General features: G+C 33.6%; 1 protein-coding gene across 4 annotated transcripts; it reads right to left on the bottom strand.

Moving 5' to 3' along the window:
- Positions 1-27,694: 27,694 nt before the first annotated feature.
- On the bottom strand, positions 27,695-67,835 carry LOC148941512 (uncharacterized). Of its 4 annotated transcripts, XM_089103886.1 has the most exons (4): positions 67,699-67,835; positions 52,970-53,790; positions 49,451-50,200; positions 27,695-27,838 (listed from the first exon to the last, which is right to left on the bottom strand). In XM_089103886.1, exons 2-3 carry the CDS (start codon positions 53,666-53,668, stop codon positions 49,481-49,483), a joined length of 1,419 nt encoding a protein of 472 aa, XP_088960012.1. In that variant the 5' UTR covers positions 53,669-53,790; positions 67,699-67,835; the 3' UTR covers positions 27,695-27,838; positions 49,451-49,480. The 4 variants fall into 4 exon arrangements, with proteins under 4 accessions (XP_088960012.1, XP_088960009.1, XP_088960011.1 ...); XM_089103883.1 differs by lacking the exon at positions 27,695-27,838 and having other exon boundaries at positions 48,713-50,200; XM_089103885.1 differs by lacking the exons at positions 27,695-27,838; positions 67,699-67,835 and adding an exon at positions 62,217-62,296 and having other exon boundaries at positions 48,713-50,200.
- Positions 67,836-72,089: the final 4,254 nt, after the last annotated feature.

Here is a 72,089-nt window from a genome sequence, read left to right as displayed (position 1 = left end):
TCCGTCAGTAACTAGTAATTTGCTGTCTAAAACAGTGAGCAGTAAATGAGAGTCAAAAATCTAAAATTGTAAATTTTAATTAGATAGGGAACAAAACAGTCTTTCTGATAGATATTGATGTTCGTCCGGTGTTTCTTAACAGTTTTTTATTGCTTTATATTCAATGTTTGTCATTCAGTCAGTAGCTAGTAATTTGCTGTGTAAAACAGTCAGTAGTAAATGACAGTCACACTTCTACAATTGTAGATTTAAATTGGATAGGGGACAAAACAGTCTTTTTGGTCGATAGTGATATTCGTCAAGTGCTTCTTAACAGTTTTTTATTGCTTCGCATTCAATGTCTGTTATTCAGTCAGTAACCAGTAATTTGCTGTCTAAAACAGTGAGTAGTAAATGAGAGTCACAATTCTACAAATGTACATTTTAATTAGAGAGGGAACAAAATACTCTTTTTGATAGATATTGATAATCGTCGTTCAGTGTCTTCGTTATGTCTACAATGGCTTCATATTCAATGACTGTTATTGAGTCAGTAGCTAGTAATTTTCTGACTAAAACAGCAAATTACTGTTTTAGTGAGTATTTTGATAGATATTGATATTTGTCGTTCAATGTCTTCGTTATGTCTTCAGTGGCTTCGTATTCAATGTCTGTTATTCAGTCAGTAACTAGTAATTTGCTGTCTAAAAAAATGAGTAGTAAATGACAGTCAGACTTCTAAAATTATAGATTTTAATTGGATAGGGGACAAAACAGTCTTTTTGGTAGATAGTGATATTCGTCAAGTGCTTCTTAACAGTTTTTTATTGCTTCGCATTCAATGTCTGTTATTCAGTCAGTAACCAGTAATTTGCTTTCTAAAACAATGAGTAGTAAATGAGAGTAACAATTCTACAAATGTACATTTTAATTAGAGAGGGAACAAAACACTCTTTTTGATAGATATTGATAATCGTCGTTCAGTGGGTTCGTTATGTCTTCAATGGCTTCATATTCAATGACTGTTATTGAGTCAGTAGCTAGTAATTTTCTGACTAAAACAGCAAATTACTGTTTTATTGAGTATTTTGATAGATATTGATATTTGTCGTTCAATGTCTTCGTTATGTCTTCAGTGGCTTCGTATTCAATGTCTGTTATTCAGTCAGTAACTAGTAATTTGGTGTTTAAAAAAGTGAGTAGTAAATGACAGTCAGACTTCTAAAATTATAGATTTTAATTGGATAGGGAAAAAAACAGTTTTTTGGGTCGATAATGATGTTCATCAAGTGCTCCTTAACAGTTTTTTTCATTGCTTTCGGATTTAATGTCTGTTATTCAGTCAGTAGCTAATAATTTTCTATCTAAAACAGTAAGTAGTAAATGAAAGTCAGAATGACACAATTGCAGATTTAAATTGGATAGGGAACAAAACAGTCTTTTGGTCGAGAATGATATTCGTCAAGTTCTTAACGGATTTATTGATTGCTTCGCATTCAATGTATATTCGCAATCAATGTATATGATTCATTGATTGCTTCGCATTCAATGTATATTAATCAGTCAGTAACTAGTATTTTGCTGCATAAAACAGTGAGTAGTAAATGGCAGTCAGACTTCTACAAATATTGATTTTAATTGGATAGAGAACAAAACAGTCTTTTTGGTCGGAAGTGATTTTCTTAAAGTGCTTCTTAACACTTTTCAATTTGTTCGTATTCAATGTCTGTATTTCAGTCAGTAGCTAGTAATTTGCTGTCTAAAAGATTGAGTAGTAAATGACAGTCCCAATTCTACCATTGTACATTTTAATTGGATAAGGAACGAAACAGTCTTTTTGGTAGATATTGATATTCGTCAAGTGCTTCTTAACAGTTTTCTATTGCTTCGTATTCAATGTCTGTTATTCAGAGAGTAACTAGTAAATTGCTGTGTAGAACAGTGAATAGTAAATGAAAGTCACACTTCTACAATTGTAAATTTTTATTTGATGGGGAAAAAACAATCTTTTTGATAGATATTGATGTTCGTCAAGTGCTTCTTAACTGTTTTTTATTGCTTCAGATTCAATGTCTGTTATTCAGTCTGTTATTCAGACTTTAATTTGATAGGGTACAAAACTATCTTTTGAAAGATATTGGTATTCGTCAATTGCTTCTTAACATCTTTTAATTGCTTCGGGTTCAATGTTTGTTATTCAGTAAGTAACTAGTAATATGCTGTCTAAAACAGTGAGTAGTAAATGACAGTCATAATTCTAATATTGTAGATTTTAAATGGACAGGGAACAAAATGGTCTTTTTGATAGATATCGATATTCGTCAAGTTCATCGTAAGATTTTTCAATTGCTTCGAATTCTATGTCTGTTATTCAGTCAGTAACTAATAATTTTCTATCTAAAACAGTAAGTATAATGAAAGTCAGAATGACACAATTGCATATATAAATTGGATAGGGAACAAAACAGTCTTTTGGTCGAGAATGATATTCGTCTAGTTCTTAACAGATTTATATTACTTCGCATTCAATGTATGTTAATCAGTCAGTAACTAGTATTTTGCTGCATAAAACAGTGAGTAGTAAATGACAGTCAGACTTCTACAAATATTGATTTTAATTGGATAGAGAACAAAACAGTCTTTTTGGTCGGAAGTGATTTTCTTAAAGTGCTTCTTAACACTTTTCAATTTTTTCGTATTCAATGTCTGTTTTTCAGTCAGTAGCTAGTAATTTGCTGTCTAAAAGAGTGAGTAGTAAATGACAGTCCCAATTCTACAATTGTACATTTTAATTGGATAAGGAACGAAACAGTCTTTTTGCTAGATATTGATATTCGTCAAGTGCTTCTTAACAGTTTTCTATTGCTTCGTATTCAATGTCTGTTATTCAGACAGTAACTAGTAAATTGCTGTGTAGAACAGTGAGTAGTAAATGACAGTCACACTTCTACAATTGTAGATTTTTATTGGATAGGGAAAAACAGTCTTTTTGATAGATATTGATGTTCGTCAAGTGCTTCTTAACTGTTTTTTATTGCTTCAGATTCAATGTCTGTTATTCAGTCTGTTATTCAGATTTTAATTTGATAGGGTACAAAACTATCTTTTGAAAGATATTGGTATTCGTCAAGTGCTTCTTAACAGTTTTTAATTGCTTCGGGTTCAATGTTTGTTATTCAGTAAGTAACTAGTAATATGCAGTCTAAAACAGTGAGTAGTAAATGACAGTCACACTTTTACAACTTTAGATTTTAACTGGATAGGATTAGTAACAGTGAATAGTAAATGACAGTCATAATTCTAATATTGTAGATTTTAAATGGACAGAGAACAAAATAGTCTTTTTGATAGATATCGATATTCGTCAAGTTCATCGTAAGAGTTTTCAATTGCTTCGAATTTTATGTCTGTTATTTAGTCAGTAACTAGTAATTTAAAGTGGAAAACAGTAAGTATTAGATGAAAGTCAGACTTCTGCAATTGTAGATTTTACTTGGATAAGGAGGAAAACCGTCTTTTTGGTCGATATTGATATGTGTTTAGTGCTTCTTAACAGTTTTCTATTGCTTTGAAATCTATGTCCGTTATTCAGTCAATACCTATAATTTGCTGTCTAAAACAGTGAGCAGTAAATGAGAGTCACCATTCTACAATTGAACATTTTAATCAGATAGGGAGCAAAACAGTCGTTTTGACATGTATTGATAATGGTCGTTCAATATCTTCGTTTTGTCTTAAATGGCTTCATATTCAATGTCTGTTATTGAGTCAGTAACTAGAAATTTTCAGTCTAAAACAGCAAATTACTGTTTTAGTTAGTATTTTTGATAGGGATTGATATTCGTCGTTCAATGTCTTCGTATTCAATGTCTGTTATTCAGTCAGTAACTAATAATTTTCTCTCTAAAACAGTGAGTAGTAAATGACAGTCACAATGCCACAATTGTAGATTTAAATTGGACAGGGAAAAAACAGTCTTTTGGTCGATAATGATATTTGTCAAGTGCTTTTTAACAGTTTTATATTGCTTCGCATTCAATGTATGTTAATCAGTCAGTAACTAGTATTTTGCTGTATAAAACAGTGAGTAGTAAAGGGCAGTCAGACTTCTACAAATGTAGATTTTAATTCGATAGAGAACAAAACAGTCATTTTGGTTGGAAGTAATTTTCTTAAAGTGCTTCTTAACAGTTTCTTATTTCTTCGTGTTCAATGTCTGTTTTTCACTCAGTAGCTAGTAATTTGCTGTCTCAAGGAGTGAAGAGTAAATGACAGTCCCAATTCTAGAATTGTAAATTTTAATTGGGTAGGAAACGAAACAGTCTTTTTGGTAGATATTGATATTCGTCAAGTGCTTCTTAACAGTTTTTTATTGCTGCGTATTAAGTGTCTGTTATTCAGTCAGTAGCTATTAAATTGCTGTGTAAAAAAGTGAGTAGTAAATTACAATCACACTTCTAGAATTGTAGATTTTAATAGAAATTAATAGAAATTGATGTTCGTCGAGTGCGTCTTAATAGTTTCTATTGCTTCTTATTTTCTTTCTATTGTTCAATTAGTAACTAGTGATTTGCTATCTAAGACAATGAGTAGTAAATGACAGTCACAATGCTACAATTGTAGATTTAAATTGGATAGGGAACAAAACAGTCTTTTGGTCGATAATGATATTCGTCAAGTGCTTCTTAACAGTTTTATATTGCTTCGCATTCAATGTATGTTAATCAGTCAGTAACCAGTATTTTGCTGTATAAATCAGTGAGTAGTAAATGACAGTCAGACTTCTACAAATGTAGATGATAATTGGATAGAGAACAAAACAGTCTTTTTGGTCAGAAGTGATTTTCTTAAAGTGCTTCTTAAGTTTTTTATTGCTTCGTATTCAGTGTGTTATTCAGTCAGTAATAGTAAATTGTTGTGTAAAACAGTGACAAACACGCTTCTACAGTTGTAGATTTTAATTGGATAGGGAACAAAACAGTCTTTTTGATACGCATTGATGTTCGTCAAGCGCTTCTTAACTGTATTTTATTGTTTCAGATTCAATGGCTGTTATTCAGTCAATAACCACTAATGTACTATGTAAAACAGTGAGTATAAATGACAGTCACACTTCTACAACTGTAGATTTTAATTGAATAGGGAATAAAACTGTCTGTTTTTTAGAAATTGATGTTCGTAGAGTGCTTCTTAACAGTTTTATATTGCTTCGTATTCACTTTCTGTTGTTCAATCAGTGCCTAGTGATTTGCTATCTAAGACAATGAGTAGTAAATGACAGTCACAGTTCTACGATTGTTGATTTTAATTTGATAGGGCACAAAACTATCTTTTGAAAGATATTGGTATTCGTCAAGTGCTTCTTAACATTTTTTTACTGCTTTGGATTCAATGTCTGTTATTCAGTAAGAAACTGGTAATATGCTGTCTAAAACAGTAAGTAGCATATGACAGTCACACTTCTACATCTTTAGGTTTTAATTTAATAGGATTAGTAACAGTGAGCAGTAAATGACAGTCATAATTCTAATATTGTAGATTTCAAATGGAAAGGGATCAAAATAGTCTTTTTGAAAGATATTGATATTCGTCAAGTTCTTTGTAACAGTTTTCTATTGTTTCAAATTCTATGTCTGTTATTCAGTCAGTAACTAGTAATTTAGTGGAAAACAGTGAGTTGTAGATAAAAGTCACACTTTTTGGTCGATTGTGATATGTTTTTAGTACTTCTTAACAATTTTCTATTGCTTCGAAGTCAAATTCCATTATTCAGTCAATACCTATAATTTGCTGTCTAAAACAGCGAGCAGTAAATGACAGTCATAATTCTAAAATTGTAGATTTTGAATGAACTGGGAGCAAAACAGTCTTTTTGATACATATTGATATTCTAGAAGTGCTTATTAAGAGTTTTTATTGCTTCGGATTCAATGTTTTTGATTTAGTGAATAACTAGTAATTTAATGTTTAAAACACTGAGTAGTGAGAAGCAGTCATGCTTCTAGAATTGTAGATTTATTCTGTTAGGGAACAAAACAGTCTTGTTGGTCGATAGTGATATTCGTCAAGTGCTTCTTTTGACAGTTTACTATTGCTTCGTATTCTATGTCTTTTATTCAGTCAGTAACTAGTAATTTGCTGTCTAAAACAGTGAGTAGTAAATGGCAGTCACACTGCTAAAATTGTAGATATTAGCTAGATAGAGAACAAAACAGTCCTTTTGGTCGATAGTGATATTTTTCAAGTGCTTCTTAACAGTTTTCAATTTCTTCGTATTCAATGTCTGTTTTTCAGTCAATAACTACTAATTTGCTGTCCAAAAGATTGAGTAGTAAATGACAGTCCCATTTCTACAATTCTTCTGAACAGTTTTCTCAAGTTCTTCTGAACAGATTTTATTGCTTCTTATTAAATGTCTGTCATTCAGTCAGTAACTATTAATTTACTTTGAAAAACAGGGAGTAGTAACTGACAGTTACACTTCTAGAATTGTAGATTTTAATTAGATAGGGAAAAAAAGTCTTTTTGAAAGATAGTGATATTCATTAAGTGTTTCTTAACAGTTTTCTGCTGCTGCGTATTCAGTATCTGTTATTCAGTCCGTAACTGGTGATTTACTGTCTAAAACAATGAGTTGTAAGTGACAGCCACAATTCTAAAATTGTATATTTTAATTGGATAGGGAAAAAACAGACTTCTTGATAGATACTGATGTTCCTCAAGGGCGTCTTTACAGTTTTTTATTGCTTCAGATTCAATGTCTGTTATTCAGTCTGTTATTCAGATTTTAATTTGATAGGGTATAAAACTATCTTTTGAAAGATATTGGTATTCGTCAAGTGCTTCTTAACAGTTTTTAATTGCTTCGGGTTCAATGTTTGTTATTCAGTAAGTAACTAGTAATATGCTGTCTAAAACAGTGAGTAGTAAATGAGTAAACGCCTGTTATTCCGTCAGTAACTAGTAATTTGCTGTCTAAAACAGTGAGCAGTAAATGAGAGTCAAAAATCTAAAATTGTAAATTTTAATTAGATAGGGAACAAAACAGTCTTTCTGATAGATATTGATGTTCGTCCAGTGTTTCTTAACAGTTTTTTATTGCTTTATATTCAATGTTTGTCATTCAGTCAGTAGCTAGTAATTTGCTGTGTAAAACAGTCAGTAGTAAATGACAGTCACACTTCTACAATTGTAGATTTAAATTGGATAGGGGACAAAACAGTCTTTTTGGTCGATAGTGATATTCGTCAAGTGCTTCTTAACAGTTTTTTATTGCTTCGCATTCAATGTCTGTTATTCAGTCAGTAACCAGTAATTTGCTGTCTAAAACAGTGAGTAGTAAATGAGAGTCACAATTCTACAAATGTACATTTTAATTAGAGAGGGAACAAAACACTCTTTTTGATAGATATTGATAATCGTCGTTCAGTGTCTTCGTTATGTCTACAATGGCTTCATATTCAATGACTGTTATTGAGTCAGTAGCTAGTAATTTTCTGACTAAAACAGCAAATTACTGTTTTAGTGAGTATTTTGATAGATATTGATATTTGTCGTTCAATGTCTTCGTTATGTCTTCAGTGGCTTCGTATTCAATGTCTGTTATTCAGTCAGTAACTAGTAATTTGCTGTCTAAAAAAATGAGTAGTAAATGACAGTCAGACTTCTAAAATTATAGATTTTAATTGGATAGGGGACAAAACAGTCTTTTTGGTAGATAGTGATATTCGTCAAGTGCTTCTTAACAGTTTTTTATTGCTTCGCATTCAATGTCTGTTATTCAGTCAGTAACCAGTAATTTGCTTTCTAAAACAGTGAGTAGTAAATGAGAGTAACAATTCTACAAATGTACATTTTAATTAGAGAGGGAACAAAACACTCTTTTTGATAGATATTGATAATCGTCGTTCAGTGTCTTCTTTATGTCTTCAATGGCTTCATATTCAATGACTGTTATTGAGTCAGTAGCTAGTAATTTTCTGACTAAAACAGAAAATTACTGTTTTAGTGAGTATTTTGATAGATATTGATATTTGTCGTTCAATGTCTTCGTTATGTCTTCAGTGGCTTCGTATTCAATGTCTGTTATTCAGTCAGTAACTAGTAATTTGCTGTCTAAAAAAGTGAGTAGTAAATGACAGTCAGACTTCTAAAATTATAGATTTTAATTGGATAGGGGACAAAACAGTCTTTTTGGTCGATAGTGATATTCGTCAAGTGCTTCTTAACAGTTTTTTATTGCTTCGCATTCAATGTCTGTTATTCAGTCAGTAACCAGTAATTTGCTGTCTAAAACAGTGAGTAGTAAATGAGAGTCACAATTCTACAAATGTACATTTTAATTAGAGAGGGAACAAAACACTCTTTTTGATAGATATTGATAATCGTCGTTCAGTGGGTTCGTTATGTCTTCAATGGCTTCATATTCAATGACTGTTATTGAGTCAGTAGCTAGTAATTTTCTGACTAAAACAGCAAATTACTGTTTTATTGAGTATTTTGATAGATATTGATATTTGTCGTTCAATGTCTTCGTTATGTCTTCAGTGGCTTCGTATTCAATGTCTGTTATTCAGTCAGTAACTAGTAATTTGCTGTCTAAAAAAGTAAGTAGTAAATGACAGTCAGACTTCTAAAATTATAGATTTTAATTGGATAGGGAAAAAAACAGTTTTTTGGGTCGATAATGATATTCATCAAGTGCTCCTTAACAGTTTTTTTCATTGCTTTCGGATTTAATGTCTGTTATTCAGTCAGTAACTAATAATTTTCTATCTAAAACAGTAAGTAGTAAATGAAAGTCAGAATGACACAATTGCAGATTTAAATTGGATAGGGAACAAAACAGTCTTTTGGTCGAGAATGATATTCGTCAAGTTCTTAACAGATTTATTGATTGCTTCGCATTCAATGTATATTCGCAATCAATGTATATGATTCATGGATTGCTTCGCATTCAATGTATATTAATCAGTCAGTTACTAGTATTTTGCTGCATAAAACAGTGAGTAGTAAATGGCAGTCAGACTTCTACAAATATTGATTTTAATTGGATAGAGAACAAAACAGTCTTTTTGGTCGGAAGTGATTTTCTTAAAGTGCTTCTTAACACTTTTCAATTTGTTCGTATTCAATGTCTGTATTTCAGTCAGTAGCTAGTAATTTGCTGTCTAAAAGATTGAGTAGTAAATGACAGTCCCAATTCTACAATTGTACATTTTAATTGGATAAGGAACGAAACAGTCTTTTTGGTAGATATTGATATTCGTCAAGTGCTTCTTAACAGTTTTCTATTGCTTCGTATTCAATGTCTGTTATTCAGAGAGTAACTAGTAAATTGCTGTGTAGAACAGTGAATAGTAAATGAAAGTCACACTTCTACAATTGTAAATTTTTATTTGATAGGGAAAAAACAGTCTTTTTGATAGATATTGATGTTCGTCAAGTGCTTCTTAACTATTTTTTATTGCTTCAGATTCAATGTCTGTTATTCAGTCTGTTATTCAGACTTTAATTTGATAGGGTACAAAACTATCTTTTGAAAGATATTGGTATTCGTCAAGTGCTTCTTAACAGCTTTTAATTGCTTCGGGTTCAATGTTTGTTATTCAGTAAGTAACTAGTAATATGCTGTCTAAAACAGTGAGTAGTAAATGACAGTCATAATTCTAATATTGTAGATTTTAAATGGACAGGGAACAAAATGGTCTTTTTGATAGATATCGATATTCGTCAAGTTCATCGTAAGATTTTTCAATTGCTTCGAATTCTATGTCTGTTATTCAGTCAGTAACTAATAATTTTCTATCTAAAACAGTAAGTATAATGAAAGTCAGAATGACACAATTGCATATATAAATTGGATAGGGAACAAAACAGTCTTTTGGTCGAGAATGATATTCGTCAAGTTCTTAACAGATTTATATTACTTCGCATTCAATGTATGTTAATCAGTCAGTAACTAGTATTTTGCTGCATAAAACAGTGAGTAGTAAATGACAGTCAGACTTCTACAAATATTGATTTTAATTGGATAGAGAACAAAACAGTCTTTTTGGTCGGAAGTGATTTTCTTAAAGTGCTTCTTAACACTTTTCAATTTTTTCGTATTCAATGTCTGTTTTTCAGTCAGTAGCTAGTAATTTGCTGTCTAAAAGAGTGAGTAGTAAATGATAGTCCCAATTCTACAATTGTACATTTTAATTGGATAAGGAACGAAACAGTCTTTTTGCTAGATATTGATATTCGTCAAGTGCTTCTTAACAGTTTTCTATTGCTTCGTATTCAATGTCTGTTATTCAGACAGTAACTAGTAAATTGCTGTGTAGAAAAGTGAGTAGTAAATGACAGTCACACTTCTACAATTGTAGATTTTTATTGGATAGGGAAAAACAGTCTTTTTGATAGATATTGATGTTCGTCAAGTGCTTCTTAACTGTTTTTTATTGTTTCAGATTCAATGTCTGTTATTCAGTCTGTTATTCAGATTTTAATTTGATAGGGTACAAAACTATCTTTTGAAAGATATTGGTATTCGTCAAGTGCTTCTTAACAGTTTTTAATTGCTTCGGGTTCAATGTTTGTTATTCAGTAAGTAACTAGTAATATGCAGTCTAAAACAGTGAGTAGTAAATGACAGTCACACTTTTACAACTTTAGATTTTAACTGGATAGGATTAGTAACAGTGAATAGTAAATGACAGTCATAATTCTAATATTGTAGATTTTAAATGGACAGAGAACAAAATAGTCTTTTTGATAGATATCGATATTCGTCAAGTTCATCGTAAGAGTTTTCAATTGCTTCGAATTTTATGTCTGTTATTTAGTCAGTAACTAGTAATTTAAAGTGGAAAACAGTAAGTATTAGATGAAAGTCAGACTTCTGCAATTGTAGATTTTACTTGGATAAGGAGGAAAACCGTCTTTTTGGTCGATATTGATATGTGTTTAGTGCTTCTTAACAGTTTTCTATTGCTTTGAAATCTATGTCCGTTATTCAGTCAATACCTATAATTTGCTGTCTAAAACAGTGAGCAGTAAATGAGAGTCACCATTCTACAATTGAACATTTTAATCAGATAGGGAGCAAAACAGTCGTTTTGACATGTATTGATAATGGTCGTTCAATATCTTCGTTTTGTCTTAAATGGCTTCATATTCAATGTCTGTTATTGAGTCAGTAACTAGAAATTTTCAGTCTAAAACAGCAAATTACTGTTTTAGTTAGTATTTTTGATAGGGATTGATATTCGTCGTTCAATGTCTTCGTATTCAATGTCTGTTATTCAGTCAGTAACTAATAATTTTCTCTCTAAAACAGTGAGTAGTAAATGACAGTCACAATGCCACAATTGTAGATTTAAATTGGACAGGGAAAAAAACAGTCTTTTGGTCGATAATGATATTTGTCAAGTGCTTTTTAACAGTTTTATATTGCTTCGCATTCAATGTATGTTAATCAGTCAGTAACTAGTATTTTGCTGTATAAAACAGTGAGTAGTAAAGGGCAGTCAGACTTCTACAAATGTAGATTTTAATTCGATAGAGAACAAAACAGTCATTTTGGTTAGAAGTAATTTTCTTAAAGTGCTTCTTAACAGTTTTTTATTTCTTCGTGTTCAATGTCTGTTTTTCACTCAGTAGCTAGTAATTTGCTGTCTCAAGGAGTGAAGAGTAAATGACAGTCCCAATTCTAGAATTGTAAATTTTAATTGGGTAGGGAACGAAACAGTCTTTTTGGTAGATATTGATATTCGTCAAGTGCTTCTTAACAGTTTTTTATTGCTGCGTATTAAGTGTCTGTTATTCAGTCAGTAGCTATTAAATTGCTGTGTAAAAAAGTGAGTAGTAAATGACAATCACACTTCTAGAATTGTAGATTTTAATAGAAATTAATAGAAATTGATGTTCGTCGAGTGCGTCTTAAGAGTTTCTATTGCTTCTTATTTTCTTTCTATTGTTCAATTAGTAACTAGTGATTTGCTATCTAAGACAATGAGTAGTAAATGACAGTCACAATGCTACAATTGTAGATTTAAATTGGATAGGGAACAAAACAGTCTTTTGGTCGATAATGATATTCGTCAGGTGCTTCTTAACAGTTTTATATTGCTTCGCATTCAATGTATGTTAATCAGTCAGTAACCAGTATTTTGCTGTATAAATCAGTGAGTAGTAAATGACAGTCAGACTTCTACAAATGTAGATGATAATTGGATAGAGAACAAAACAGTCTTTTTGGTCAGAAGTGATTTTCTTAAAGTGCTTCTTAACAGTTTTTTATTGCTTCGTATTCAGTGTGTTATTCAGTCAGTAATAGTAAATTGTTGTGTAAAACAGTGACAAACACACTTCTACAGTTGTAGATTTTAATTGGATAGGGAACAAAACAGTCTTTTTGATACGCATTGATGTTCGTCAAGCGCTTCTTAACTGTATTTTATTGTTTCAGATTCAATGGCTGTTATTCAGTCAATAACCACTAATGTACTATGTAAAACAGTGAGTATAAATGACAGTCACACTTCTACAACTGCAGATTTTAATTGAATAGGGAATAAAACTGTCTGTTTTTTAGAAATTGATGTTCGTAGAGTGCTTCTTAACAGTTTTATATTGCTTCGTATTCACTTTCTGTTGTTCAATCAGTGCCTAGTGATTTGCTATCTAAGACAATGAGTAGTAAATGACAGTCACAGTTCTACGATTGTTGATTTTAATTTGATAGGGCACAAAACTATCTTTTGAAAGATATTGGTATTCGTCAAGTGCTTCTTAACATTTTTTTACTGCTTTGGATTCAATGTCTGTTATTCAGTAAGAAACTGGTAATATGCTGTCTAAAACAGTAAGTAGCATATGACAGTCACACTTCTACAACTTTAGGTTTTAATTTAATAGGATTAGTAACAGTGAGCAGTAAATGACAGTCATAATTCTAATATTGTAGATTTCAAATGGAAAGGGATCAAAATAGTCTTTTTGAAAGATATTGATATTCGTCAAGTTCTTTGTAACAGTTTTCTATTGTTTCAAATTCTATGTCTGTTATTCAGTCAGTAACTAGTAATTTAGTGGAAAACAGTGAGTTGTAGATAAAAGTCACACTTTTTGGTCGATTGTGATATGTTTTTAGTACTTCTTAACAATTTTCTATTGCTTCGAAGTCAAATTCCATTATTCAGTCAATACCTATAATTTGCTGTCTAAAACAGCGAGCAGTAAATGACAGTCATAATTCTAAAATTGTAGATTTTGAATGAACTGGGAGCAAAACAGTCTTTTTGATACATATTGATATTCTAGAAGTGCTTATTAAGAGTTTTTATTGCTTCGGATTCAATGTTTTTGATTTAGTGAATAACTAGTAATTTAATGTTTAAAACACTGAGTAGTGAGAAGCAGTCATGCTTCTAGAATTGTAGATTTATTCTGTTAGGGAACAAAACAGTCTTGTTGGTCGATAGTGATATTCGTCAAGTGCTTCTTTTGACAGTTTACTATTGCTTCGTATTCTATGTCTTTTATTCAGTCAGTAACTAGTAATTTGCTGTCTAAAACAGTGAGTAGTAAATGGCAGTCACACTGCTAAAATTGTAGATATTAGCTAGATAGAGAACAAAACAGTCCTTTTGGTCGATAGTGATATTTTTCAAGTGCTTCTTAACAGTTTTCAATTTCTTCGTATTCAATGTCTGTTTTTCAGTCAATAACTACTAATTTGCTGTCCAAAAGATTGAGTAGTAAATGACAGTCCCATTTCTACAATTCTTCTGAACAGTTTTCTCAAGTTCTTCTGAACAGATTTTATTGCTTCTTATTAAATGTCTGTCATTCAGTCAGTAACTATTAATTTACTTTGAAAAACAGGGAGTAGTAACTGACAGTTACACTTCTAGAATTGTAGATTTTAATTAGATAGGGAAAAAAAACAGTCTTTTTGAAAGATAGTGATATTCATTAAGTGTTTCTTAACAGTTTTCTGCTGCTTCGTATTCAGTATCTGTTATTCAGTCCGTAACTGGTGATTTACTGTCTAAAACAATGAGTTGTAAGTGACAGCCACAATTCTAAAATTGTATATTTTAATTGGATAGGGAAAAAACAGACTTCTTGATAGATACTGATGTTCCTCAAGGGCGTCTTTACAGTTTTTTATTGCTTCAGATTCAATGTCTGTTATTCAGTCTGTTATTCAGATTTTAATTTGATAGGGTATAAAACTATCTTTTGAAAGATATTGGTATTCGTCAAGTGCTTCTTAACAGTTTTTAATTGCTTCGGGTTCAATGTTTGTTATTCAGTAAGTAACTAGTAATATGCTGTCTAAAACAGTGAGTAGTAAATGAGTAAACGCCTGTTATTCCGTCAGTAACTAGTAATTTGCTGTCTAAAACAGTGAGCAGTAAATGAGAGTCAAAAATCTAAAATTGTAAATTTTAATTAGATAGGGAACAAAACAGTCTTTCTGATAGATATTGATGTTCGTCCAGTGTTTCTTAACAGTTTTTTATTGCTTTATATTCAATGTTTGTCATTCAGTCAGTAGCTAGTAATTTGCTGTGTAAAACAGTCAGTAGTAAATGACAGTCACACTTCTACAATTGTAGATTTAAATTGGATAGGGGACAAAACAGTCTTTTTGGTCGATAGTGATATTCGTCAAGTGCTTCTTAACAGTTTTTTATTGCTTCGCATTCAATGTCTGTTATTCAGTCAGTAGCCAGTAATTTGCTGTCTAAAACAGTGAGTAGTAAATGAGAGTCACAATTCTACAAATGTATATTTTAATTAGAGAGGGAACAAAACACTCTTTTTGATAGATATTGATAATCTTCGTTCAGTGTCTTCGTTATGTCTACAATGGCTTCATATTCAATGACTGTTATTGAGTCAGTAGCTAGTAATTTTCTGACTAAAACAGCAAATTACTGTTTTAGTGAGTATTTTGATAGATATTGATATTTGTCGTTCAATGTCTTCGTTATGTCTTCAGTGGCTTCGTATTCAATGTCTGTTATTCAGTCAGTAACTAGTAATTTGCTGTCTAAAAAAATGAGTAGTAAATGACAGTCAGACTTCTAAAATTATAGATTTTAATTGGATAGGGGACAAAACAGTCTTTTTGGTAGATAGTGATATTCGTCAAGTGCTTCTTAACAGTTTTTTATTGCTTCGCATTCAATGTCTGTTATTCAGTCAGTAACCAGTAATTTGCTTTCTAAAACAGTGAGTAGTAAATGAGAGTAACAATTCTACAAATGTACATTTTAATTAGAGAGGGAACAAAACACTCTTTTTGATAGATATTGATAATCGTCGTTCAGTGTCTTCTTTATGTCTTCAATGGCTTCATATTCAATGACTGTTATTGAGTCAGTAGCTAGTAATTTTCCGACTAAAACAGAAAATTACTGTTTTAGTGAGTATTTTGATAGATATTGATATTTGTCGTTCAATGTCTTCGTTATGTCTTCAGTGGCTTCGTATTCAATGTCTGTTATTCAGTCAGTAACTAGTAATTTGCTGTCTAAAAAAGTGAGTAGTAAATGACAGTCAGACTTCTAAAATTATAGATTTTAATTGGATAGGGGACAAAACAGTCTTTTTGGTCGATAGTGATATTCGTCAAGTGCTTCTTAACAGTTTTTTATTGCTTCGCATTCAATGTCTGTTATTCAGTCAGTAACCAGTAATTTGCTGTCTAAAACAGTGAGTAGTAAATGAGAGTCACAATTCTACAAATGTACATTTTAATTAGAGAGGGAACAAAACACTCTTTTTGATAGATATTGATAATCGTCGTTCAGTGGGTTCGTTATGTCTTCAATGGCTTCATATTCAATGACTGTTATTGAGTCAGTAGCTAGTAATTTTCTGACTAAAACAGCAAATTACTGTTTTATTGAGTATTTTGATACATATTGATATTTGTCGTTCAATGTCTTCGTTATGTCTTCAGTGGCTTCGTATTCAATGTCTGTTATTCAGTCAGTAACTAGTAATTTGCTGTCTAAAAAAGTGAGTAGTAAATGACAGTCAGACTTCTAAAATTATAGATTTTAATTGGATAGGGAAAAAAACAGTTTTTTGGGTCGATAATGATATTCATCAAGTGCTCCTTAACAAATTTTTTCCATTGCTTTCGGATTTAATGTCTGTTATTCAGTCAGTAACTAATAATTTTCTATCTAAAACAGTAAGTAGTAAATGAAAGTCAGAATGACACAATTGCAGATTTAAATTGGATAGGGAACAAAACAGTCTTTTGGTCGAGAATGATATTCGTCAAGTTCTTAACAGATTTATTGATTGCTTCGCATTCAATGTATATTCGCAATCAATGTATATGATTCATTGATTGCTTCGCATTCAATGTATATTAATCAGTCAGTTACTAGTATTTTGCTGCATAAAACAGTGAGTAGTAAATGGCAGTCAGACTTCTACAAATATTGATTTTAATTGGATAGAGAACAAAACAGTCTTTTTGGTCGGAAGTGATTTTCTTAAAGTGCTTCTTAACACTTTTCAATTTGTTCGTATTCAATGTCTGTATTTCAGTCAGTAGCTAGTAATTTGCTGTCTAAAAGATTGAGTAGTAAATGACAGTCCCAATTCTACAATTGTACATTTTAATTGGATAAGGAACGAAACAGTCTTTTTGGTAGATATTGATATTCGTCAAGTGCTTCTTAACAGTTTTCTATTGCTTCGTATTCAATGTCTGTTATTCAGAGAGTAACTAGTAAATTGCTGTGTAGAACAGTGAATAGTAAATGAAAGTCACACTTCTACAATTGTAAATTTTTATTTGATAGGGAAAAAACAGTCTTTTTGATAGATATTGATGTTCGTCAAGTGCTTCTTAACTATTTTTTATTGCTTCAGATTCAATGTCTGTTATTCAGTCTGTTATTCAGACTTTAATTTGATAGGGTACAAAACTATCTTTTGAAAGATATTGGTATTCGTCAAGTGCTTCTTAACAGCTTTTAATTGCTTCGGGTTCAATGTTTGTTATTCAGTAAGTAACTAGTAATATGCTGTCTAAAACAGTGAGTAGTAAATGACAGTCATAATTCTAATATTATAGATTTTAAATGGAGAGGGAACAAAATGGTCTTTTTGATAGATATCGATATTCGTCAAGTTCATCGTAAGATTTTTCAATTGCTTCGAATTCTATGTCTGTTATTCAGTCAGTAACTAATAATTTTCTATCTAAAACAGTAAGTATAATGAAAGTCAGAATGACACAATTGCATATATAAATTGGATAGGGAACAAAACAGTCTTTTGGTCGAGAATGATATTCGTCAAGTTCTTAACAGATTTATATTACTTCGCATTCAATGTATGTTAATCAGTCAGTAACTAGTATTTTGCTGCATAAAACAGTGAATAGTAAATGACAGTCAGACTTCTACAAATATTGATTTTAATTGGATAGAGAACAAAACAGTCTTTTTGGTCGGAAGTGATTTTCTTAAAGTGCTTCTTAACACTTTTCAATTTTTTCGTATTCAATGTCTGTTTTTCAGTCAGTAGCTAGTAATTTGCTGTCTAAAAGAGTGAGTAGTAAATGATAGTCCCAATTCTACAATTGTACATTTTAATTGGATAAGGAACGAAACAGTCTTTTTGCTAGATATTGATATTCGTCAAGTGCTTCTTAACAGTTTTCTATTGCTTCGTATTCAATGTCTGTTATTCAGACAGTAACTAGTAAATTGCTGTGTAGAAAAGTGAGTAGTAAATGACAGTCACACTTCTACAATTGTAGATTTTTATTGGATAGGGAAAAACAGTCTTTTTGATAGATATTGATGTTCGTCAAGTGCTTCTTAACTGTTTTTTATTGCTTCAGATTCAATGTCTGTTATTCAGTCTGTTATTCAGATTTTAATTTGATAGGGTACAAAACTATCTTTTGAAAGATATTGGTATTCGTCAAGTGCTTCTTAACAGTTTTTAATTGCTTCGGGTTCAATGTTTGTTATTCAGTAAGTAACTAGTAATATGCAGTCTAAAACAGTGAGTAGTAAATGACAGTCACACTTTTACAACTTTAGATTTTAACTGGATAGGATTAGTAACAGTGAATAGTAAATGACAGTCATAATTCTAATATTGTAGATTTTAAATGGACAGAGAACAAAATAGTCTTTTTGATAGATATCGATATTCGTCAAGTTCATCGTAAGAGTTTTCAATTGCTTCGAACTTTATGTCTGTTATTTAGTCAGTAACTAGTAATTTAAAGTGGAAAACAGTAAGTATTAGATGAAAGTCAGACTTCTGCAATTGTAGATTTTACTTGGATAAGGAGGAAAACCGTCTTTTTGGTCGATATTGATATGTGTTTAGTGCTTCTTAACAGTTTTCTATTGCTTTGAAATCTATGTCCGTTATTCAGTCAATACCTATAATTTGCTGTCTAAAACAGTGAGCAGTAAATGAGAGTCACCATTCTACAATTGAACATTTTAATCAGATAGGGAGCAAAACAGTCGTTTTGACATGTATTGATAATGGTCGTTCAATATCTTCGTTTTGTCTTAAATGGCTTCATATTCAATGTCTGTTATTGAGTCAGTAACTAGAAATTTTCAGTCTAAAACAGCAAATTACTGTTTTAGTTAGTATTTTTGATAGGGATTGATATTCGTCGTTCAATGTCTTCGTATTCAATGTCTGTTATTCAGTCAGTAACTAATAATTTTCTCTCTAAAACAGTGAGTAGTAAATGACAGTCACAATACCACAATTGTAGATTTAAATTGGACAGGGAAAAAAACAGTCTTTTGGTCGATAATGATATTTGTCAAGTGCTTTTTAACAGTTTTATATTGCTTCGCATTCAATGTATGTTAATCAGTCAGTAACTAGTATTTTGCTGTATAAAACAGTGAGTAGTAAAGGGCAGTCAGACTTCTACAAATGTAGATTTTAATTCGATAGAGAACAAAACAGTCATTTTGGTTGGAAGTAATTTTCTTAAAGTGCTTCTTAACAGTTTTTTATTTCTTCGTGTTCAATGTCTGTTTTTCACTCAGTAGCTAGTAATTTGCTGTCTCAAGGAGTGAAGAGTAAATGACAGTCCCAATTCTAGAATTGTAAATTTTAATTGGGTAGGGAACGAAACAGTCTTTTTGGTAGATATTGATATTCTTCAAATGCTTCTTAACAGTTTTTTATTGCTGCGTATTAAGTGTCTGTTATTCAGTCAGTAGCTATTAAATTGCTGTGTAAAAAAGTGAGTAGTAAATGACAATCACACTTCTAGAATTGTAGATTTTAATAGAAATTAATAGAAATTGATGTTCGTCGAGTGCGTCTTAATAGTTTCTATTGCTTCTTATTTTCTTTCTATTGTTCAATTAGTAACTAGTGATTTGCTATCTAAGACAATGAGTAGTAAATGACAGTCACAATGCTACAATTGTAGATTTAAATTGGATAGGGAACAAAACAGTCTTTTGGTCGATAATGATATTCGTCAAGTGCTTCTTAACAGTTTTATATTGCTTCGCATTCAATGTATGTTAATCAGTCAGTAACCAGTATTTTGCTGTATAAATCAGTGAGTAGTAAATGACAGTCAGACTTCTACAAATGTAGATGATAATTGGATAGAGAACAAAACAGTCTTTTTGGTCAGAAGTGATTTTCTTAAAGTGCTTCTTAACAGTTTTTTATTGCTTCGTATTCAGTGTGTTATTCAGTCAGTAATAGTAAATTGTTGTGTAAAACAGTGACAAACACACTTCTACAGTTGTAGATTTTAATTGGATAGGGAACAAAACAGTCTTTTTGATACGCATTGATGTTCGTCAAGCGCTTCTTAACTGTATTTTATTGTTTCAGATTCAATGGCTGTTATTCAGTCAATAACCACTAATGTACTATGTAAAACAGTGAGTATAAATGACAGTCACACTTCTACAACTGTAGATTTTAATTGAATAGGGAATAAAACAGTCTGTTTTATAGAAATTGATGTTCGTAGAGTGCTTCTTAACAGTTTTATATTGCTTCGTATTCACTTTCTGTTGTTCAATCAGTGCCTAGTGATTTGCTATCTAAGACAATGAGTAGTAAATGACAGTCACAGTTCTACGATTGTTGATTTTAATTTGATAGGGCACAAAACTATCTTTTGAAAGATATTGGTATTCGTCAAGTGCTTCTTAACATTTTTTTACTGCTTTGGATTTAATGTCTGTTATTCAGTAAGAAACTGGTAATATGCTGTCTAAAACAGTAAGTAGCATATGACAGTCACACTTCTACAACTTTAGGTTTTAATTTAATAGGATTAGTAACAGTGAGCAGTAAATGACAGTCATAATTCTAATATTGTAGATTTCAAATGGAAAGGGATCAAAATAGTCTTTTTGAAAGATATTGATATTCGTCAAGTTCTTTGTAACAGTTTTCTATTGTTTCAAATTCTATGTCTGTTATTCAGTCAGTAACTAGTAATTTAGTGGAAAACAGTGAGTTGTAGATAAAAGTCACACTTTTTGGTCGATTGTGATATGTTTTTAGTACTTCTTAACAATTTTCTATTGCTTCGAAGTCAAATTCCATTCTTCAGTCAATACCTATAATTTGCTGTCTAAGACAGCGAGCAGTAAATGACAGTCATAATTCTAAAATTGTAGATTTTGAATGAACTGGGAACAAAACAGTCTTTTTGATACATATTGATATTCTAGAAATGCTTATTAAGAGTTTTTATTGCTTCGGATTCAATGTTTTTGATTTAGTGAATAACTAGTAATTTAATGTTTAAAACACTGAGTAGTGAGAAGCAGTCATGCTTCTAGAATTGTAGATTTATTCTGTTAGGGAACAAAACAGTCTTGTTGGTCGATAGTGATATTCGTCAAGTGCTTCTTTTGACAGTTTACTATTGCTTCGTATTCTATGTCTTTTATTCAGTCAGTAACTAGTAATTTGCTGTCTAAAACAGTGAGTAGTAAATGGCAGTCACACTGCTAAAATTGTAGATATTAGCTAGATAGAGAACAAAACAGTCCTTTTGGTCGATAGTGATATTTTTCAAGTGCTTCTTAACAGTTTTCAATTTCTTCGTATTCAATGTCTGTTTTTCAGTCAATAACTACTAATTTGCTGTCCAAAAGATTGAGTAGTAAATGACAGTCCCATTTCTACAATTCTTCTGAACAGTTTTCTCAAGTTCTTCTGAACAGATTTTATTGCTTCTTATTAAATGTCTGTCATTCAGTCAGTAACTATTAATTTACTTTGAAAAACAGTGAGTAGTAACTGACAGTTACACTTCTAGAATTGTAGATTTTAATTAGATAGGGAAAAAAAACAGTCTTTTTGAAAGATAGTGATATTCATTAAGTGTTTCTTAACAGTTTTCTGCTGCTTCGTATTCAGTATCTGTTATTCAGTCCGTAACTGGTGATTTACTGTCTAAAACAATGAGTTGTAAGTGACAGCCACAATTCTAAAATTGTATATTTTAATTGGATAGGGAAAAAACAGACTTCTTGATAGATACTGATGTTCCTCAAGGGCGTCTTTACAGTTTTTTATTGCTTCGGATTCAATGTCTGTTATTCAGTCAATAGCTAGTAATGTACTATGTAAAACAGTAAGTAATAAATGACAGTAACACTTCTAAAACTGTAGATTTTAAATCAATAGGAAACAAAACAGTCTTTTTTGTCGATATTAATAGTCGTCAACTGCTTCTTAAAAGTTTTCTATTGCTCCGTATTTAATGTTTGTTGTTCAGTCAGTAACTGTTGATTTCCTATCTAAGACAATGAGTAGTAAATGACACTCACGCTTCTAAGACTGTTGATTTTAATTTGATAGGGTACAAAACTGTCTTTTGATAGATCTCTTACTATGTTGCTAGCTACCGCTCCAACCCGGATATTGGCATTTGTCAAGCACTTCTTAACAGTTTTTTGTTGCTCCGGATTCAATGCCTATTATTCAGCAAGTAAATAGTAATATGCTGTCTAAAACAATGAGTAGTAAATGACAGTCAAACTTCTAAAACTTTAGATTTTAACTGGATAGGGAACAAAACAAGTCTTTTTAGTGGATAGTGATATTCGTCAGTACTTCTTAACAGTTTTTATTGCTTCGTATTCAATGTCTGTTATTCAGTCAGTAACTAGTAATTTGCTGTGTAAAAAAGTGAGTAGTAAATGACAGTCACATTTCTACCATAGTAGATTTTAATTGGATAGGGAACAGAGCAGCCTTTTTGGTCGATATTGTTATTCGTCAAGTTGTTTTAACAGTTTTTTATTGCTTTGGATTCAATGTCTGTTATTCAGTCAGTAATTAGTAATTTGCTGTCTAAAACAACGAGTAATAAATGACAGTCAAAATTCTACGATTGTAGATTTTAATTTAATAGGGAATAAAACCACCTTTTTATACATATTAATATTCTTCAAGTGCTTTTTAACAGTTATTTATTGCTTCGTATTCAATGTTTGTCTTTCAATCAGTAACTAGTAATTTGCTGTGTAAAACGGTCAGTAGTAAATGACAGTCACGCTTCTACAATTGTTGATTTTAATTGGATAAGAAACAAAACACTCTTTTTGTTCGATAATGATATTCGTCAAGTGCTTCTTAACAGTTTTTATTGCTTCGGATTCAATGTCTTTTATTAAGTCAGTAACTAGTAATTTGCCGTCTAAAACAGTGAGTAGTAAATGAGAGTCACAATTCTACAATTGTACATTTTAATTGGATAGGGAACAAAACAGACTTTTTGATAGATAGTGATATTCGTTAAGTGTTTCTTAACAGTTTTCTGCTGCTTCGTACTCAGTATCTGTTATTCAGTCCGTAGCTAATGATTTACTGTCTAAAAAAATTAGTTTGTAAATGACAGTCACAATTCTAAAATTGTATATTTTAACTGGATCGGGAACAAAACAAGTCTTTTTAGTCGACAGTGATATTCTTCAGTACTTCTTAACAGTTTTTTATTGATTCGTATTCAACGTTTGTCATTCAGTAAATAACCAGTAATTTGCTGTGTAAAACGTTCAGTAGTAAATGACAGTCACACTTCTACAATTGTTGATTTTAATTGGATAGGGAACAAAAGAGTCTTTTTGTTCGATAGTAATATTCGTCAAGTGCTTCTTAACATATTTTTATTATTTCGGATTCAATTTCTGTTATTCAGTCAGTAACTAGTAATTGGCTATATAAACAGTGAGTAGTAAATGACAGTCAGACTTCAACAATTGTAGATTTTAATTGGATAGGGAACAAAACATTTTTTTTTTGTTGAAAGTGCTTCTTAACAGTTTTTTGCTTCAGATTCAATGTCTGTTATTAAGTCAGTAACCAGCAACTTGCTGTCTAGAACAGTGAGTAGTAAATGAGAGTCACAATTCTATAATTGTACATTTTAATTGGATAGGGAACAAAACAGACTTTTTGATAGATAGTGATATTTTTAAGCGTTTCTTAACAGTTTTTTGCTGCTTCGTATTCAGTATCTGTTATTCAGTCCGTTACTAGTGATTTACTGTCTAAAACATTGAGTTTGTAAATGACCTTCACAATTCTAAAATTGTACATTTTAACTGGATAGGGAACGAAACAAGTCTTTTTAGTCGATAGTAATATTCGTCAGTACTTCTTAGCAGCTTTTTGTTGCTTCGTATTCAATGTTTGTCATTCAGTCAGTAACTAGTAACTTGCTGTGTAAAACGGTCAGTAGTAAATGACTGTCACACTTCTACAATTGTTGATTTTAATTGGATAGGGAACAAAACAGTCTTTTTGTGCGATAGTGATATTCGTCAATTGCTTCTTAGCAGTTTTTATTGCTTCGGATTTAATGTCTGTTATTCAGTCAGTAACTAGTAATTTGCTATATAAACAGTGAGTAGTAAATGACAGTAAGACTTTTACAATTGTAGATTTTAATTTGATAGGGAACAAAACAATTATTTTGGTCGATAGTGATATCCGTAAAGTGCTTATTAACAGTTTTTTTTATTGCTTTGGATTCAATATTTGTTATTCAGTCATTGTACTGTTTAAAACAGTGAGTAGTAAATGAGAGTCACAATTCTGCAATTGTACATTCTAATTAGATATGAACAAAAATAATTTTTTTAGTAGATATTGATGTTCGTCAAGGGCGTCTTAACAGTTTTTTATTGCTTCAGATTCATTGTCTGTTATTCAGTCAGCAGCTATTAATTTGCTATAAAAAAAAGTAAATAGTAAATGACAGCCAGACTTCTACAATTGTAGATTTTAATTGGATAGGGAACAAAACAATATTTTTGGTCTATAGTGATATCCGTAAAGTAGGATTCAATATCCGTAGGATTCAATATTTGTTATTCAGTCATTAACTAGTAATTTGCTGTCTGGAACAGGAAACAGTGAGTAGTAAATGAGAGTCACAATTCTACAATTATACATTTTTATTAGATATGAATAAAACAGTCTTTCTGATATTGATTTACATATTGATTACATGACAGATGTAGATTTATTTAGTTAGGGAACAAAACAGTCTTGTTGGTCGATAGTGATGTTCGTCAAGTGCTTCTTTTAACAGTTTACTATTGCTACGTATTCAATGTCTTTTATTCAGTCAGTAACTAGTAATTTTCTGTCTAAAACAGTGAGTAGTAAATGGCAGTTACACTTCCACAATTGTACATTTTAATTAGATAGGGAACAAAACAGTCCTTTTGGTCGATCGTGATATTCTTCAAGTGCTTCTTAACAGATTTCAATTTCTTCGTATTCAATGTCTGTTTTTCAATCAGTAACTATTTATTTGCTGTCCAAAAGATTGAGTTGTAAATGACAGTCCCAATTCTAAAATTGTACATTTTAATTGGATAGGGAATGAAACAGTATTTTTGGTATTATTACAACAAAACAGTATTATTTTTATTGCTTCGAATTCAATGTATGTTATTCAGTCAGTAACTAGTAATTTGATGATCAAAACTGTGAGTAGTGAACGACAGTCACACTTCTACAATTGTAGATTTTAATTAGATAAGGAACAAAACAGTATGTTTGGTCGATAGTGATATTCTTTCAATGTTTCTTAACAGTTTTCTGCTGCTTCGTATTCAGTATCTGTTATTCAGTCCATAACTCTTGATTTACTGTCTAAAACAATGAGTTGTAAATGAAAGTCGCAATTCTAAAATTGTACATTTTAATTGGATAGGGAACAAAACAGTCTGTTTGATAGATATTGATATTCGTCAAGTGCTTCTTAACAGTTTTTTTATTGCTTCGGATTCAATGTCTGTTATTCAGTAAGTACCTAGTAATATGCTGTCTAAAACAGTCAGTAGTAAATGAAAGTCACACTTCTACAAATTTATATTTAAATTGGATGGGATTAGTAACAGTGAGCAGGAAATAACAGTCATAATTCTAATATTTTAGATTTTAAATGGACAGGGAACAAAACAACCTTTTTGATAGATATTAATAATCGTCAAGTGCTTAGTAACAGTTTTCCATTGCTTTGAATCCAACGCATGTTACTCAGTCAGTAACTAGTAATTTAAAGTGGAAAACAGTGAGTAGTAGATGAAAGTCACACTTCTACAATCGTATATTTTGATTGGATAGGGAGCAAAACAATCTTTTGGTTGATATTGATACGTGTTTGGTGTTTCTTAACAGTTTTCCATTCGATTTGAATTCAATGTCTTGTTATTCAGTCATATCAACTAATTTGCTATGTAAAACAGTGAGCAGTAAATGACAGTCATAATTCTAATATTATAAATTTTCAATGGACAGGGAACAAAACAGCCTTTTTGATAAATGCTAATATTCGTTAAGTTCTTCTTAACAGTTTTCTAATGGTTAGCATTCAATGTCTGTTATTCAGTCAGTAACTAGTATTCTGCTGTCTAATTCAACGAGTAGTAAATGACAGTCAAAATTCTACAATTCTAGATTTTAATTTAATAGGGAATAAAACCGCCTCTTTGACACATATTTTATTGCTTCTTTTATTGCTTCAATGTTTTTGATTTATTGAATAACTAGTAATTACTGTGTAAAACAGTGACCAGTAAATGATAGTCAGGCTTTTACAATTGTAGATTTATTTGGTTAGGGAACAAAACAGTCTTATTGGTCGATAGAGATGTTTGTCAAGCGCTTCTTTTAACAGTTTTTTTATTTCTTCGGATTCAATGTCTGTTATTCAGTCAGTAACTAGTAATTTGCTACGTAAAAAAGTGAGTAGTAAATGACAGTCACACCTCCACAATGGTAGATTTTAATTGGATAGGGGACAAAGCAGCCTTTTTGGTTGATAGTGATATTCGTCAAATACTTCTTAACAGTTTCTTATTGCTTCGGATTCAATGTCTGTTATTCAGTCAATAACTAGTAATTTTCTTTGTAAAACCGTGAGTAGTAAATGACAGTCAAACTTCAACAATTGTAGATTTTAATTGGATAGGAAGCAAAACGGTCTTTTTGATAGTCTCGTCAATAGATTCGATTCGTCATTGATATTCGTCAAGTACTTCTTAACAGTACTTTATTTTTTCGGATTCAATGCCTGTTATTCAGTCAATAACTAGTAATATGCTGTCTAAAATAGTGCTTAGTCAATGACATTCAAACTTCTACAATAGTAAATTTTAATTGGATAGGGAACAAAACAGTCTTTTCGGTCGATAATGATATTCGTTAAGTGCTTCTTAACAGTTTTCTATTGCTTTAGATTCAATGTCTGTTCTTCAGTCAACAACTAGCAATTTGCTATCTAAACTACAGAGTAGTAAATAGCAGTCACAGCTCTAAAATTGTAGATTTTAATTGGATAGAGAACAAAACATGTCTTTTTGATATTCGTTAAGTTGTTCTTAACAGTTTTCCACTGCTTTGTATTCAGTATCTGTTACAGTCACACTTGCAAGTCACACTTCTACAGTTGTAGATTTGAATTTGATAGCGATCAAAACAGTCTTTTTGACAGATATTGATATTCGTCACACAGTTTTGTTGCTTCGGATTCAATGTCTGTTTTTCAGTCAGTAACTAGTAATTTGCTGTCTAAAATAGTGAATTGTAAATGACAGTCATACTTGAGTACTTGTATATTTTAATTGGATAGGGAACAAAACAGTCTTTTTGATAGACGTTGATATTCGTTAAGTTCTTCTTGACAGTTTTCTAAAGCATCAGATTTAGTGTCTGTTAATCAGTAAATAACTAGTAGTTTATTGTGTAACACAGTTAGTAATAAATGGTTTGGTCAACAGTCATATTCGTCAAGTACTTCTTAACAGTTTTCTATTGCTTCGTATTTAATTTATTTTATTCAGTCAGTAACCCGTAATTTGCTGTATAAAATAGTGAGTAGTAAATGACAGTCAAACTTCTACAATTGTAGATTCTAATTGGATAGGGAACAAAACAATCTTTTTGATAGATATTGATATTCGTCAAGTGCCTCTTAACTAATTTTATTGCTTCTATTAAATGACAGCCACACTTCTACAACTGTAGATTTTAATTTGATAGGTAATAAAGTAGTCTTTTTGGTCCATAGTAATATTCGTCAAGTGCTTCTTAACAGTTTTCTATTGCTTTGGATTCAATGTCTCTTATTCAGTCAATAACTAGTAATTTGGTGTCTAAGACAGTGAATAGTAAATGATAGTCATACTTCCAGAAATGTATATTTTAATTGGATAGAGAACAAAACAGTATTTTGGTATTTATATTCATTCTTCTTAACAATTAAGTTCTTCTTAACAATTTTCTACTGCTTCGTATTCAATGTCGGTTATTCAGTCAGTGGCTAGTAATCTGCTGCCTAAAATAATTGGTAATAAATGACAATCAAACTTCTACAGTTGTAGATTTTAATTTGATAGGGAGCAAAACAGTCTTTTTGATAGATATTGATATCCGTCACACAGTTTTTTATTGCTTAGGATTCAATGTCTGTTATTCAGTCAGTAACTAGTAGTTTGCTGTCTAAAGCAGTGAATAGTAAATGACAGTCACACTTGACAATTTGTACATTTCATTGGATGGGAAACAAAACAGTCTTTTTGAAAGATATTGATATTCGTTAAGTTCTTTTTAACAGTTTATTATTGCTTCGTGTTGGATGTATTATATTCAGTCAGTAACTAGTATTTTGCTGTCTAAAACAATGAGTGATAAATGACAGTTAGAGTTCTGCAATTGTAGATTTTAATTGGATAGGGAACAAAACAGTCTTTTTGATAGGTATTGATATTTGTTAAGCTTTGTCTTAACAGTTTTCTACTGCTTCGTATACATTATCTGTTATTCAGTCAGTAACTAGTAATATCCTACCTAAAGCAATGAGTAATAAAAGATAGTCACACTTCTACCAGTGTCGATTTTAATTTGATAGGGAACAAAATAGTCTTTTTGATAGATATCGATATTCCTCAATTGCTTCTTAACAGTTATTTTCCGCTTCAGATTTAATGTCTGTTACTCAATCAGTAGCTATTAATTTGCCATCTAAGACAGCAAGTAATAAATGACAGTCACACTTCTACCATTGTAGATTTTAACTTGATAGGGAACAAAACAGTCTTTTCGATAAATATTGATACTCGTCACGTGCTTCTTAACAGTTAATTTTTGCTTCGGATTCAATGTCTGTTACTCAGTCAGGAACTGTTAAATGGCCATCTAAGTTAGTGAGTAATAAATGACAGTCACACTTGAACAATTGTAGATTGTTACCAGCCAGTATTTTTGATGGATACTGATATTCGTCTAGTGCTTATTAACAGTTTTCTACTGCTTCGTATTCAATGTCTGTGATTCAGTCAGTAACTAGTGATTTGCTTTCTAAGAAATTAGTAGTAAACGACAGTCATACTTCTACATTTGTAGATTTTAATTTAATAGGGAACAAAACAGCATTTTTGAAAGATATTGATCTTCGTTAAGTTCTTCTTAACAATTTATTATTGCTTCATATTTAATGTATTTTATTCAGTCAGTAACTAGTAATTTTCTGTCTAAAACAGTGAGTAGTAAATGACAGTCAAACTTATACAATTGTAGATTTTATTTGGATAGGGAACAAAACAGTCTTTTTCGTCAATAGTGATATTCGTCAAGTGCTTCTTAACAGTTTTCTGTTGCTTTGGATTCAATTTCTGTTATTCAGTCAATAACTAGTAATTTGCTGTCTAAAACAATGAGTAATAAATGACAGTCAGAGTTCTGCAACTGTAGATTTTAATTGGATAGGGAACAAAATAGTATTTTTGATAGGAATTGATATTCGTTAAGTTCTTCTTATCAGTTCTCTACAGCTTGGTATTCAATATGTTATTCAGTCATTAACTAGTAATCTTCTGCCTAAAACAATGAGTAATAAATGACAGTCACACTTCTACAATTTTAGATTTTAATTTGATAAGGAACAAAATAGTATTTTTGATAGATATTGATATTCGTCACGTGCTTCTTTTTTGCTTCGGATTTTATTTTTGTTACTCAGTCAGTAACCCATCTAAGACAGTGAGTAATAAATGACAGTCATCTTCAACAATTTAAGATTTTAATTGGATAGGGAACAAACCAGTCTTTTTGACGGATACTGAAATTCGTCTAGTGCTTATTAACAGTTTTCTTTTGCTTCGTAGTCAACGTCTGTTATTCCGTCAGTTACCAGTAATTTACTGCCTACAACAAAAAGTAGTAAATGACAGGCACACTTTTACAATTATAGATTATAATTGGCTAGCGAGCAAAATAGTCTTTTTGGTAGATATTGATTTTCTTCGTGTTTCTCAACAGTTTCCTTCGGCTTTGTTGTAATTGTCTCTTATTCAGTTAACATCTAGTGAGTCGCTGAGCAAAAAAGTGAGCAGTAAATAACGGTCGCAACTATCGTTGCACCCATAATGTTCCTCATGTAATTTTTTAATAATTCTTTAATGCCAGGCAGTCAGAGTCTGTTATTTGGTTAGTAACTAGGGATTTCCTGTGTAGAACAGTCAGTATTAAATGGCGGCCATACTCCTAGAATCCCAGGTTTAAATTAGCTTGGAACAGAAACAGTGTTTTTCATAGATATTTATGTTAAACAAATACCTCTTATTAACAGTTTTCCATTGCTTTGTAGTACGCGCCTGTTATTCAGTCAGTAAAAAGTAATCCACTGATTAAAACATTGACTAGTAAATAATGGTTGCACTTCTAGAATACTCGTTCTTGATTGCCTAGCGAATAAAACTGCCTTTTTGATAGATACGGACGTATGGTAAGTACTTTTTAGGAGTGTTCTATTTCTTTATAGACAGCGTGTGTTATTCAAACAGGTACTATTAAGTTGATGAGTAAAACCGGGAGTAGTAAATGATGGTCACAACCATCACTACACCCATGATATTAATGTTCATCAAGTTCATCTTAAAAATTCTCCAAACAGTATTTTATTAGATATAAATGTCTGTCAAGAACTTCTTAACAGTTTTTGGGCTTTGCAGTCAATGTTTTTTTGTATATTCAGTAACTAGTGCTTCACTAAGTGAAACAGTGAGTAGTAAACAACGGAAATACTAAGTTTTTAATTGGCTAGTTACCAAAACAGTCTCTTAGTAGATATCAATGTTCGTCAAGTGCTTCTAAATAGTTTTTTATTGTTTTGTAGTCAGCGTCTGTTATTCAGTCAGTAACTAGTAATTCGCTTTGTAAAACAGTGATTAGTAAATGACAGTTAACTGACTTGCAACCAATGCAGTTTTTTTAATAGATATTAACGTTGGTCGAGTACCTCTTATTAACAGTTTTCTATTGCTTTGCGGTCAGTATCTGTTGGTCAGACGCTAATAAATATGTTCGCCAAGTGCCTTTGTAATCAGCATCTATAATTCAGTCAGTAATTAGTAATTTGCTGAGTAGAAACGTGAGAAGTAACTGACAGTCACACTTCTAGAATCCTAGGTTTTTATTGGCTAGTAACCAAAACAGTCTTTTTAGTACATGTTACTGTTCGTCAAGCATCTTTGTAGTCAGCGTCTGTTTTTAAGTCAGTGTCTAGTAATTCCCCGAGTAAAACAGTGAGCAGTAAATGATAGCCACACATCTAGAATCTTAGGTTTAAATTGGCAAGTGACCAAAATTTTACAGATGTTATCGTCCATCAAGTTCCTCTTAAGAGTTTTCTATTGTTTTGTAGTCATTGTCTGTTAGTCAGTCAGTAACTAGTAATTTTCTTAGTAATACGTGAGTTGTAAATGACAGTCACACTTCTAGAATCCTAGGTCCTAATTTGCGAGTGACTAATACAGTCTACTTAATACATGATAATGTTCGTTAAGTACCTTTGCAGTCAGCGTCTGTTATCAAAATTTGTCAAATACATTTTTTTTTAACAGTGCTTTGTAGTGAACGTCTGTTATTCAGCCAGTAACAAGTAATTCCCTGAGAAAAACAGTGAGCAGTAAGTAGTAGTCAGCGTCTATTGTCCAGTTAGTATTTAGTAATTCGCTTAGCAAAACAGTTGAGCAATGAATGTCAGCCACACTTCTAGAATCCTAGGTTTTAATTGGCTAATGACCAAAACAATCTTTAATATATATCCTTGTTCGTCAAGTTTATATTATTAACGGTTTTTGTTACTTTATAGTCAGTGTCACTTATTCGGTCAGTAAGAAGTACATTGCGGTGTAAAACAGTGAGCATTAAATGATGGTCACTTTTCTCACACCCAAGGTTTTGTCAAGTGTTTTTTAACAGTTTTCTATTGCTTTCGTTGAGTAAAGCAATAATCACTAAATTACGGTCGTAATTCTAGAATTCCAGGTTTTCATTGGATAGCGATTAAAACAGTCTCTTTAATAGGAGCTAACTTTGTAGTTAGGGTCTTTTATTCAGTTAGTCAGCATCTTTTATTGAGTCAGTAACTAGCAATTCGCTGAACAAATCGATGAACTGTAAATAATAGTCACAATTCTAGAACACTAGCTTTTAATTGGCTAGTGACTAATGTAGATGTTTATGTTCGTCGAGCCCCAGTCAGTATCTAGTAATTCGCTTAGTGAAGCAGTGAGTAGGAAATGACTGCCACACTTCAAGAATCCTAAACTGTAATTCTGCAGTGAATAAAACAATTTTTTAATAGATGATTTATGTTCGTCAAGTACCTGCTGCTCACAGTTTGAAATGCATTGTTGTCAGCGCCTGTTATTCAGTCAGTAACAAGTAATTTTGAGTAAAAAAGTGAGTAGTATGCGACAGTTATACTCTTAGAGTCCCAGGTTTAAATTGGGTAGTGGCCAAAAGTCTTTTTAATTCACTTTAATGTTCGTCAATTACTTTTTAACAGTTTTCTATAGCTTTTTAATCAGCGTCTGCCATTCAATCGGTAATTCGATGAGTAAAGCAGTGAGTAGTAAATGATAGTCACACTTCAAGAATCCCATGTTTTAATTGGCTAGTGACCAGAACATACTTTATAAATATTAATAAATATTAAATATTAATATTTAATAATAAATATTGATGTCCGTCAAGTACCTCTTATTAACAGTTTGCAACTGATTTGTAGTCAGCGTCTGTTAGTCAGTAACTGTTAAATTGCTGAGTAAAAGAGTGAGTAGAAAATGATGGCTACACTTTTAACATTCTAGGTTTTTATTTGGTAGTGACCAAAACAGTCTTTCTAATAGGTGTAATGTTCATCAAGTGCCTCTTATAAGCAGCATTTTATTCTTCTGTAGTCGGCGTCTGTTTTTCAGTCAGTAGTAAGTCCTTTGATGAGTGAAACAGTGAGTAGTAAATGACAGTCATACTTCTAGAAACCTAAGTTTTAATTGGCTAGTGAACAAAGCAGTCTTTTAAGTACATATTAATTTTCGTCAAGTACCTCTTATTAACAATGTTCCATGTTTTTGTCACTAACGTCCGTTATATTGTCAGTAACTGTAAACTTGCTGAGTAAAACGATGAGTAGTAAATGATAGTCACACTTTTAGAATCCAAGCTTTTTATTGGCTAGTGATCAAAATAGTTTTTTTTTATAGATTTTAATGTTCGCCAAGTAACTCTTAACAGTTTTCTATTGCATTGTAGTCAGCGATTGTTATTCATTCAGTAGCTAGTTATTCGCAGAGTAAAACAGTGAGTAGTAAATGACAATAAAAAAATATATAATCGAAGGTTTTAATTGGCTAGTGACCAAAACAGTCTTTTTAATGAATGATAATGATCGTCAAGTACCCCAGAACAATTTTCCGTTTGTTTGTTGTCAGGCGTCTGTCATTCAGTCAGTAACCAGTAATTCACTTAGTAAAAAGGTGAGTTCACATAGATATTAATGTTCGTCAAATACCTCTTATTAAAAGTTTTCTGTTGCTTTTTAGTCAGCGTCATCTATTCAGGCGCTAAACTTAATGTTGGTCAAGTACCTTTGTAGTCAGTGTCTGTTTTTTGGTGTGTTAGTATTGTCACTGACTGTTATTCTCGGTGATAATAGTCAGCGTGTATATTTCAGTCTCACTAATATTCGTCAACTATATTTTATCAACATTTTTTTTTACTTCTTTATAGTCAACGTTTGTTATACAGTCAGTAACTACTAGATCTCTGAGTAAAACATTGAGTCGTTAATGACAGTCATACATCTATAATCCTGGGTGTTAGTGGTCTAGCGACCTATTTAGGGGATATTAAGGTTCGTCAAGCAACGTCTTATTAATAGTTTTCCGTTACGTATTAGTCAGTGTCAGTCGTTCAGTCACTGAATAGTAATTTGGTGAGTAAAAAAAGTGAGTAGCAGGCAACAGTCACACTTCTAGAATCCCAGTTTTTATTTGTCTAGGGACCAAACAGTCCTTTTAAAAGATGTTAATGTTCGTCACGTATTTTTTATTAACAGTTTTCTGTTTCTTAGTAGTCAGTGTCTGTTATTCAATCGGAAACAGTTTAGTAACAGCTGTAACAGTTTAGTAATTCATTGAGTAAAACAGTGAGTAATAGATGATTATCATACTTCGAAAATCCTAAGTTTTAATTGACTATTGACGTAAAAAATTTTTTAATAGAGATTAATGGTCTTCAATATAATACAGTCAGTAAGTAGTTAGTGAGTAGTTTCTTAGTAGTCAGTGTCTGTTATTCAATCGGAAACAAGTAATTTGCTGAGTAAAACAGTGAGTGGTTTGTTACAGTCACACTTCTAAAATCCTAAGTTTTAACTAACTAGTGGTCAAAACTGTCTTTTGAATAGATGTTAATGTTCTTCAAGTGCTTTTTAACAGTTTTCTATAGCTTTGTATTCGGCGCCTATTATTCAGTCATTTTATAGTAATAAGCTGATTAAAACAGTGAGTTGTAAATGACCGTCAGACTTCTAGAATCCCAGGTTTTAATTGGCCAGTGGCCAATACAGTCTTTTGAATAGATCTTAATGGTCATCACGTACTTTTTATTAACAGTTTTTATTGCTTTGTAGTCAGTGTCTGTTATTCAATCACAAACAAGTAATTTGTCGAGTAGAACAGTGAGTAGTAAGTGACAGTCACACTTCTATAATCCTAGGTTTTAAATGGCTTGTGGCTAAAGTTTGATTTATTGGACTTAACACTCTTGCTCAGCAGGTTCACAAGCGTATTACTCTGTAGTCAATGTCTGCTATCCACTCAGTAATTAGTTATACACCGAGTAAAACAGTAAGTAGTAAATAAAAGTCACACAACTAGAATCCCAGGTTTTAATTCGCTAGTGACCAAAAAATTCTTTTTAATAAATATTATTGTTCGTACGGTACCTCTTATTAACATTTGTCTATTGCTTTGTAGTCAATGTCTGTTATACAGTCAGTAGCTAGTAATTTGCTGAGTAAAACAGTGAGTAGTAGATGACTGTCACACTTTTAGAATCCTTGGTTTTAACTGGCAAGTAACTAAAACAGTCTTTCCAATGGGTATTAATATTCGTCAAGTACTTCTCATAAACAGTATTCTATTGCTCTGTAGTCAGCGGCTTTACTCAGTCAGTAGTAAGTCCTTCGATGATTAAAACAGTGAGTAAATAAATGATAGTCAATCTTCTAGAATTCTAAGTTAGAATTGGCAAGTGGAAACAGCAGTCTTTTTAGCATATACTAATTTTCTTCAAGTTTCTCTTTTTAACAGTTTTCTCTTTTTGTCATTATCGTCTGCTGAGTAGAACAATGAGTAGTAAATTATGGTCACATTTCTAGAATCCTAGGTTTTAATTGGCTAGTGACCAAAACAGTTATTTTTGATAGCTTTTGGTGCTCATCAAGTACCTCTTAGTAGTTTTCTATTGGTTTCCAGTCAGCATCTATTATTCAGTCAGTATAAAAAAATTCGCTGAATAAAACAGTGAGTTGTGAATGACAGTCATACTTCTAGAATCCAAGATTTTAATTGGCTACTAATCAAAACAGTATTTTTTATACATTTTATTGTTCGTCAAGTACCTTTGTAGTCAGTGTCTGGTTTCCAATGTGTTATTATAGTCACTGACAGTTATAGTCAGTGTGTATTTTTTAGTATCACTAATGTTCGGCAAGTACATCTTATCAACAGTTTTCCAATGCTTTATTGTCAATTCTTGTTATACAGTCAGTAACTACTATTTTGGTAAGTATAACAGTCAGGCGTAAATGACAGTCAAACATCTACAATCCCATGTTTTAATGGTCTAGTGACCTAAACAGTGTTTTTAATAGATATTAACGTTCGTCAAGTGCCATCTTATTAATAGTTTTCTGTAGCTTTGTAGTCAACATTTGTTTTTCAATCAATGCAGTGAGACACAGTCACACTTCTAGAACCCCTGGCTTTACTTGGCTAGTGACCAAAACAAGTTTTAATTGATAAGCCACCAAAACATAGACCACCAAAGATAGTCTTTTTAATAGATATTAACGCTCATCACTTATCTTTTACTAAAAGTGTTCTGTTGCTTTGTAGTCAGCGTTATTCAATCAGTAACAAGTAATTTGCTGAGTAAAACAGTGAATAGTGGGTTTGAGCCACACTTCTAAAACCCCCAGTCTCTTTTATATATATTATTATTCGTCAAGTGCCTCCTAACATCAAGTGCCTCCTGACACCATTGCTTTGGTGTCAGCGTCTGTTAATCAGTGAGGAACAAGTAATTCGCTGAGTAAAACAGTGAGTCCTAAATGACAGTCACACTTCTAGAATCTTAGATTTAATTGGCTAGTGATCAAAATCAGCCTTTCTAATAGGTGTTAATGTTAGTCAAGTACCTCATAGAGACAGTTTTTCTACTCCTCTGTAGTCAGCGTCTGCTATTTAGTCAGTGATTAGTAATTCACCGAGTAAAACAGTGAGTAATAAATGATAGTCACAATTCTAGAATCGTATGTTTTAATTGGCTAATGACCAAAAAGTTCTTTTTGATAAATTTTAATGTTCGTCAAGTTCCTCTTATTAACATTTTTCTATCGCTTAGTAGTCAGCTTCTGTTTTACAGTCAGGAACAGGTAATTTGCTGAGTAAAACGGTAAGTAGTAAATGATAGTTACACTTCTAGAATCTTAGGTTTTAATTCGCTAGTGACCAAAGCAGTCTTTCTAATGGGTGTCAATGTTCGTCATGTACTCTTATTAGCAGTTTCTTATTGCTCTGTAGTCAGTGCCTGTTATTCAGTCAGTAATTAGTAATGCACTGAGCAAAACAGTGAGTAATAAATAGCAATTTGCCGAGTAAAACAGTGAGCAGTAATTGACAGTCACAACTTTAGAATCCTAGGTTTTAATTCGCTAGTGACCAAATCAGTCTTTTTAGTAGATAATAATTTTCATGAAGTAACTCTTATTACTAGTTTTCTATTGCTTTGTAGTAAGCGTCATTGTAGTCAGCTGAATAAAACAGTGAGTAGTAAATGATAGTCACACCTTTAAAATACTAGATTTTAACTGGCTAGTAACCAAAGCAGTCGTTCTAATAGGTGTAATGCTCGTCAAGTACCTCACATAAACATCTTCCTACTGCTAAATAGTTAGGGTATGCTATTTAGAAAGTAATTTGTAATTCACTTACTAAAACAGTAAAGGATAGTCACACTTCTAGGATCCTACGTTTTAATTGGTTAGTGGCCCAAAGCAGTCATTTCAGTAGGTAGAAATTGTCATGAAGTACCTCTTATTAACAGTTTTCTATTGCTTTGCAGTCATCGCCTGTTATACAGTCAGTAACTAGCACTTTGCTTTGTAAAACAGTGAGCAGTACATGACAGTCAAACTTTTAGAATCCTAGCTTTTAATTGGCTAGTAGCCAAAGCAGTCGTTTTAGTACATACTAATTGTCATGAAGTACCTCTTATTAACATTTTCTATTGCTTTGCAGTCAGCACCTGTTATACAGTAAGTAACTAGCAATTTGCTGAGTAAAACAGTGAGTAGTAAATGACGGTCACACTTTTAGAATCCTAGGTTTTAACTGGCAAGTGACCAAAGCAGTCTTTCTATTGGGTGTTAATGTTTGTCAAGTACATCTTATAAACAGTTTTTATTGCTCTGTAGTCAGTGTCTGTTATTCAGTCAGTAGTTAGTAATTCATTGAGTAAAACAGTGAGTAATAAATGATTATCATACTTCAAAAATCCTAGGTTTTAATTGACTGTTGGCATAAAAAAATTTTAACAGAGATTAATAATACAGTCAGTAACTATTAATTCTCAGAGTAAAACAGTGAGTTTTAAATGACAGTTACACTTCTAGAATCAGAGACTTGAGTTGGCTATTGACCAAAACCGTCTTTTAATTAAGGCATTAACAGTCTTTTTTTAATCTTCATAAAATGTTTCTGAACAGTTTGCTGTGGTTTTCTAGGTAGCGTTTGTTATGCAGTCAGTAACAGGTAAGTCGCTGAGTAAAACAGTGAGTAGTAAATGCCAGTAACGATTAAGCAATCTTAGAGTCTAATTGGCTAAAAACCTAAACAATTTTAATAGAGATTAATGCTCGTCAAGTATCTCTTAACAATTTTCTTTTATGCTACAGTCAGCGTTTGTTATACAGTCAGCGAATAGTAATTCGCTGAGTAATTCGCGAATAGTAATTCGCTGAGTAGAACAGTGAGTAGTAAATGACAGTCATACATCTAGAGTTCCAGATTTTGATTGACAGTTGACTAAAACAGTCTCTTAGTAGAGATTAATTTTCATTACGTGTCTCTTAACAGTTTTCTATTATCTTACAGTCAGCGTTTGTTATACAGTCAGCGAATAGTAATTCGCTGAGTAATTCACGAATAGTAATTCGCTGAGTAGAACAGTGAGTAGTAAATGACAGTCATACATCTAAAGTTCCAGATTTTGATTGACAGTTGACTAAAACAGTCTCTTAGTAGAGATTAATTTTCATTACGTGTCTCTTAACAGTTTTCTATTATCTTACAGTCAGCGTTTGTTATACAGTCAGTGGCAAGTAATTCGCTGAGTAGAACACTGAGTAGTAAATGACAGTCACATATCTAGAGTTTTAGATTTTACTGGCTTTTGACTAAAACAGTCTTTTTAACAGAGGTTAATGTTCGTCAATTGTCTCATAACAGTTTTTTACTACTTTGTAGTCAGGGCCTCTTATGCAGTCATTAACAGTATCTTTAACAGATGTTAATGTTTATCAAACACTTCTGAATAGTTTTCTATTGCTTTGTAGTCAGCGTCTGTTATTCAGGGAAGAACTAGCAATTCACCGAGTAAAACAGTGAGCAGTAAATGAAATTCACACATCTAGAGCTCTAGATTTCAATTGACCATTGACTAAAACAGTTTTTTTTTTTTTTAACAGAGGTTAATCTTCGTTAAGTGTCTCTTAAGAGGTTTTTATTGTTTTGTAGTTAATGACTGTTATACAATCAGTAAGTAGTAAATATTCGTCAAGTACCTCTTATTAACAGTGTTCTATTGCTTAAGCAGTCAGTTATTCAGTCAGTAACTACTAATTTGCAGAGTAAAACAGTGAATAGTAAATGATAGTCAAATTTCCAGAATACTAGGTTTTATTTCGCTAGTGACCAAAGTCGTGTTTCTAATAGACGTTTATGTTCATCAAGTACGTCTTATTAGCGGTTTTCTATGGCTCTGTAGTCAGCGTCTGTTATTTAGTCAGTAAATATTAATCCACTGAGTAAAACCGTGAGTATTAAATGTCAGTCAAACTTCTAGAACCCTAGGTTTCAATTGGCCACTGACCTAAACATTCCTTTTAATGGAGGTTAATGTTTTTCAATTATCTCTTAGCTGTTTTCTATTACTTTGTAGTCAGCGCCTGTTACACAGTCGGTAAGTAGTAATTCGCTAAATAAGACAGTGAATAGTAAATTACAGTCACACATCAAGAGTCCTACGTTCTAATTCAGTTGTAATAGCTGGAAAGACAAAAAAGTAGCCGAGTTTACTTTTGTAGTAACTTTTACTGAAGATAGTTAGTTGGCATCTGAGTTGAAACATATCCAACGTCACCGGTGGATTTCACCTGGCGACAGAGTGTCATTTAGACGTTATTAAAGACAAAATGTACATATTGAGCAGTTCTTCTTAGCTGCTCACTTTATAATTGACTTAAACTTGATGCATATTAGTAGAGTTATACCGTTCGATGAGTTGACTGTAGTAACAAATGTAGACCAACGGGATTAACATTGTAGTAGAAGCCTTGGTGGGATTAGTTGCGGTAGAAGTAAACAGTTTAGGAGTTATCACAGGATTAACTATCGTTGGAGTATCTGTAGTAAGCAGTCACAGCAGGTTCTTCAGGGTGGAAGAAGTTGTAGCAATAGTAGTTTAAAAAAAAAACTTATCGTGGCAGGAGCAGTCACGATAGGTATAGTGGTGCTAGGAGAAGTAGGAGTATCACTCGTTGTACTTAGGGTAATCGATTTAGGAGTAATGTTGTAAGAGTACTAGCATAGAAGTAATGCTATGCAAAGTAAAGACGAGGTAAAGACGAGGTAGGAGTTATCATGATAAGAGTATTTATGGCGGTAGTCACGGTGGTGTAGCTAAGGTGGAATTGGTCATGGCGAGAGCAGTCAAATTATCTTAGAGTAACTTGTCGTGGTTTGAGTAGCAGTGTTAACAAAAGCCATGACAGGAATAGTCTTGGCAGGACTAATAAAGATAGAAGTAGTGGTGTCAGGAGCAGTTATTTTATGAATAGTTGTAGTTGAGTAATCGTGGTAGGACGAATCGTTGGAGGAGTATCTGCTGTAGGAGTAGCACTTTACAAGTAGTAGAAGTAGTCATGGTAAAAGCAGACGTAGTAGGAGTGGTCATGGTAAAAGCTATCATGGTAAAATTCGTCATTTAGAGAATTGGCATGTTGAGAACAATTGAGGTGAGAGCAGTTGTAAAAGGAATAGCCTTGATAGTAGTTGTGATGGGAGCAGTCATGTTCGAATTTGTGGTGCTAGGAGTATTCATTGTATGAGAAGTCACGCTTAGAGTAGTCTTAGCAGAAGTAGTGAGGTTAACAAAAGTCATAACATAAGAAGTTGTGCTTGGAGTAATTATGACAATTGTAGTGATGGTAGCGGTAGAATTATATATGGTGAGAGGAATCGTACTAGGAGGAGTCAGGGAAGGAGTAGGCGTGGCGGGTAGTAATTATACCGTAGTAGTTATAGGAGTAGGCGTGCAGCCACCAACGTGAACTAGGTAGTAGTCACGGTAAAAACAGTTACGATAGGAGTAGACACTTAGGAATAATCATGGTAAGAATACTTGTGGTAGCAAGCAAGGTGGGAGTCTCTAGGATGAGATTAGTCGCGGTGAGAGAAGTCAAGTTTTTTTTTAGAAAAGCTTGTCGTGGTATGAGTGGTCGTCTTAAGTGTGATCGTAATAGAATTAGTTGTGGCAGGAGTTGTCAAGATCGGAGTAGCGATGCTAGGAGTAGTCATGCTAAAAATGGTCGTAGTACGTCTAATCGTGATAGGAGTAGCTGTTGTACGAGTAATAGTCGTCTGAGTAGGAGTTGTTGATGCAGCAGAAGTAGAACTAGTAAAAGCAGCAGTATTAGGAGAGTTCGTGTTGAGATTAGTTAGAAAAGAATTTGGCTTCCTGGGAGTAGTCATGTTGAGGTTAGTCTTGAGTTGAGTAATCATGGTAGAAGTAGTTTTAAAAGTAGTAGTCTAGGTAGTATTTTTGGGAAGAGCAATCGTTATAGGACTTATGATGCTAGTAGTCGTGGTATGACTCGTGGCCGTTGGGGTAGTTGTGGCAGGAGTCATTTTGAAGAGGTACTTGTCGACAGAGTAGTAGCAGTAGTAATAGTAGTAGTAGCCATTGTAGGAGGATTTGTAGCAGAAATGGTCTTGGTAAGAGCATTCGTGTTAAGAATAGTCATGATATAAGCAATCGCGGCAGGATTAGTCATGCAATGAGTAGATATGTGGAAATAGTCATTGGAGGAGTAGTCGTTCTAAGAGTAGTAGCACTTGAAGCAGCAGTATTCGAGGAACTGTAGAAATAGTAGTAGTAGTTGTAGAAAGTGTCAGTAGGAACAGACAAGGTAGGAGTAATCGCGTTAAGAATATTTGTGCTAACAGTTACAGTGGAAGTAGCTAGGGTGAGATTACTCTTGATAAAAGCAGTCGAGTTGTCTAAGAATAAAATGTCATGGTATGAGTTGCCGTCTTCAGAGTTGTTGTAAAAGATCTAGTCGTGGCAGGAGCACTCAAAATGGAGTGGCAGTGCTATGAATAATCTTGTTATGAATTGTTGTAGTTTGAGTAATCAGGGTTGTAGCAGTTGTTGAATGAGTAATAGACGTAGGAGTTGTAGTTTTTGGTTTTAGCAGAAGTAGATGTGGTCAGGGTGGGAGCAGCCGTGGTAGGAGAGGGTAGGGGTAAGAACAGTACTGATGGATTTGTCAGATTCGTAGTAGTCACGTTGAGATTAATCTTGAGGGGAGTGATCGTGGTAGAAGTAGACATAATAGTAGTAGTTGGGATAGTAGTTTTGGTAGGAGCAGTCGTATTAGAATTTGTGGTGCTACGAGTAGTCAAGATATGCGTTTTCAGGTTTCGAAAAGTTGTAGGAAAAGTAGTGAGGCTAGAAGGAGCTATAGTATGAACAGGCGGGTTAAGAATAGTCATGGTAGAAGTAGTAGTGGTAGTAGCAATATTATAGATGGTGCGAGGAGTTATTGTAGGAGGACTCAGGGAAGTAGTAGCCGTTGTACGAGTAATAATGGCAGAAGTATTTGTTGCAAGAATAGCACAAGTGGAAGTAGCTATTAAGAGTAGTCATGGTAGAACCCACCACTGTGGGAGTAGCAGTGTTACGAGTGGCCGTGCTAGAGTTGGTCGTGGCAGGAGTAGTTACGATATTAGTATTGGTTCTAGGAGAAATCATGGTATGAATCGTCACAGTTCGGGTAATCGTGGCAGAAGTAATCTTGTAGGGGTAATAGTAGTAAGAGCAGTAGTAGTAGTAGTCATGGTAGGAGCAGTTACAGTAAGAGTGGCCTTGATCAGATAATTCGTGTTGAGATCAGTCATGGTACAAGTGGTTTTGGCAGGACTAGTCAGACAAGGAGTAGTTGCAGTGAAAGCAGTCATGGGAGGAGTAGTGGTTCTAGGAGCAGAAGCGCTTGGAGTAACAGCGTCAGGGTAGGTGTAGCGATAATAGCAGTCATTTTAGAAACAGCTGCGGTAGGAGTAGACAAAGTAGGAGTAATCATGTTACTAGTACTTGTGGTAACAGTCACGGTGGGAATAGCTAGGGGGGGATTAGTCGTAATGAGAACAGTCGATTTGTCTTAGAATAACTTGTCGTGGTATTAGCATCCATCTTAAGAGTGGCCATGATATAATTAGTTCTGACAGGAGTAGTCAAGATGGGAGTAGCGTGTCTAGGAGTAGTCGTGTTATGAATAATTGTAGTTGGAGTAGTTGTTGTATAAGCAACAGACGTACGAATTGTAGCTATTGGCGTAGCAGAAGTAGAGGTAGTCAGGGTAGGTAGCAGCCGTAGCAGGAAAGGTCGTGGTAAGAATAGTTAGGATAAACTTTGTCATGTAGGGAGTAGTCATGTTGAGATTAGTCTTGAATAAAGTAATTTTGGTAGAAGTAGTCCTAATAGGAGTAGACTGAGCAGTAATTTTCGTGGGAGCAGTCGTGTTGGAATTTGTAATGCTAAGAGTAGTCATGGTATGAGTAGTCATGCGTAGAGCAGTTATCTCAGAAGAAGCTAGGCTAGGAGAGGCCATAGTTTGAGCAGTCAGACTTATAATAGTCATGGTAGGAGTAGCAGTGGTAGAATTGGGATTATATACGGTGGGAAGAGTTGTGGTAGGAGGAGCCAGGTTAATAATAGCCAAGAATTTGCAGTGACAGTAGCACGAGTGAATAGGAGTAATCATGGTAGAAATACTTGTATTGAAAGTAGCAGGAGTGTAGGTAGCCTTGGCAACAGCGGTCGTGGTAGAATTTGCCATGGTAGGAATAGCAGTGGTAAGAGTAGTCACTGTAAAAGAGGTGGTGGTAGTTTTTGCGGCCTGAGTAGTCATGGTTGGAGTATTAGTGCTAGTTGTAGTTGCGGCAGTAGTTAGGTTAAAGAAAAGTCATGGTAAAAGTGGCAAAGGGAGGATACTCGTGCGATGGGAGCCATACCGATAGTAGCGCAAGTTTAACAGTAGCTATTGTGGAAGGATTTGTAGCAGTGGTAATAACAGCAGCTGGGCTGGATACTTTTCACAAAGCTAAAATTATATTAATGTGGGTTGGATGCTTTCTCTAAAACAGACTTTCCATGGATTTCAAAAAATAGCTTTTATTTACTAATCAGAATAATTTTTCATGATTAAGTTTATTTATTATGATCCTAATCAGCTCCTGAATAACCATGAGTCAAAGGAAGCACTCAAGTTTGGGGGGAGGAGGAGTTCTAGGACTCCATTATGGACTATGGAATCATACACACAAATATCTTTGTGCGATTTTTATTTTAACAAGGTATTACATGTCCACGTTTCTACCAAAATGAATATGTGAAGCCAGTGATTTGAATTATTAAGTTGTAGTCCTGGTAGAAGTACTTGAGGCAAGAGTGGCTGTAGTAAGAGTATTAGTTTTAACAATAGTTGGGGTAGCAGCAGTTATGGTAGGTCTTGTCGAGACAAAGTGGTAGCAGCAGTATCGGTATTAGTCTACATTCAGACCTATTCAAAAGAAAACACTATAAAACTTTGGAAACAACTTTAAAAAATCTTAAAATACTTAATTATATCCTTCCTAAACGTACTATACTTTACCCCTACCCCCCCCCCCCCTTGCATGTGCAAATTTACAGCCAAAATGTTCCATGCATTTTGCCAACCGTCATTCTTTTGTTCAAATAGTTTTAACGGCAAAGAGGCAACGTCGACAAAATAAAAAATCGGAAAAATACATGGTAAATATATAATTTAAGATATATATTTGCACACTAGGGGGGGATGGAAGTAAAGTGAAATATTTTGAGGAATGATATAAGTAAGTATTTTAGAATTTTTTAAAAGTTTTTCTCATTATTTTACAACGTTTCATTTGAGTAGGCCTAACTGTACACTAATGCCGTAGTATTACTAGTTGTGGTTGTAGCAGTCACAGCAGTAGTTTTAATAGGAAGGTTGGCAGCGGTGGTAGTAGGATTAGAAGTAGGGCTAGGTGTTGTCCATGAAGCTAAGAAATTTGAGGTAAAGAAACTGCTGTGCATAGCATAGCTTGATTTATTAATTAAACTTGTTTATAATAATTAACATTTAGTCATTTAGTTTAGGATCACTACTAAAATGATCATGATTTGTGAGAAGTACATCAGTTCCGCATGTAAGGTGATTAAGGGAGGGCTCGGTGGCTCCACTTGGACCCCCTACTCCCCTTATACAAAGATGCAAATTTTGCACAATTTTGAACCAGGTCTAACAGATCAACTTTTCTGATATAACGAATTTTCGAAGTCTCTGTTCTGAATCGTTGAGTATTAGTGGTAGGAGCAACTAAGGCAACATTAGTGTTGGTGGGAGTAGTTTATAGTTAGTAGCTATCGTTATAGTAGTAGTAGTAGTAGTACCTTTAGTCCTCACAATAATAGTGTTACAGTAGTAGCAGAAGTATTAGTCTGTGAGAGGGGCTAATCGGTTCTACCTCAAGGTTGCAGTAACTCAAAGCCCCCCCCCCTCCCTGTGCGCGCAGATATTTACGTATGGAATACAGCTACGCCTCTATTATGAACTGAAATGAATTGATTCCAAAATTATGAATAGCTGAATATCGACATTAGTAAGATTACGTTGAGAATGGACTTTAGAAACGCTTCATAATTTCTAATTGAGATATGGCTTTTCAACCAAGGAAGAAAGCCAATAGAGTCACCAGCATTTCAACCCTGACAACCCATAAATTAAAGATGCATCCAAAGCTTATAAAATACGACCTGAGTTATTTCTCCTTTTAATATAAACTCTTCCGATACATCTTCTAGACTTAAGAAGACCGGCGTGCTTCTGTTAAAGTTGTCCTGGCAACAACTAAAACCCAAATTTAAGCACTCTCGATAAGGGCTGTCACTGGGAATTCACCAATACCTCTCCATTCCCTTACAAAGACTTCCATGATTAAATAAAAAAACACCACTACCACACTGAACAAAAAAAACATATGTTGGTTAATATACTTTTTGAGGGTAATTTCCCAAGGCCTCATTTTAGTACGGCAATCCCAAGAACTCGGTAAAAATCCTATGGAGTGACAACCTTACTTCAAATCATTTTAAAAATAAAATTTTAAGCTACTTGTGTCCAAAAAATACAGCGATAACCAGGAGGAACATAAGCTCACATAAAAACATCAGTAGCATCAAAATATTCAGTAGCAGTATCAAGTATGTCTTCGTTAGAAAATTAGCTCCATTAATAAGCAAGTTCACGTCAATTTTAGAGTTATGATTCTTAATGCGCTTGAGACAAAGTTGTTTACGTCATATGTGCCCCCCCCCCTAACTGTTAGCCTTATTTCTTTATAATTCTGCCATTTTTGTTGAATCTTATTGCAAATTTTGGTTATTTTTGACTGTCCAGGAAGTTTTCAATTTCCTTTCTTGGTATTTCCCTTCTTTAGAAGTGATATGATTGGCTTACAATTATATGTGATAGAGGTAGAACCAATGATATTAATGTACGATTTTTACTATGTCTTCAAAGCAAAAATGAACTCTCTCATGCTCTGTGATTTAAGTACTTATACGACTAGTCTCAAATAGTCCTAGCGTCTAGCGTCAGAAGGTTCGAATTTTAATGCATGTTCAGTGAGTTAGGTTCAAGTAAATAGAGTCAGTACATACATATACAGAACTTTCACCGTACAATGCGTGCTCTGTATGTGAGTCGGCACCTGTCTAAGCATCCTTTATTATGCCCAGGCCTACAACTGCTTCTAGAGTCAAAGATAGTTTCAAAAAGTCTTAGTTACATCGCTCACTATGCTTAGCAGTTTCTGCAGCTTCTTTCGTAAGTTTAGCAGACCTTCTGGACATGTATGCTATGTTTTTAGGTTAACCATAGAATTAACAAATGTAGGCTCGTCGGTATCTTTAAAGCTGAAGAACTTCGCGTTTTTACACGACCGTTTATGAAAAATCCAAATTTTTCAAACGACTGATTAAATTATACTGGTTTGATATTATTTTAATCAAAGGAAGATTCAGATTTTTCCTAAGACACTGCGAGAAGATCCGACGCCTATCTTGGCATTGCAATTGCTGAAGTACCAAAGCATTAAAAATGGTGTGTTCGCATCATATTAGCTGTGTTAAAACAGTTAGGGATGTGCCAAATAAAAAATCAATTTAGTGTAGCAAAATCGAGCCTACAACTTGAAAGGAGAAGAGGAAGTGCCAATTGAGCAGTGCTGGTATAGGAAAATTATAAAATAAAAAGGACTCAAATTGTGTAAAGTGTAGTTCCATCTATGGAAAAAAGGCTCTAAATATTTGTATCAACAGACAGTCAATCATAGACCTTAGCAAAACAGTATCTCTGATTTGACAAATATCATGCCACTTGCCCCCTCCTCCTTCCCTAATCAAAGCTTATGCTTTTAGGTAGCAATTTTATTGTGTCAACATACATCCTGTGCCTCCTCCCCATCACTTTGCGTCAATTTAATCGCCTCCGGTGTCCTTGTTTTTTCTTGTTTTTAACTCTTTTCCTTTTTTCATTCAATTTATACTGAGAAGCCTTTTAGTACAAGTAATATTTAAAATTCCTAATATGTTTCTTTTAATAATAAGTTGTGTAAATCACCGTTTTTATTTATTTTATTGAAACGTAATTAATTTTCGATTTCAAAGTAGAACATTGAAATATAAGGCAGGTATAACAACTTGTTACGTCACAGTCTTCGTAAGTATGTCAAGTCTGTTTATGTTTGCCACCAGCAGACCGCAGGAATCCAAAACCAGAAACGCAGCCAGTATAAAAAACTAAAATTGTCACAAGACGTGCAATAGAAGTGAAAGTTGAGGAAGATTGAAAAGTTTGCCAAGTTATCAACTCATACGGAACGGGTTTGTCGAGAAAAGGAATAAGGCCACTAAGCACCTACGTCACTACAATTTTCTTTCTGTGTATCTGTTATTCTTTTTCAACTAATGTATGCTTTATGATAAGATGTCACCACTAATGATCTCAAAATAGTTGGTCCTATTTAATTTTGGGAAAGTGAATTTTCAGGCCCATGCCAAGCTAGTGTTTTGCTATAATTATACTTTATTATAAAATTACTATCAATAATAAATTCAGTAGTTTTATTTTTCAAAAATGAATTTTTTGGGGCCTTGCTAATACTGAAACATATTGATTTGGCAAATATTGAAATTACTGCCTTATTATTAGACTATGCTTAAGAAATAGTTGAATTTAGCCAAAAATTTTGAAACTTGCTCTCTTTAAATGGAGTACTATGTCTTCACCCCAAAACTTAACGCATAAAGAACGTGTATAGGCATATTTAAAGTGGGGCAAGGGTAACACCCCCCCCCCCAAAAAAAAATAAGAACAAGTATCAGAAGCAATGTTAGAGCTAACTTCTGACATAACAGGGGTTAACTTATCCCCCTCCCAACCAGAAAAAAAAAATCTTTTCAGTTACCTCCCCGTATGAGATGTAAGAAAAAAGCCGTAGCTAAGCCAATGCAGACATTATTAACGACCAAGTGATTTATCTAATTTTCTGCTCAATAACTTTCCTTTCATTTTTCTGTAATGTAACTCTTAGATTAAAATTAAAATTAAGGGTTAACTTCTAAGCGTTTTCAGGAGCAATTTCACTAAGCATATGCTAAACTGCACTAAAACACATTATCAATTATAGAAAATATAAATGTATAGTGCTTAAAAATTAATGTTTGGATTTGTGTATTTATTTTACGTAGGGACTAAGGGATCATGATCTATGCTTATGAAGAAGTAAGTGCAGTTAAGCGAAAGAACAGGGTCTAATCAGCAGTAGCGCCAGATTAGTTGATTTCTGGCAACTGTAGCATCTGAATTCTAATTTGGCTACCGAATTTTTCCAAAGTACATACGGCCATAATCATGCATTTTTTCTTTGCCATCAGATAGCCACATTGACAGAAATGAACCGAATCTGACATCATTACTATACAGCTACAAGTGACAAACAAAATCGTCAAGAAGTCAAGTCATATCGTCAAGTTTTATTTATAACAATTTTATCGCCAACAATCAAATTTAAATGTAACACTAACCGAATAAAAAAAAAAGAACGGTTTCAAGGAACAGAAATAAGATCACATATTTAGTGACCTATCAGCATTTTGGATGCTTTTAAGGTGAAAAAATATCACTAAAGGTGAAAACATTAAGAAAATAATTCACTTAAACTTTTCTTTGAATAAACAAAATTGTGTTAGGATTCTTTAAATAAGTCGTATTCCAACTACGTTGGCGCAAACTTGGTGATTAATTTGTAAACAAAGATTCTTGTAGAACTTTTAAATTAATATTCCATGATTTGTTAATGTATTTTTAGTAAAACCCATGAAATGATAATTCAAAATACTTGCGAAAAATTAAGCACAAAAATTATTCTTCTGGTTGGCGCAACGCTTGTGAATGAACTTATTTTTTCTCTGAAAAAAGTTATTTTTACAGACTGGAAAAATCTTTCCATTGAATTACTAACCACACCGGGACATTGAGAAGCTATTTTAATCAGCATTGATTCAATGAGAAGTTCATCCAGTCAAATAAAATGAGTAGAAGTGCAACAAAGAGGTTTTGAGAATGAGTTTAACACCTTTCAACAACCCAAAAAAACGAGCAAAATACAGTTTTCCAGCAGAATATAAATCAAGTTTAGGCAGTATTTACCTTAAGCATCTTGTAAAAATATCTCTTGCACAATCAGCTTACCTTAACTTCTGCGAAAGCAGGGGAAGCTGCTCAATCACGAGATATTCGTTTATGGATTTGCATATGTTTTAGCAGGTGAGCTTTTTGTCTGAAAGCCTTTGCACAGTGTTCACACTTGAAAGGTTTCTCTCCAGTGTGTGTCCTAAGATGCACTTTTATATTTGACTTGTTTAAAAATCCACGATTACATATATTGCACCGATGCAAAGGTTTCTCTTTTCCCGTTTCTAAATAAGACTGAGTAGGTGATGATGACGTAATTAACTTCGATTTCAACTTGCTTTTTTTAGACAGTTTTTCAGAACCAAAATCCTCAAGTAAGTTCACGTCCTTAATTTTAGGGATTTGTCTTCTACTAAAGCTATCGATATGTGGCAATGTCGTACTAACGTGCGTGCCGAAGGTAGTGTGAGGCATTGAGTCTTTTCGCGCAAGGGAACATGAGGGAAGATCATAGGATATACTTGGTTTAGAATCATTTCTTCCAGATATTAACCTACCATGGAGCAGAGGCATGTCAATTGCAGGTTCAATCTTAATCGTTGATAAGTCACTATCGCTTCTTGATCCTTTAGTAAGTAAGGAATGAAGGGTGGAAGTTACAGGGTTGTGACTACAGCTGCTAAGAGATGCTAAGCTTGGTAAATCAGAGGAGTCCGAGTCCGATGGTTCGTTTTTTGAGAAGGCGTTCTCTATCCAATTATCAATATCAGCCCAGGGATCGCGATCAATCAAGGGTCCTTCAGGTACCTAAAAGAAAAATAATCTATTTCATTATGATAATTTAGTGTCATCAAATTTGGTTGCCCAATATTATTTTACTCTTTATGGAAAATTGCGAGAATAAAATTAAGTTTTCTCTAAGAAGATTGAAAATTGCAAAATTGCACTCATTCATTAAAAGACCGATGAAACATCCAAATTCTTGCTTATACTATTAGCCCAACTCCATTGAATGTTGCTATGAAAGCGGATTGAAATCTTAATTTCCTTAGTGGATTTCAAATTTCAGTTTTCTAATCATTTACAACATCTTTTGCTTTCAAAAAAACTCGTGCGCAAAATTTGAGCTGCCAATTTCATAAAACGGCAGGCCATGCGAAAAAAAAAGAAAATACGAAAATTATAAATAGCTTAGCCATAACCAATGAAACTTGGATTACAGTGAAGGCGCATATAAAAAACATCGTGCGAAATTATGCTTCTAAGGAAGAAGTATGAACTTTGTTTTACTACCTTTTTCAGGAAGGGAGGGAAGTATATAACTACCAAAAGATTTGGTGTTTTTTATCATTTCATGTAAAATGTGTCGTTGGCCACATGCAATAATATTCGAAGTTATGTAGCCGGTAACAAAGGTAGGTAAAAAGAGATTAGAAGGAATGAATACGCAGGGTGGTGCTAGTGTGACACTTAACCGTCTATTTGTTACTTATTTCCTGTTTCGTTGACCTTCCTTTTTAATTGTTAAGATAAATGGTGCAGGTGATTTTTCTCCGGAAATAAAAATCGAATTTTAAGAGAGGCCTTTCTCCTTTAGTCTTAGGTGTCGGTTTCTATGGGTTCTTCAGGCTACTGATTAGAAATTATAATTTCTAAATGTTGCCAAATACAAATTTTATATGAAATAATGAAAAATACCAAATTTTTTGGTAATTGCGTTACCAAGTACAGTTTGGTGTTTTATAAAAACACTAAACTGTGATAATTGTCACAGCTCTGTATAATGAATTAATGTAATACTAAAGGCATTGTAGGTCTTATAAAGTGGTACAATATGCATGTATTTATGTACACTAGATATGTTAGAGTGAATTGCCATTAGGGAGTAAAGGCATAATACGACTTCAAAATAATAATTAACGTTTATTTATTATATTTTTAACATTAAATGATATTTTTTTAAACTGTCTTTCAGTTTGAAATGCTTTCCTATTTTCATATTATACTGGTGTACGTGGTCGCTTTTAAAATGACACTGCCAATGGAGGCAAAATTTTCGTCAAAAGCTAAAAAATTTTGCCGTTTTTGGTTTGCCAAAAATTTAAGAGAGATATGAACATAAAGTGGGAATAAACTATAATACCCAAAAAGTCTTCAGTAAGCGGTCATTAACGTAGTTTGACTGCGTATCAAAACATTTTGGTGTTCTGCGTTCAAAACGTTAAGTAAAAACTTAGTTTACGTAAAAACTTAGTGAGTTCGATCATTTTAATAGCCTATTACTATCATGAGACTAAAAACCCATTCAATGAACCTTTAATATAATCAAATTTGGTCATCCAAAATCAAAACAGAGTATGTTTAATGTATATAATGATATTATATATGTATATAATGATGGTACATTAAGTCCTTTGCCCCTCTGAAATATTGGAAATGACTAGCGGTTTTGCAGATATTACACACGGGGATGCCAGTGGCCAAAGGAACTATAACAGAAACTTAGAAACTGTCCAAAGCTCCTAGACTTCAGAAAAAAACGCAAAAAGTGCAGGCACTGAAGAAGAAGTCTAAGTTTGCGTTATCTGCTAATAACAAAAGCTTCAAAATAAAAATAAAGATCTTTCATTAATAGCATAAGAATATACCCAATGGGTTTAGGCCACCGAGTAACTACAGATCAATGTTTCCAAATTTCAACCGGGCACGTATATAAATGTAAGGGGGTAAGCTTTCCAAATATCTTTTTTTAACTATCAGTTTTAAAATTAATTTTTAGATTTATTCCTATTGTAAGAATTTTTAGTCTGTAACGGTCAAGCAGTGCATTCCAAAACTGGTACAACTACATCCAGGATGTTATCTGGCAGTGCTAAGAATATTGCAAAAAAGAGTGTTGAGTGCATTAAGTGAAGTTCTGGAAAGATGGCAAATTTTGGTGGGCGATTATTGATGGGAAATGTCACTTTGTGAGTTCCAGTCAGTATTTCTGAGTGAGAACAAAATATAGAGTATTCTTATAGAAAGTCCTCAAAAAAAGGACTGCTCTGTTTACTTATTTATAAAGTGCGGAATGGACTTCAAGCTTTCAACTACCGGTACTTTAGATATATTTTTACTGGTCAGACCTGGAGAAACCCATTTTTAGAATTTAATGTCGAACAGAAGCAAACCAAACATTTTTCCATAAACAGATATTAAATTCCTTAGGAAAGTGACATCCGGGAGCACATTTTACACTTAAAACATCCTCTTTTAAAGATTAACAAAAATTTTAAATAAGTGTCTTTTGTTGAAGTAGGAAACGTTGAACAAAATGATAAGGTAAAATTAAGAGTGATATGTCAAAGTTGGGTGTTAGTGCTACCACGTACAAATTTTCAGAAGGCCCTAAACTATAGAACAACTTTTTTTTAAAACAACCGAATACAAGGTCACGCTTAAAAAAAATCTTGTTTCAAAGCATTTTCAAATGTATTTTTCCCTGGCTTTCCAGCAAATTTGATTAAAGCCGCAATGTTATTTTTTTCGAACAAAGCTATTATGTATTTAATTTTAATTATTTATTAAACTTACCTGAGGTAGTGGATTGGACGATTCAGTCCTTTGTTGCTGAGCCGTACTATCAGCAATTGCAGTTCCTATTAGAGCTGCAATATCATCAATTTCAGGAGTAAGGTAGCCCATTGCTTCTTCTTTCTGTGCCAGCTCTTGTACGACGCTTCCAAGACCTTCCATAACGGTTGTCGAAACGGAATCGCCAAAGAATAGTTCATTGTTGTTGTTATTGTCATTATGCTGCCCTTTAAATAAATTAAGGCTGACGTCTACCACAGTTTTGGAGTTATTGTTATTGGTGCTGCTATTGTTGTTGTTGACTAGGACACTGTTATTATTTTGTTCGTTGATTAAATCAGAGTTTTCAAGTCTGTTAAAATCAAAGGAAAGTGGTTTCAGCTCCGCAAAAGATGAACTAGTTCCAGACGAGCCTGTATTGTTTGGCTGTACCAAAGATGGCGCTACAGTCAATAATAAGCCCTCTATTCCATTTATTCCCAACGAATTAGGCTTGCTATCACCGTTTGTAGTAGAATCAACGACTATATCACAAATTCCAAATTTGTTGGCCAAAATATCTTCTGGATCGCAACCCCAAGAAAATATGGAATCAACGGGCACTGGTATTTGATTGTCAAATCTCATTCCTCTCACAAGACTGCTCGTTGTGCTGCTCACTAAATCCGAGCAGTCTATGTTACTTGAAAAACCTTTCATTCGTTCCACTTTAAAAGCGTTTCACACTACTAAATCCAAGCCCTTTTTAAATGTTGGTTATCTTTCTTTTATTCAATGGTCAATTTCTGAAGTGGTAGTCGCGGCATGCTTTCATGACGGGCCTAGAAAACAAGAGTATGGATTAATATAAATAGAACCCCTGACATTACATTAAACAGAATGGGACTGGGTGGGAGAAGTGGAGGCAAGGATGCCACCAGGGAATTTTTTCCCGGAGACGGCGAATTTACCAAAGAGTTTCACTAATTTGAAAATGACTGTTTTTTGAATTGACTCGACGACAAAACAGAGAAAATTCGCTTGGTCCTAGGTCTCAAAGTAAAGTTTTTACTGGATTCCTTTTCCCATATGGAGGGGGTCATTACATTCACTGGCAACGCCTTTGAGCAAATGGGTCCTGCTATGTTCCAAACAAAATTGTCTTATAGGAAGGTTTGTGATAGAACTTACAAATTTGGGCAAATTTAAATTATTTAAAAACTTTTTTTTTAATCTTCAGATCAGTGGCGCCAATTCATGAGCATAATTTCAGCAAGAAGAGGCGGATATATTTTTCGAATCTAAGGGGGAACAATTTTGTTTAATTTGCATTTTTTCAATTGAAATGTCAAACATGGGAAACCTGGAGGAAAATACCCTCCCCCCCCCCAGTAGACGCCACTGCTTCACGTCTCAGATCTCCGAAGCTTTTGTAGCTTACCTGCATATATCATAGATTTTTTAGGGACCTGATAATTTGGAGGAGACACGAATTAGAAAAACGTAAAACCGAATTATATGAGAGAAAAAAATAACAAATTATATAAAAATAATAAAATGTGTATCAATGTTTATGGAAAGGACCACAAGCAATAGTGTACCCAGTACTTTTATTCGGGGGGTCCCTTTTTTTTGGAGGGCGGAGAGTGCAAAAACCTTAAAAAACACATGCAAAAATTTGCTTATATGCATTTTGTTACGTTTTTACGAGTTAGACAAAAGTTTCGGCCCCATGAATACGGACTTTACTACAAGCCAAATTTACATAATATTATCATTTCTTACTCTTTTGGTTCGCGTTTTTTTAAGGATGTATCTTAATATACTTATTTTTTGTCGTCTTTGATATCCCAGCCATGGATTACTCTTGGGAAAAAATACACTATCTTTTTACTATTTACAGGCAATTGTGAAATAAATTGTGCTTAAAAAACGCGCCTATTTACCCAAGATTCCCATTACCTGTTAGGTATTGATGACAAGTGGTGTTTAGCCGACTTCCTGAAGAATGACGCGGGTAGAAAACGATTCAGAAACCCGACGAGACAAAATTGGGGTCGGAGGATTTAAGTAGGTTAGGAGGGTAGCCTAAAGGTTTTAATGAAACAAAAACTTGTTCACGTAGCTTTTGGCTTGATTACAAAAACTGTCGATTTCATTTTACGCAATGAAGTTCCAACAGGGTATTATCAAAAAAAAACTTATTAGAATTCAAGGTTATCTTAATCTAAATATTTAGAACGTTGGTCAAGGTAATTACACTTTTCCCCCAGGGGCCCCTTCGTCAAATAAAGGAGAATCTTTATCCGTGCCCAAGAGGTCCTACAAAGCGAGAAAGATCACAAAGAAGATAAAAAACGAGGATGATAACAGCCAGGGAAAAATGGAAGAAAACAAGACATATATTTCGGTCGAAACCTCCACTCGGCCGTCTTCAGTGCAGAGTAAAAATAATAAAGATAGAGATGAGAGTCCAGCATAAACCTCAAAACAAACACAAAACTTAAAAGAAAGACCCTTGCTCAGTAAGAATGAAAGGTTCCATTAGCTCAAAAATTGAGCCAAAAGTTAGAAAGGTTCCACCAGTGAATTTTTAACAACCAGTTAATAGAAGGTTAGTTTTACTTTCCGTAAAAGAAAGTAAAGCGACATAAATCAGCTGCCTAGCATAATTTTTCTTCTTTAAATCCTCGAGCAATTCAAATGTGGATATCAACTGTTTTTTATGTAGTGCATTTGTTTTTTTTTTGTGAAAAACTTGTATCAGGTTTAATAAAGAAATAAAGTATATAATCATGGCAACAAAAATTTTCCAATAAACAGCTCAACCGTTTTTGGTTCTCTTTAAAACAATAAAAAAAAAATTCCAATAATTTTCAAAAATTTTACAATAAACAGCTCAACCGTTTTTGGTTCTCTTTAAAATAATAAAAAAAAAATTTCCAAATATTTTCAAAAATTTTCCAATAAACAGCTCAACCGTTTTTGGTTCTCTTTAAAATAGTAAAAAAAAAAATTCCAATAATTTTCAAAAATTTTCCAATAAACAGCTCAACCGTTTTTGGTTCTCTTTAAAATAATAAAAAAAAAATTTCCAATAATTTTCAAAAATTTTCCAATAAACAGCTCAACCGTTTTTGGTTCTCTTTAAAATAATAAAAAAAAAATTCTAATAATTTTCAAAAATTTTCCAATAAACAGCTCAACCGTTTTTGGTTCTCTTTAAAATAATAAAAAAAAAATCACACGGACCCTTTTGTTATGGATAAACAAAGCTGGGACTAGAGGGAAAATTTAGAAGACTTGAACCGTTCAATGACCAATTTGACTCGATCTTCGAGCAAACAGGGCAGTATAGAGTTCACCTAATTTTATTCCACCATTTATCTGCTGAAAAATTCTAAACTCGCTGATGGTTAATTATATGCTCTGAGCAAGGCAGGGAGGGGTTTATCCAGGGGGAGGGGTTGACCTCCCAAAATGTTTGTCCGACTCGTAAAAAAGTTAAAAATATGCACATAAACCAATTTTTGATGCGTTTTCTAAGGTTTTTTTTTGTACCCCCCATCCGAAAAAATCCAGGTTACCACACTGGCTCTAAGTATAAGAAAAGTTGTACATTTTAGAATGCACTTTGAGTTACGTCAACAACACGATTCGAAAAGCCTTCCCTGCGGATATCCCTGTCTACAGCTCCAGAATCTGTGGATGATGCAAATCATAATTACAAGTAGGGCCATGACCAAAATATTTCGGTAATTGCTACTAAAATTTGTGCTAGTTCACCACTGGGCGCAATTGCATGAATTATTTCGGAAGGGAGGGGGGGATATGAATAATCATATCATATTTATGATAATAAATCCCGTGAAAAATTGAAAAAAAAAATCCTGAGGTTTCAGAGAATATGGGCCCCAAGCCCCCCTTGCATATATACCTGGTTTGTGTTTTTTTGACGAGTAGATTCAGAAAAAGAATAGTCCTCATATAAAATATAAAAAAGGATCATTTCATTCTCATAAATGTAGAGAAATAAGAGATACATTATATTATATATTTTATATAAATTTTACCTTTATGTAGTCAAGATTGGAAAAATGTATATCTTGATCTTATTGGCATAAATCTCCAATTTCAAAGACGGCTACTCTCATGATATAATAATATAAAAAAATGTGCAGGGATGGTATCCCTCTGAAATCCAGAACCCAGCAATTTAACAAAACTTGTGTTTTTCTCTTTTGAAGAGAATGAATAAATCTACCATTCTCTAAAAAATTAATAATTTTATTATCAAATGTAAGAAATAAAAATAATTATATTAGGCTCAGCGGGGTCTCTTCCGCCGACTTTGAGGTCAATTATGGTGATCTCATAATTTTATCACATAGACTGATGAATTGACAGCTTAAATTAATGCAAGAAATATTTAAATCGCAACAACCAATATATATTGGATTAAACATTTACAATAGGAATTATAAACAAGTCTATACTTGAAGAAAAGAACCTAGAAAGAAATTTGGGCTATAATGGGGGTACTGACAAAAATTACAATATTTGGAAAATTTACCCTAAAAACCCTCCAGCACACTGTCATTGCTTGAGATTTTAGTCGTAAATTTTGGACAAAACTTATAGTTAGACGGAGGTGTGGATTTTTTTTATGTCTCTCTCACTTTCACGCTTTCTCTGTCTTTTTTATTTCTTCACAGTTATTAATAGGATAAGCGCAGACATCTTCGATCTTCCTTTTTTCATACAGTCCGTGGTAATGAACTGTAAGTATGGAGCACAGTTTATAGAATTATCCAGTAAGCTTATCGCAGATTATTTCTGGTCTGCATTCTCGGTGCGAACAAAAAGCTCCTCCCACTTATTTCTGCATTAGCGGGTTAGTCTGTTTCCGTCAATCGATGAGAAATGGTTACAAAGTGCAGTATTCGTAATAGCGGGTTTCCACTTATTTCCGATTATTTCTATCATAACTTTAAGTTTAGCGCCCAAGAGGGTTACAAAGTGCATTATTCGTAATAGCTGGTTTCCACTTATTCCCGGTTATATCTATTATAACTTTGAGTTTCACGTCCAAGAGAAATCTGACTTTTCTACCCGTGAAAAGATCTAATGCCGCTTATGTTTATATCTGCAAAAACGTTCGCTGGAGCACTCGCAACTCGGTCCGGGTTTTTATAATGGGTGAGATAGGGAATGATCATACTGCTAATTCTATAAACTGTGGTATGGAGCGACTCCGCCCTATAGTAACCAAAACTCCAAAAAAAGAATTTTAATAAGAATTAATATATCGAAGGAATTGGCTTTTTAGGCTGATTCCAGATATATAAAAATTATTAAGTTTAATGTCACCCATCCAAAGCTACGAGCCTGAGAAAGGGCTTAATTTTCGAAAGAGGGGGGGGGGTAAAAGTCAAGTGACCTTAATGAAAATCACATCATCAGATTCAATGTATCAGAGAACCCTACTGTAGATGTTTCAAGCCCCTACCTGCAAAAATGTGGAAGTTGTATTTATTTTGCCAGAAGAAAGATCGTGGATAAGGGTTTATTTGTTGTTCGTTTTTTCCCCAGGGGTGATATTCATCCGATGTTCCAGTTCTACGCATTTCTCCTAGCCCATAGACTCTTTACAAAATAAACTAAAAAAAAACAAGTTTTTACGACTGCAAGTAAGGAACAACATTAAAATTTAAAACGAACAGAAATATTTCCGTATATATGAGGGGGACTTCTCCTTCCTCATCCCTCGCTCTTTACGCTAAAGCTTGACTTTTTGTCCCAATTCTTTTAGAACGACTACTAAAACAAGAGGCCTGTTGAATTTAAATGAGAAGTATTTTTAAAGAACTTTAAAACTTTAGCGTAAAGACTGGGGGATGAGGAATAGACAGTCTCCCTTATATACAGAATAATTTTTGTTCTTTTTAAGTCTTAATGTTAATTAATTAAGTTTAATTACAAGCCAAGCCATCTTCTTCAAAGCCGAATGACTTTTAAATATTGCTGTTCGTTTTAAGACATATTAATATGTAATCATAATGATAAGCAATGATAATTGGTTACCATCAATTCAATAACCAACAACGATAATTCTGTCAACAGGTGTAAGATCTTAGCCGATTGATTGATTTGCCAAAAAATGGGCCTATTATTGGTAATGTAGTCGGGCGTAATTTCAATTTTGTCAAAAAGACTGGCACTATGGCTCGGGCCATATTACTGCACTATAATATTCAAGGCGGATCTAGATCAAAATCTTGGGGAGCCCAATGTGACAAGAGTGCTAATTTTTTTTTGGGGGGGAGGGGCAATATGACAACGGCACCAATAATTGACAAATTTATTTTTAAAAAAGAATGAAAAACAGAAAAAAAAAACAAGGAATGATGGGGCCAGAAAAAATCTTAGAGAGGGAGGGGATACCTCCCGGCCCCCTTGGATCTGCCACTGGTAATATTTATGTTGGAATGCTACTATAGGCTAACCTGAAACTTGAAAAAGTACTAAGCGATGGTAATGGCGCATCTTAGAGTCATCAAAGGGCATATATTACAAGTATACAAGTTTGTAAGCAACTGAATCTTCCTGAAACACAGCAATCCACCTACGTAACATGCAGGCTACCTAACATAGCGGATTTTCTACCCCAGGGTTTGGACTTGATTTAACACAATCCAGTTCGCAAACTTAATTTACGATGAAAAACAATCTAGTCTGTCAATATTTACAATTTGTCCGCGCGGTCACATGTCAACATGACATTCTCATTTAATTTCAGACGAACAAATACCGTAAACAATAGATTCTGCTAATTAATGGCAATGCATTAATTAGCATGCTAAATAAATGAGAAGTGGAACGTTTTTTGAATAGCCCATTTGTTGAACTGAAATATCATGTTGGGGATTTCAGGGTTCTTCCTGTTGCTCTTGCAGCTCAGAAACACAATTATGTCATAACTCATAATCCCATAGGGGGAAAAGATAATCTCGGGGTAGAGGGGGGGCGCGTTTATGTTTTGGTCATTAGTGTTCAGTTCTTACAGGGCCAACTTGTTGTGGGAATAATCCCTATGTTCCAGGATTTTTGCAATTTTGGATCCTCTAGAACTTCTTCATACTAATCGATAGAGACTCAAATACGGTAGAAAATGTTTTATTTTCCTATTTGGGGCTGAGTTATAGGTATTTGCATTTTTCCGTTTTCTCCAATTTTTCCGTTTTCCCCAATTCACAAAATTTTTAAATTCTTAGCTTGTAACTCTGAAAATACTTCCCAAAAATCCAGACCGAAAAGTATTTTCACTTCAGTTTAAAAACTTCCATAGATTGGTGGAAAAGAAGATCGAAAAATAAGTACCTCCAGGTTTTAAATTACGAGTGCATACAATACAAACAGTAAAATTTTCAAAGATCTTAACTCTAAAAATACATATCAGTCCCAATAAATGAATATAATGTTTAAATTTTTTATATCGATCGGTTTACAAGATTCTGACAGAAAAGTGGCTTCCAAATTATCCCAAAATTTACACAGGGAATTTATTTCGGTAACAATACTTTTTTTGAAACTAAACAATATAATAACATAGTTATTACTTTTTAGATTCAGATATTTTCTATTTATTTAAATGTCGATCCCTTCCAGTTTAACTGCATCCCAGCCCCCTCATGCCTGGATATCCTATGTTACAGTAAAAAAATTTGTAGGTTCTACGGAACTAAAATTTTAATAAAAAAATCGTAGTATCCAGTGGCGGTAGTTAAAGATTTGACGATAAGATAGAGGGGGGGGGGAGAATTTTTTAATGAATATATAAATCATCATTTTTCAAAATTTAGAGATGGAGCGTTTTATCAACTTTTTAAATAAAAACCAAAAAAATTTGGGTACTGGCGCATTATGCGGGAAAACCGCTATATACTGTATCAATGACACCATACACAAAACACGTCAACCTTGATATGTGCAAGAGACATCGCTAGATAAATGAGTTAACATAGATTTCTACATGAGTTACACGAATTAAACTAGTGTTTTTGGAGTTTGGGGGGGGAGATACCTAGGTTAGGTTACGTATTTAATATATGCTATGCTTTACCCCCCCCCCCCCCTAATGTGGAAATATATAACCCAAATTTTTTTCTAAACTATTATATATTCATCCTATTTTACTTTATTTCATGAGCATTAACCAAACTTGACTTCTTTAGCGGTGCCCGCATAATGCACCAGTACCAAAATATTTTTCAAAACATGGGAGGGGGAAGGGGAACTGTCCCTTCTCTCACTCCAATTTGCAAACCTGGTATTACCATTCAGTTCCCCATATAACATTTTTTCAAATATAATGATCGCTACCATGGCTATTGTGTCCCCCATAAATACAGTCAAGACAGTTTTTTTTATTCATCTTTCCGAATCTAGGGGTCACTCTTTCCAAATCTTGTAGTAGCTACCGTGACAATCGTGCCCTCCCTTCCCCCTAACAGAGCCCTGTACATCTCTGGGCTATATGGAAACCAAATAAAACACTACAATAATCGAATGTTTACTTTATAATATACAAATACAATAAAATTATATTAATCAGATTGTTATTTTTCCTTCTATTTCCATCCACGTTTTTATATAATTTTGAAGAAACATATTTATCTGATTAGTTTTTTTCTAAATTTGGGAACTGTATTTTTGGATATTTGAAACCTCATAATTTGGGATTGAGCAAAGTTGTCAAGCTGAAAACAGCTTTCTTGTGCTTCATTCAAGCACAAAATCTATTTTGCGAGGTTTCACTTTTATAAAACAAAGATTTTTAAAGCTCGGTAAATTTTTCGCAAATCATATTATTGACTTACGAATAAAGTAAACATACCACTCGATGCCTTTTTATGCTCTTTCCAAATATAATAATCCTTTTTGTCGGAAATGAATTTTACCCCACCCCTATATATACCAATTCAAAGTATATATTTGCACAATTAATTTCCGACAAAAATGATTATTATATTTGGGAAGAGCATAAAAAAAGGCATCGAGTGGTATGCTTATTTTATTCGTAAGTCAATAATATGATTTGCGAAAAGTTTACCTATACTTTAATCTGTAGATCCATCCCTGAAAGTCATTTTTCTAACCTAAACCCATTCCATGATAGCAAAAAGTAGCTAAACTAGAATTTTACCTTCTCTTCGAATGTAGTCTTTTAGGGAAATCAGCAACCATACATAAGTGATAATTATCTAACCTTACAAATCAACGACAATAAATCCAAGCCCATCGCCTGATATAGTCCATCTTTACTTAGACTTCAAAAAGGAAACTCAGATCACAAAACACTAGTGAGAATGATGCGATAAAAATGGGTCAGGGAGAAGCACCGCATCTACCCGATGCGGTTACGACGCTTCAGGACGCAAAAAGTTCTGCCTCCTCAAAATAGTCTGGTGCTGCTATTTAAAACTGTTTCCCTCTTGCTGTTAATAATTAAAAAAAGTTAACAAAGCTTCCAGAAGCTCCTGAGTTTTTTTTTCTTCTTGTTATTCAGTCACTCATCCTGTTGGACGAGGTCTTTGCTAGATTTTAATTACCTTGAAAATCAACAGTATGCTATATATAAGGTTTTCAGATAAATAAGGAGTTATTTTAAAGTTTTTTTTCGTAAATGACAAACGATATCCCGAAGAGTAATATCTTGTTGTAATATAACATTCCATGTTTTTTTTCGTGAATAGAAGAAAAAGCAATTCTTTTTTATTACATTTCTTATATTCGCCCATTTAAAGAAAATTCATCATATCTTATTTTCCTTTATAATACTGTTTTCCTAATTTTGAACAAGAAAGAGATTTGATCCCACGGCCCTTCAAAAAAGTGGTTTCTCTCCCAATTTGAGGAAGTTGTACCCCCTCCTCCTCCCACTAAAAGTATCCGTCCATTAATTGAAGGTTTCTTTATTTTTAAAGTAAAGAAATTATACTCTCTTAACAGATGATAATCAGGGCACTGATATGGCCAAGAAGAGGCATTTGGTAGCCCCCTCCATCAAAATGTGAAAATCTTATTATAATATACTTCCTGATTATGTAATGGATACAAATTCACTTTTTTATTGCAACCCCGACCCCGCCCCCGTAAAGTGAGCTGAACCCTTTCTGAAATAGAATCATGATTTCACCACTAAACTGCCATAAGACCCAACAAAAAAAGACTTATAAACCATCTTTTTTAACGATGTAAAATAACTTACTCTAAAAATAACAGCCATAATCCTAATAAAACTTGAGGATTTACATGACAAAAAAAGAATAACAAAAAAGAGGCCGATTCCTGTATTGATGCTACAACAAGCAGGAACCCACCCTAAAACCCTGGCTAAAGTGGCTTTGTGGCATGTATCGATAAATAAGGGTAATAAGGACCCTTTGTTTTTGTAATAGCGTACATTAGGCTAATGTACATAATAACGCTAACGCCACATTCACATTAATACCAATAGCACCAATCTAAACCAACCAGATTTTTACAGAATTTGATGATAACTGAAAAATTAGCTCCAGCTAGTAAAGTTTTGTTGTGAATGGGGCTTCAACTAGAACAGTTCTTTTCTTCTTATTCGCCTTAATGATGAAACAATACCCGGCTATGGTTCGGAATGGCCTATATTGGTTTGGGATGTACTCTATATCTATCTTTATTGTCTTCTTCTTATTATTAGGAGACAAATAACGGAGGCAAAGGCGTTGTTTCTTCGAAATGAATTAAGATCGGCGAAATTTGCTCTCCATAATTAGCAGGTAAGCTTCCCAAGGCGTAGAATCGTTGTTACGCCGCCTAAGACGAGGCTTAAAAGAGGACGAGTCTTTGCTTAATTTATGCGGAACCCTTCCATTTCCCGATTTTTCTCTAATTTTCACATAATCCGCTTTACTTTTGATGAGATGCCCCAACCACAGTTCATGTATACGTTCGTGTTTGAAAATAGTGAATCAATTCTCATGAGCTGTACATTTGATATAGAAAACTAAACCTTCAGTAAATCTGATTTTTCCGGGGGGGGGGGGAAGGGATGTGCGTTAGCAAAACAAAAATATGATATATGGAAAGACTAAAAAATAAAGAATCTGAAAATAGTATTATTATTATGTGTAGATATTTGCTTCTGTGGAGCGGCCCAACTAGAATGCTACCCAAACTTTATGCACTGGCTTTTTTTGCTTCTTTTTCCTTTCTTGAAAAATCTGTTCAAAAACGATATTCCTAACTGCGTCACGGTAGATAAATTAACAGAGATTTGCGTTTTTGGTAGGAGGATTATTTATTATTGCCTCCGTCGAAAAAAGCCTAAAACAGTCTGGGTCAAGTTATTCTGGGAAGGGGGTTTAACGATGGAAAAAGCCCATATAAGTTTTTTGGTGATTTAATTGCCAGAAACTGCTTTTTTATGGAGTTTTCAGATTTAAGGGAGAGGGAGGAGGTTCAAAAAAGGAATGCATTCCTAGGTAAAGCTTTGACAACTGTGCCACGAAAGTGGCTTCAAACTCAAAGCCTTGTTCTATCCGGCAAGGTGTCAGGCCTTTTAGGTTCTATCATGCATGTGGAACTAATTTTATGTTCGACTTGTTGCGGTATATGTAGGATATCTTTTAGTAACCAAACAATATTTTTTATAAAATGACTTCATAACATCGGATTAACACTGCATAATTCATTATGCTCAGTGATCATGATCAGTGAAACACAAGCAGTATTTATTACTCCAGCATTATTAATATTGCCCATTTATGCATATTTGCGTAACACAACGCGTACATAGTCTATAAATGATTCAAGTTTTTATTTACGGAATTTTCCGACCACACGGCACTTCATTGTTGAAGAACAGAAAAAATCAATAGTTTTTCAAACTGCTCTTATGTGCACTTTTAAAACTGTATTTCTAATAATTATTTTGCTATGGGACAGGGGAGGGGCATTTGTACCCTCCAGACAACATTTCCCCCCGCATACCTCACTTTGCCCCCCCCGCTCAAATTTAGTTTCCGCAAAAAAAGTTGTCAAAACTAAGATAAGCCTACATAATTCAAGCATCCAGAGAAACAAGCCAGTTTTCTTTATTATACCTTTTCCCTTATGGTACTGCATGGCTCAATTTTCCTTTTTCACTGTCATTTTCACTTGATTTGGGAAAATTGGCTCCAACTTTGCCCCCCCCCCCAGGATTTTGATGAAATTATACCACTGTCGCAATCCCAATAATAGGCCTACATATGAAATCTTGAATAAATGGATTCAATATGTTCAGAACCATCGTTCAAACAGTTCGTGGTAACGAACTGTAAGTAAGGAGCGACCCGGCTCAATGGTAACCGAGACTCTAAAAAACGGAATTTTGATACCAATAGATAAATCAAAAGAATCAGATTTTAATGCTGAGTTCAAATATATAAATTTCATCAAGTTTAGTTTTACCCAACAAAAGTTATGTGCCTCAGTAAATTTGGCTGATTTTAGAAAAAAGGGGGAAAGACCCCCTAAAAAATAAATAACCTCAACGAAAATCTCATCATAAAATTTAGTGTATAAGCGAACCCTAGTGTAGAGGCTTCAAACTCCTATCTACAAAAATGCGGAATTTTGAATTTTTTGCCAAAAGAAAGATCGCGGAAGCGTATTTATTTGTTTTTTTTCTTCCCCAGGGGTGATCGTATCGACCCAGTGGTCCTAGAATATCGTGAGAGGGCTCATCACAGAAATTAACATTTCTAGTGCCCTTTTTAAGTGTAAAAAAAACGGAGGGCAACTAGGCCCCCTCCCACGCTTATTTTTTTCCCAAAGTCACCTGATCAAAATTTTGAGATAGCCATTTTGTTCAGCATGGTCGAAAATATGATAACTATGTCTTTTAGGATGACTTAATCCCCCAAAGTCCCCGGGAGGAGGGCTGAAAGTTATGAACTTTACCCAATGTTAACATATAGTATTGGTTATTGGGAAGTATACAGACGTTTTCAGGGGGAATTTTTTCTGGTAGGGGGTGGGGGGGTCGGGGGTTATATAGGAGGATCTTTCCATAAAGGAAGTGTTCATGGGGGAAGCGACATTGCTATGAAGGGGTCGCCGGATTTCCCATCATTATTAAAGAAAAAGATCAGAAATTAAATTTAAAAAAAAAACAAGTTTTTCAACTGAAAGTAAGGAGCAACATAAAAAATTAAAACGAACAGAAAATATTAAGTATATGATTGGGTTCATCCCCTAGTCAATACCTCGCTCTTTAAGCCGAAGATTTTTTAGTATTTTCATAAGAGCTATTTATTCTAATTAACGGCCTTTGTGATTAAGGGTCGTTTTTAAAGAATTGGATCAAAGCTTGAAATTTAGCTTAAAGAGCAAGGTATTGAATAGGGGGCGAACCCCCTAATATATGTATTAAAAATCTATGAATATAGAAGTTCGTTACGTAAGTTAATTCGTAAGTTACGTGTATTTATTACTAATAAAAACGTTCGTAAGTAAAATTAAACAACTTTCGAGAAAGCCATTTAGCCAAAAAAAGTAAAATTAATATGCAAATTTTGTTTTAATTATTCCTGTGCAGTGAGCCAAAATAGAAACCTGTATTAAATCAAAAACGTTCAAAAATTAAATAAAAAACCACGTTCTCTTAACTGAAAGTAAGGAACGACGTTAAAACTTAAATCGAACAGAAATTATTCCGTATATGAAAGGGGCTGCCCCCTCCTCAACGCCTCGCTCCTTGCGCTAAAGTTTTTTATTGTTTAAAAAAAATAAGAGTTGTGAGAAAGTGAAACTTCAGCGTGAAGAGCGAGGCGTTGAGGAGGGGACAGCCCCTTTCATATACTGAATAATTTCTGTTCGTTTTAAGTTTTAACGTCATCCCTTACTTTCAGTTAAAAAAACTTTTTTTTTTATTTAATTCCATAAGACAGAATTTGTACCACAATGTCTTATATATCATTCTTGGATGAATCTTTCGACTTGGGTTTCAGAACAAATGGTTGTTATTGCTATTAGCCTTGATTAAAGATTTGTGAACACGAAAAGATATTCAAACAATTCCTTTTTATTTGTATCGATTTAAAACTAAATATGCCTGCGCAACTAATTTTCTATTCAGCAAAGCAACTCATGGGAAAGTTCCGTCTCCCAGTGCTAAAGATTCCACGGGGAACAAAACACGAGCTAGCAAAACTTGCTGGGTTTCAAATTCTTCTACCTCTGAGAGAAATTGTTTGATACCCATTCTCTTACATTAGGGATTTGAGGGCCTATGGACAGGGGCATCATATGGGGAGTGGGCTGGGGACAATTACATCCCTTCATTGATTTTGAAAATATACTTCTTCTATCTTCATTTGAAAAAAAAAAAAAAAAACAGTTTTTGACCCCACTCCCCCTACATTTTTATGAATGGGCACCCCTGCCTATGAACACAAACCATAGAGCACCCACAGAATTTTTGAAAGTAACGTGTAAAACCCTTAAACATCCGACGCCTAATAGACCAAAAACATAGAAAAGCAAAAGATGCTGAACTTGCTTGTTCCCATCCCTTGGATGGGACTCACCGAAATTTTGCTACAGAAATACATTATTATAGTAATTAATTCAGAAAAGGAATCTTGTAGAAAAATCACCTATAAAGTCAATAATTAAGTTTATTGAAGAGTATGATACATTTGTTTTAAAGAATAGAACACCTTTACCTGTTAGCTAAAGTGTGTTTTAAGAATCCTTTTATTCTCTGGCATAATAGTCCACCGTGTATCCAAAATCAAGCAGTCAAGTAAGGTTGGAGGAATGAAATAGTTGCACGCACTTCGATAGCTTGTTTAGCAGTGATGGTCTAACTGAGTTAAATTGCTGCCGCTTAGTCAGTCATAGCAGATAGATTTGTGTGTTAAAGAATAGCCGCAAGCAGTTACTGTTTGATTGTTCATGATTTGACTATAATGTGGTAAATTGCTTAAAATAGGGTCAGGTTCGTATACGCCTGTCTGGTGACCCGGGCAATACGGACAGAATTAGAACGTTTCCGTGTCATCTTCCTCTATTTACGTATCCTGTGATAATTTTGCAAATTCATGTATTGATGAGCTAGTTACCGAAGATGATGGCAGACTAGTCACATTCTTGTGCATTCAGGAATATTTGATTGAATATTGGTCAATCTTGTTGGTAATTAAATAAAAAAAACAAGTTTTTTAAACTGAAAGTAAGGAGCGACATTAAAACGAACAGAAATTATTCCGTATATGAAAGGGGCTGTCCCCTCCTCCACGCCTAGCTCTTTACGCTAATGAGTTATACTTTTAAAAGAAGAAGCGTTTTACCAAAGAGACAAACTTTAGCGTAAAGTGTGCGTGGATACGGCTGGGACAGTCCCTTTCATATACGGAATAATTTCTGTTAGTATTAAGTTTTAATGTCGCTCCTTACTTTCAGTTTAAAAACTTGTTTTTTTTTTATTTAATTTCTGATCGTTTTTTAGTTAATGCAGCTTTTATCTTGGCTCACCGCCATTGAATAAGTAAACAAAATTTGCATAAAAATCTTAATTTTCTTTAGTTAAATGGATGTCTCTAAATTTGGTTATGACGTAATTTACAAATTAACTTACGTAACTAACTTCTATATTCGTATTTTTTTCTTCTGGCAAAAAATACAAAGTTGCAGATTTTTGCAGATATGAGCTTGAAACCTATGTAATAGGGTTTTCTGATACGTGATTTTCATTAAAATTGTTTCACTTGTAGGGGACGTTTCCCCCCTCTTTAAAAAATCGGGTAAATTTTCTCAGGCTCGTAGCCTTTGATGAGTAATACTAAAGTTAATAAAATTTATATATTTAGAATCAGCATTATAAACCCATTCTTTTGATACATCTATTGACATCAAAATTCCGTTTTGAAAAGTTTCGATTACTATTGAGCCGTATCGCTTGTTTTTTATATTGTTTTTTTTTTATTACGTATATGTTATTATGTATATGAGGGGGTTCTCCCCTTAGTCAATACCACGCTCTTTACGTTAAAAGTTAAAAAAAAAATTAATTCACAAACCCCTGAATCACAAAGACCGTTTAATTAGAATAGATAGCTCTTTTTAAAGCACTAAAAAAAACTGTAGCGTAAAGAGCGAGGTATTGACTTGGGGGAGAATCCCCTCATATACGTAATAATTTCTGTTCGTTTTAAGTTCTAATGTTGCTTCTTACTTTCAGTTGAAAAAACTTTTTTTTTAATTTAATTTCTGATCGTTTTTTAAATAATGCTTGGAAATCCGGCGCCCCCTTCATAGAAATGTCCCTTAATCCAAAGAAAAATCCTCCACGGAAAGATTCTCCCAAGTAACCCCCTCCTCTAACCCCCCCCCCCCCCTCCAGAAAAAAATCCTTCCTGAAAATGTCTGTATACTTCCCAATAACCAATAAATAATGCTGGCAAGTCCGGCGCCCCCTTCATGGCAATTTCCCTTCCCCCATGAAAATTTCCTTCATGGACAGATCCTCCAACATAACCCACCCCCACTACCAGAAAAAACCCTCCTGAAAACGTCTGTATACTTCCCAATAACCAATACTATATATGTTAACATTGGGTAAAGTTCATAACTTTTAGCCCTCCCCCCGGGGACTTCAGGGATTAAGTCATCCTAAAAGACATAGTTATCATATTTTCGACCATACTGAACAAAATGGCTATCTCAAAATTTTGATCGGGTGACTTTGGAAAAAAAATGGGCGCGGGAGGGGGCCTAGTTGCCCTCCATTTTTTTTGGTCACTTAAAAATGGCACTAGAACTTTTAATTTCAGTTCGAATAAGCCCTCCCGCGATATTCTAGGACCACGGGTTCGATAAAATCACCCCCGGGGAAAAAAAAAAAAAAAATAAACACGCATCCGTGATCTTGCTTCTAGCAAAAAATTCAAATTCCACATTTTGTAGATAGGAGCTTGAAACCTCTACAGAAGAGTTCACTGATACGCTGAATATGATTGTGTAATTTTCATTAAGGTTCTATAACTTTTAGGGGGTCTTTCCCCCTTTTTTTGAAAATCAGCCAAATTTTCTCAGGCGCGTAACTTTTGATGGCACTAAACTTGATAAAAGTTATATATTTGAAATCAGCATTGAAATCTGATTCTTTTGATGTATCTATTGGCATCAAAAACTCGTTTTCTAGAGTTTCGGTTACCATTGAGCCGGGTCACTCCTTACTTACAGTTCGTTACCACGAACTGTTTGATTTTGCGTGGTGAAGATTGCCCATGAGAAAGAAATACTATAATAACAAAAGATTGGTACCATTATATTCCCCGCTCAATACTCTTCCCAAATATAATCGTTGCTACTGTAACAAAAGCGCCCCATCCCCCTAATAGGGCTGGGTATAGCCCTAATCTGTCTATAAAACTGAAAAAAACGTGGATTGAAATGAAAAAAAAACTACCTGAAAATATGATTCAAAGAAAATTTCCTTATGTTATAAAGTAAGATTTTTTTATTATAGTATTTTCTCAAGGCTGTACCCAGGATTTTTATAGGGGGGGGAGGAGGTTTACTCAAATATTTTTTCGGGGGGGGGAGTACACAAAAAACGCACAAGAAATTTGTTTATATCCATTTTTGATACGTTTTTACGAGCCTGACAAAACATTTCGGAGGGGGGGGGGGGTTCAAACCCCCTAGCCCCCCGTTTTCTTCTCAAAAGGAATCTTCTTGCCCTTTTACCATCTTCTTTAGTAGACAGTTAAGTCCGGATCAAGGTGTAAAAAAAAATTAATTTGCGTTGCATGTTTTACATTTAATCAGGACGGTTTTTCTTAGAAACTTCCGTTCAGGGGATTATAAAAAGAAAATCAGACGCAGAAGTGAAGGAATTCAACCTTTACCCTCCCCCCCCCCCAAAAAAAAGAACACATTTAGACCAGTTACGACTGTGTCACAATTTCCATTATTATTCGTTTGAGGTGCCTGTTTTGCCTTTGCTAATTTGCCCCCTCATCCAGTTTTGCCCTTTCACTCCTGAAGAAGTTCCGGTGATCTTGTTTGGCATAAAGAACTCAAGCCGTGCTTTTAGGTACTTCGAAGAAACTTTTGTACGTTAATGTGCTGGGATTTTTTTCAGTAATAATCTGAGATATTTTAACCGAAACCTTCACGGGGAGGTAAGAAAGAATACACTGATTGTATGGATGGAACGGCCATAAGGAAATCAGGGGATAAATAGGCCTTCGACATCATATTCTGGTAGTTTAGATCCCTTTCCCTCCTCTGAGAAAAATCCTTTTCTGCATACATTAAAAGTGAATATTTTGAAAGTGGACATTTATTGCCAAATTAAACAACAAATATAATGACGTACACGGAGATGCCTACCCCGTCTTTCAATCTTGCAATAGCCCATAATTCTATAAAGTTTCATGACTTCTTTGGGGTTATTGAAATTTTGTCTTATTGGATCTTAAGACGTTAAGGTTTTTCAGTCAATGGTAAAATTTTCACGTCATCAGCCTTGTTAAAAAACGTAGCTATCTTTTTACCACTAAGTAGAAAATTTTACCCTTAAATAGGCCAGCCCATTGGGGAGCAGGTTTCTTCAGGGAGAAAGTGATCCTTTAAAAATGTATTTTAAAAGCCCCGTTACACCCATTTTTACTTTTACTTATACTTTTTAAAGAAAAATGTATTTAGGGGTAAAATTCCTTTTCACAAACGCAAGGGAATGTTCACACACTATGCGCTTGTTTAAAATGGGCATATCTTTCATAGATGTGCTTCTATTTGACCAGCTACGCGTTAATGTTGTTATAACAGTATCAGATATATCTTTTTTTAGAATTTAGCCCCCCCCCCTAGATTGAATCAATGCGTAAGTGCCTAAATTTAGCAACCTAGAAACATCTCAAGCCGGTTTCCTGCCATCCACGATCCAGTTAACTGGCACTGGCAGTTAAACTACGAAATTAGTAGATGATCCAACAGTCTACTAACTTCGACAGCATAAAATATTGGCGTCAAAGTTAACCGTTTTTAAGATCTTTTGGCACAAATCTATCCTCGATTCGGGGAATTTGGCGTCGTGATGGTCTCA

The sequence above is a fragment of the Artemia sp. Qi Xiang Cuo genome, chromosome 18, assembly GCF_049724085.1.
Source record: "Artemia sp. Qi Xiang Cuo chromosome 18, ASM4972408v1, whole genome shotgun sequence".
Classification (NCBI taxonomy): domain Eukaryota; kingdom Metazoa; phylum Arthropoda; class Branchiopoda; order Anostraca; family Artemiidae; genus Artemia; species Artemia sp. Qi Xiang Cuo.
This window is presented reverse-complemented; position numbering and strand designations above follow the sequence as displayed.

Bases quoted from the DNA above. Each gene is read 5' to 3' on its own strand.
- LOC148941512 (XM_089103886.1), bottom strand. From the start codon at position 53,668: ATGAAAGGTTTTTCAAGTAACATAGACTGCTCGGATTTAGTGAGCAGC. The intron at 50,201-52,969 runs GTAAGTTTAATA...TTTTTCTTTTAG, and splicing joins CGTCCAATCCACTACCTCAG to GTACCTGAAGGACCCTTGAT.